The sequence below is a fragment of the Perognathus longimembris genome, chromosome 2 (genome assembly GCF_023159225.1).
Source record: "Perognathus longimembris pacificus isolate PPM17 chromosome 2, ASM2315922v1, whole genome shotgun sequence".
Classification (NCBI taxonomy): Eukaryota; Metazoa; Chordata; class Mammalia; order Rodentia; family Heteromyidae; genus Perognathus; species Perognathus longimembris.
This window is the reverse complement of record NC_063162.1, coordinates 76,189,420-76,259,298: the sequence shown is the minus strand read 5'-3', so window position 1 is coordinate 76,259,298 and position 69,879 is coordinate 76,189,420. Positions and strand designations below refer to the sequence as shown.

The window sequence follows — 69,879 nt, the reverse complement described above, 5'->3', positions numbered from 1 at the left end:
GCATCAAGCATGGTGGGAGGCTGAGATAGGAGAATCAGGAAATCATAGCAAGGCCCATCTGAGAATAAAAGAGAAAAGAAAGGGGGGAAGTAGGTGTAGGTACCAGAGAGAAAGAAAGTGAAACACAGTAGGAGGGAGAGAAAATTTCATGACATTAAATTTGACAATTGCGTCTTGGATGTAACACCAAATGTGCATGGTACAAAAACCAGACAAGTTCAAATACATAAAATAAAAACATGATGTAAGCTGGTAATGTGGCTTAGCGGTAGAGTGTTTGCCTAGCATGCATGAAGCCCTGGGTTGGATTCCTCAGCACCACATAAACAGAAAAGGTTGGAAGTGGTACTGAAGCTCAAGTGGTAGAGTACTAGCCTTGAGCAAAACGAAGCCAGGGACAGTGGTCAAACCCTGAGTGCAAGCCCAGAACTGGCAAAAACAAACAAACAACAACAACAAAAAATGATGCATCAAAGGCACAATAACAAAGGCATCTATGAAACTTGATCTCTTAACAGGTTAATAGCCAGAATTCATTTAAAAGATTATAAAATAAAATCCTATAACTCAAAAACAATTAAAACTGATTTTAAAATGGGCAGATGATGAAAGAAACCTTCTACAGAGAATATAGACAAATGGTTAAATAATGTATAAAAAGGTATTCAGTATTAGTAGTGTGGGGCACACCTGGAAGTCAACTAGCTGGCTCCGCCTGTTTCTCAGTCTAGGGGCCACATGTGTGGCTAAGATAGCAGCGCCTAACAGCAACGCGCAGCTGCTACATTGTCTTTTGGTTATAACCCGGAGGCGGTTCTGTGGGCTGTGACGCCCCCCGGCTCTTCCGCCCTTGATGGACAGCTCATCCCTCCCCTTCCTGCCAATCTTAGACCTGATTGGCTCCTGTGTCTTATATTAGTGGCATGTACTTCCCCAATAAACAAGATCTTGCGCTGACTTAACTCCCAGGCCGTCTGATTGTCCTCCGGTGAGGGAGGGCTGGTGCAGGCAGCCTGCTGACCCTTCTTTCTTGGCTCGTCCAGGTTGGGGCGTGCCTTTTCCCGTCTCTTCCGTGGGGTCAGGGGAGCACGGGGGGGGGGGGGGGGGGAGGCTAAAAACCCCAACAATGGCACCCAGCGTGGGGCACGAGGAAGTGTAGGTTTAAGCTTTAGACGACCTGAGGTAAGGGTATCCCCAAAAAGATGGGGCAATCTCACACTAAGCTTTAGATGACAGGAAAATGAACAAAGAAGACTGTTTAAGGAAGAAGAGAGGAGGGGTGTGAAGCGGAGTGGAGTGGAAACCAGACTGACTGGAGGAGAAGAGTGGAAAGCTGAACCCGGCTGCCTGGAGGAGTGGTGCAGAGCCCACCGGAGCCGGCCCAGTATAACAAAAAGGGGGAGATGTGGGGCACACCTGGAAGTCAACTAGCTGGCCCCGCCTGTTTCTCAGTCTTGGGGCCACATGTGGCTAAGATGGCAGCGCCTAACAGCAACGTGCAGCTGCTACAAGTGTCTTTTGGTTATAACCCGGAGGTGGTTCTGTGGGCTGTGACGCCCCCCCGGCTCTTCCACCCTTGATGGACAGCTCATCCCTCCCCTTCCTGCCAATCTTAGACCTGATTGGCTCCTGTGCCTTATATTAGTGGCATGTACTTCCCCAATAAACAAGATCTTGCGCTGACTTGACTCCCAGGCCGTCTGATTGTCCTCCGGCGAGGGAGGGCTGGTGCAGGCAGCCTGCTGACCCTTCTCCTTTCTTGGCTCATCCGGGTCGGGGCGTGCCTTCCCCGTCTCTCCTGCAGGTCAGGGGAGCGCGTGGGGGGTGGGGGGCAAAGACCCCGACATTAGTAGTAGCAAAAAATGTTAAATAAAAATGAAATACTTCATACCCAGTAGTATAGATACATTAAAAATAAAACTCTAAAAATATGACAAATTTTGGGAAAGATGTAGAAAAGTATGACATTTGGTGGATTTCTAGCAAGAATGCAACATGATAAGAGATGCTAAAAAATAAAAGTACTAAACATAAGAATACACAGGAATATGGTTCAGCAGTTCTACCTTCATACCCAAACAAAGAGAAGGCAGGGGTTTCAACAGATACTGGGAGAATCATTTAATAGCAACTACTCGCAAAATCAAAAGATAGAAGCAAACCACACATCCACCAATACATTAATAGATTTTAAAAACTAAACACATAAAATGTAACATAATTATTCTTGAAAAAGCAAAGAAGGGATGAGAAGGTATCTAGTGGTAGAGTGCTTGCCCAGCATGTATGAAACCCTGGGTTCAATTCCTCAATACCATATAAACAGAAAAGGCCAAAAGTGGTGCTGCAGCTCAAGTGGTAGAGTGCTATCCTTGAGCAAAAAAGAAACTCAGGGACAGTGCCCAGACAAGCCCCAGGACTGGAAAAAAATAATAAAAAAATATTTTAAAAGGAAAAGAATTTCTAACACATGCTCCAACATTTATGAATCTTGAGTACAATAAGCTAAATAAAACAAAGGGGTCACAAACAAACAGCCATGATAACTGGGTGCTAGTGCCTTGCACCTGTATTCCCAGCTACTCAGTGGACTGAGATCTGAGGATTGTGATTTTTTTTTTCTTTTTGTCAGTCATGGGGCTTGAACTCCGCCGAAGTGCTGTTCATGAGCTCTTACATCTCAACGCTAGCATTCTACCACTTGAGCCACAGCGCCACTTCCACTTTTCTGGTGGTTAACTAGAGATAAGAGTCTCACAGACTTTGCTGCCTGGGCTGGCTTTGAACCTCGATTCTCAGATCTCAGCCTCCTGAGTAACTAGGATTACAGGCACGAGCCACTGGTACCCGGCGAGGATTGTGATTTGAGGGGAGCCTGGGCAGAGTCCCTGAGACTCTTATCTACAATTAGCTACCAAAAATGATGTAAGTGGAATTGTGGTTCAAGTGCTACACTGCTAGCCTTGAGCAAAAGAAGCTCAAGGGGCTGAGAATGTGGCTTAGCAGTATAGTGCTTGCCTAGTGTGCATGAAGCCCTTGGTTCAATTCCTCAGCACCGTATAAAGTGAAAAAGCCAGAAGTGGCGCTGTGGCTAAAGAGATAGAGTACTAGCTCTGAGCAAAAAGAAGCCAGGGACAGTCTCAGGCCCTGAGTCCCAAGTCCCCAGGACTGGCCAAAAACAACAAAACAAAACAAAAAAACAAACAAAAAGAAAAGAAGCTCAAGGAAAATGTTCGGTTCCCGAGTTTAAGCACAAAGACTGGCACACACTCATGTTTTACTCTGTCTCTCTCTGTCTGCTTCTCTGTCTCTGTCTCTTTCTGTCTCTGTTTCTCTCTGTCTCTGTCTCTGTCTCTCTCTCTCTCTCACACACACACACAAAGAATAACCATGGTAGAATTTCACTTACTGAGGTTCCCAGGGTCAACAAACTCATAGAAACAAAAAGTACAATGATGGTCCCAAGAAACTGGGGAAGACAAAAATAGGAACACCATATTTCATGAATATATATAGCTTCATAGACAGAAGATGAAAGACATTATAGATGGATAGAAGAGGAGGTTGCACAACAACAGTATGAACATATACAATATCAATCAACTGTACACTTAAGAATGGTGAGGCTGGAGGCATGGCTCAGGTGGTAAAACCCAGCCCATGGGTGAAAGTGTCAGATACTGAGCTCAAGTGCAAGTCTCAGACAAGAATAAAATAATAAGAATAGCTAATGTAACCAGGCATGGTAACAAACACCTAAAATCCAAGAATATGGGAGTTTTAGGAAAATTACTAGCCAACCCAGTCTATATATCAAGGTCCAGAAAAGTTTCAACTACATAGCAAACCTGTCTTCAAATTAACATTAAAAAAATAATAATGTCACGGGGTTGGGAATATGGTCTAGTGATAGAGTGCTTGCCTCGCATACATGAAGCCCTGGGTTTGATTCCTCAGAAAAAGCCAGAAGTGGTGCTGTGGCTCAAGTGGTAGTGTGCTAGCCTTGAGCCAGGGACAGTGCTCAGGCACTGAGTTCAAGCCTCAGGACTGGCAAAAATAATAATAATAATAAGTCACGAATACTAGTTTATATGAATTATATTAGAACTACATGTGATGTATGTTATCCATTTTCCTTACTGGATTTAGGTAATTCATGGAAATCGCAAGGAAAAAGCTTAGCAAGGAATTTAGAAGAGTTTGAAAGAAGGGAATCAATGGCTCACATCTATAATCATGACAAATCAGGAGGCTGAGATCTGAGGAATGTCCATGAGACTCTTATCTCCAATTAACCAGCAAAAAGCTGAAAGTGAAGCCATGGCTTAAGCGGAACAGTATTAGGGGCAGTATCCAGCCATGAATTCTAGCCCTAGGACTGCCAGCAGAAAAAGGAGGAGAGCATTTCAAAAACATATTAAGTCAGATATAGCAGGAAATAGAATGACAATACAAATTTCAAATAGAATTACTAATAACACACAGGGCAGAGATGAAAACTATCAAAGTCTGTGCATCTTGTTTTTATCCCATTCCTTGTATAACTTTTCACTGACTGCAGTACAATGTGTTCCACTAACACTAGAATGTTTTCTCCCAGTAGAGTCCCAATGAGATGTTGCCACTACTGTTAGGTAAAAGCAGAGTTCCTGAGGTCCTAAACCTTATTACTGATTAAATGTCCTTCAGGTGTGTGAAGAGTGACACTTCTGATGTAATAAAACAAGTCCTCTATTGTTGATTAGAACCATCAGCTCCTGTTCTTATGTATACAACAGTTGAAAATATTAAAATAATGTGAGAAGACAAAACAAAAAAGCCATGTCACATTAAATCCGGCTAGACCTACTAGGATGGAACTAGGAGAAATCCATTTCATTGCAGTTGGTAATTTGTGGAAGGCAGTGATTTTCCTATATAAGGTAGAAGAGAAAGAAAGTTAATCTAGAGAAATTCCTGAGACAAGGAAAACTTCTGAAGAGTGAGAAGAAGTGGGATCATGAGAGAGCATTTGGAGAGGAAAGATAGAAAGGAGGGGGTGAATGCAATGAGGAAGGAAAGGAAGGATGGAATGAGGATAGGAAGAAAGAAAGGTATTTTGGGAAAAGTGATCTTTTCTATCACAGTGGGTTGCTTAAAGTGCCTGACTTGGACTTGAAGCTTGGCTCTTGTTGATGTGTCTACTGAGACAATATCAGCAAGTAAAGAAAGCAGCAGAGGGTGAGAGAAACTGACACATCCTATTCTCTTCAAACTAGCAACTGATGAGCCAATTATGAACCTGAGGTTGAGGTTGGCAGGACCTGCTGCATAAGAGATAAAACTGGAGCAGCTACCTGTTCCATGTGCTTGCTTCACAGAGTTCTGGCTGATGGCACACCCCTCTGCAGAAGTAAATTTTGCCTTGATGAGCTCTTTTTGAGTTGGTGTCCTTATTCCTACACACCATCCTAATGTTCCCATTTCCAACAAAAAAGGAAAGCAGTGGCACTCACTAGCACAATGCTGAAAATAAAATTATACAACCTGTGGGTGGGATGGGAAAGAAAACCTGAGAAACACCAAAGGAAAGAGTGACATTGTCCAAGAGGATCTATCTATTCTTTGCATGACTTACGTAAGTATAACCCTTCTGTTTAATAAAAAATATATATATAAGAAAAAGAGGGGGACACATTAGAAAGGAATAGGAAAGACTTATAAAAGGCCATTAACAATGTCCTGAAATATAACATCAGTTTCAAGTAAGAACAACACTAAAATGCAGTCAAGGGGTTTGACTATAATTTAAGTGACTATGGAGCTTTTGGAGAAACAAAAATGCAACTCTGTTGCATCTTCTGTACTCCCTAAAGAAAATATACACTAGTCAAGAGTTGTATGTTGACAGTCATATAGGTATATGGCTTACTCAAGCCTCTCTAACAAAGATGTTTGGAGAACACTAATCAGTAACTAGAAAAGTGTCACTAACATAGTTTAACATCATTAAGATAGTTAATATATGACTAATGAGGATGAGATTTCAGACCAACGGCCAGCAAATCTTTGCATTCCATAAGAAGTTAGCATGCTTACCCCCTGGGTGTCACTGGATCATGTAACAAGTGTAACTACTTTTTCTCACATCAGAAAAACCAAAGACAAATTAGAGATAAATTTGCACTCAACTTACATTGACTTTTAAGAGTTCATGATGTACTAAATCTATATGCCATCTTTATCTTATTTGTAAACATTTTCTGGAGGCTAAATCCTTTCTACTTTCCCATTTGAATTCTAAGTTCATAAAAAGCAAATAAAGAAATAAAAAGAAGCTCACCAGAGATCCATTCATTTTCTTTTGCTGTTGGCAATGCAGAGAATATTCTGAAAGCATAGCTGGGAGAGAAAGCAAATGAAATGGAGTCAGGAAAGAACCAATGTGGCTTTGTACCAGATTTTCCTGCTCAAGACACTACACATGGATTTGAAAAGAACGAAAGACAGAAAAACTTAACTGTGGGAGAAGACCCCTTCATGTCTTGAGTAGACACATTATATTCTCCAGTAAAGAAGTATCCACAGTCCATTAATTGTTGAATATTATAAATGTAGTTCATTTCTAGGCGAGGGAATAACTAATGTCCCCATAAAAATAATTGAGTAATGTTAACCAAACAAATACCTAGGACTTCTCTACAAAAATTAATAATTATGCAAATGCTCTTAGGAATGTATGAACTATTTTCCTGTTAATGTAAAGATATCATATAGGACTCCATTCAGTGGGGGTGTCTCTCAACTTCAAACCATAAACTCCTATCTCCTCTGATAATTCAGCTCTGGCTCATTCCTCAGTACAGCTCACCTATCTCTCTCAAAGTTGGAGAGTGGTTGGGAGCTTTGGAGAAAACACTACCAACTGAATCTTGTGCTCTGGAAAGTAGCAGCTAACTGTTAGGGCGAGAGAAGCTAACTAGAGCTTCTCCTTGTAGTGTTTCTCTGCCTCTGCTCTTTAGGGCTAATGAGAGTTCACAAGGGCGGTGTTCTTTCAGGATGGACACTCCTGTACAGACTCTGCCCTCCTTCCAATTTGCCGTGTTTCCTCAATTCCAAAGAATACGACTCCGTCAGCCAGTTCCCCAATGTCCTACATAGAACTCTCTACATACGAGGCCATGTACAAACACCAGTGAACTCAAGTCAGGAGTGCTAAGCGGGCTACAAAGTGCAGGAGGGGAGCAGAACCCACAAATACCACTGCTGTGTCACATGACCCGACCAGCACACACTTGTCTTAACCTCACTGGAGTGGTGACCGCGTTCATATTTCAGCTGGGCAGCAGCAGTGACTATATCACACAGGCTCACAGCAGAAGCGGCCTTGGAATATAAACGCCGGCCTCCTCAGCCCTCCTAGCCTGACAACCACCTAGGCTGCCTTCTGGACCCAGTTTCTGGCCCCTGGAAGGGCACTGATTCTGGCGGTACCAACTCTGACAAGGCGATCGTGACCCCCGGGCACAGTCACCCCAGACCGGAGGAACCTGAGCAGTGAGTGGAGCCTCGGGGCTCACCGCCCAGCTCCAGTTTCCTCCCGCACCCCGGTTTCCCAGCCCGCCTGCGATCCACTCACATTTCAGGCCCCAAGGTCGGCCAAGGCACGGCGGGGGCTCGAGCCACCCTCGGTCCAACACTCAGAACGCTGGACTCCAGAAACTTGCTTGGAGCGCAGCACCGCGCGAGGAGCCGGAAATCCTGAGCGGAAAACGCCGAGAATGGGCGGGGAGGCGCAGGCACAGGAGGAGCCTGAGAGCCCCGCTTGTTGGTCTGTGCCCGAGGGAAGACTACATTTCCCAAAATGCATTGCGACACGCAGGTGAAGGTGGAAGTGCTGGGTTGTTGTCCAGAGTAAGCCAAGAGGTCTTTGGCCTCCTGTGGCTGGATGGGGACCTAACTCTCCCACCTGAGCCAGATGAGTGGAAGTACTTCCTGGAAATTCTGGTTTTCCTCTGAGACATATCGAGACCAATACAAAATTTCTATCAGTGACTGACTAATTGAGCTTTCCAATTGAAACCTAGGAAGAATAAATAAGGATTTTCTGTACATCTCAACCTCACCACCAGCACACGACTTCCCAGATATGTTTGGCAATATGAAGATAAAAGCCCAACTTTAGTTCCAGATATTTGCTTATGGTAATCTCCTTTGTGATTTAGCCAGGCCTGCTCACAGATAATAGAGAGGTGACAAGTGCATGGCATTATGTGTTTATCAAATTTTTGCAAATTTCAAAGTATATGAACTAGTAGGTAAAGGAAACTATTGGCATGCTCCTGATACTAAAGTTTACAACTTTAGTATATGATGGAAAATGTATGTAACGGAAACATCTTGAGCCAGGCCAAGAAGCTTCCTCTGCAGGTCCAGTTATCTTGGGGCTGTCAGGAGGATCACTTGAGTTTGGAACCAGCCTGGACAAAAATAAATGAATAAATAAATAATAAAATAAGTTAACTAATGTTTCATCCAGCTAAAGGGAGATGCAAAACATTCCCAAGAGGAGCAGTGAAAGTAAAGATAATTTATATTACAATGATTTACCATGTAAGATGCATGTTAACATTTTGTCGATTTAATTGTATCTCAGGTCATATTTGCTGAATGTAGCATGAGCACACATGGTGGCTGGAATTGCCTTCCCAAAGGGTGCAGAAGTCTGGATCTCAGCAAAGGTGGAGCTGTTAGCATTGTTTGGTGAGTTACCCAGTAATGAGTAGTGAGTGAGTCCAAGCCCAGGCCTACAGAATTCTACCAGAAAATTCATGAAAGCTACTGATCCTTCCTTCCTTCTCAATACAGTAGGTGAAGCAGAACCAGGGAAATTGCGTTTTGTTCAGGTTCCTGAAAAACCCTGCTATTCCTGGCGAGGTGTCTTTGGCTGAAAGACCTCTGCTGGCAGCAGTATGATGAGGGGGTCCTTGTTTTCTGGTTGCAGTTTGTGTGTGTTGGTGGAAGCCCATCCTGGATGACCCTTTTCCTCAGGTTGGTGGCCACACTACTGGGCCTTGGCCAACCAGGAGGAGAGCATCCCAACATCTGTGCCTAGACCCACCATGTGAAAAGTTGGACCCGTGCTGTCTGAATGTAGGTACCAACTACTTCCTTGGGCTGGATCTCTAGGCTCCAGGGTACTGCCCCCCCCCCCATATGCATAGATATCTGGAGCCTGAACGCATGCTGACTGTTAGTTGTGGGAGCCAGGTGAACCTGTAGCAGCTGGGGATGAGTAGGACCAGGTTTGTCATTTTAAGACTTTGCTCCTGGCAACTAAGCACATATATACGAATACAATGCAAATACAACAGGTATGCATATAGTGCATGTGTGGTAGGGGCATGCAGTATGGGAGCCCAGTTTATGGGAAGAAACAGGAGGAGATGTCTTGCCTGGATCAGGGTATAAGGACAGCCAGGGTACCAGGCCTCCAGTCCCCTCTGCCATCACACAATGAGTAACCAACTTCATAACAATATTTTGTGTGTGTGTAATCCAGTAGTAGGACTTGAACTTGGTGCTGTGTGTTGTTGCTTAGCTTTTCTGCTCAAGGCTGGCACCCATTTCTGGCTTCCTGGCAGTATCATTGCACATGAGAGTCTCATAGACTTTCCTACCTGGGCTGGGCTTGATCTGTGATTCTTACACCTCAGCTTTCTCACTATCTGAGTAGATAGAATAATAGATGTGAACCACCATTGCCCCCATTGATACAAATTCTTTTTTCTTTTCTTTTCCTTTATTCCTTTTTTTTCTTGGTCACGGGGCTTGTACTTGGGACCTGCACCCTGTCCCTCAGCTCATTTGCTCAATACTAGCACTCTGCTACTTAGAGCCACTGCACAACATCCTGTTTTCTGGTGGGAAATATGATGTAAATCTCTTACAGACAGACTTTCCTGTTTGGACTGACTCTGAACTGGCTTTGAACTCAGCCTCTTGAGGAGGTAGGATTGCAAACATGAGCCACCAGCCTCTGACATGAAACAAATTCTTTTTTTTTTTTTTTAATTTTTTTTTTTTTTTTTTGGCCAGTCCTGGGCTTGGACTCAGGGCCTGAGCACTGTCCCTGGCTTCTTCCCGCTCAAGGCTAGCACTCTGCCACTTGAGCCACAGTGCCACTTCTGGCCGTTTTCTGTATATGTGGTGCCGGGGAATCGAACCTAGGGCCTCGTGTATCCGAGGCAGGCACTCTTGCCACTAGGCTATATCCCCAGCCCATGAAACAAATTCTTAAAGGGATCCTTTTCCCATAGGACTCTGCCAAGCAGCCCCTGGGAGTACTGAGGGCATCCCAGAGAGAGTTCTGAAAGGTGGGAGAGGGGATGTGCAGAGACCCCCAAGGGGAGAAAGTGGCAGAAGTGCGGATACAACAAGCTGTCGGATTTAGTGTGGGAAAGTGAAGGTCCAGACAGGTTCCTACTCTGACTGAGACAGAGGGAGCTGTGACAAAACTGAGGCTGTAAAAAATGATCAGTATGGTATGATATTAGGAGGGTCTGTTTCTTTTTTTAACTTTTATTTATTTTTTATTTATTTATTTTCAAATTTTTATTATCAAACTGATGTACAGAGAGGTTACAGTTTCATACGTTAGGCAATGGATACATTTCTTGTACTGTTTGTTACCCTGTCCCTCATACCCCCCTCCCTCCTCCCCCTTTCCCTTCCCCCCCCAGGTGTTCGAGGAGGGTCTGTTTCTTATCCAGCAGTTTCTACTGATACCTTTCTACTGAGCTTCATTCAGTTCCTCAGTGCTGTGTCTTTACAACTTTTTATAGTGATCATGGACAGGCTATATCTGAGTATTAAAAGTCTGTCTAAAGTAGATTGTTTTAATTTCTATTTTGAAGTTCATCTTGTATTGCCACCTTGACAAGTTTATTCAATTGGAGTGTACCACATAAAATATAAACAGAACACAGTAAAAATTCTAGCCTATGTTATACTTCAAGATGGTTTGGGGGATCTTGGAGAGTCATGGTCCCCAGAGATCTCTGAGACAGACAGTTGGTCAGAGAAGTCAGTTTCCTCTGCTGGGTCCTTCCTGAGTCTATTTCCTCCTTCCCCTAGTATTCATGGGATTTGCAGGCTCCCCCTCCTGAAATTCCTCTTTTTGTCTCAGCCCTATGCTTAGCCAGGCTTTATTTAATAACTTTGCAGGCAAGAACAATTGAAAACTTCTGAAAGCTTCATTGAGAAAGGACTAAGGTTAACCATGTATGCTGAAGACGCAGGGATGGTGGTGTGAGCTTATCTATGGAGGCCTTGAAAAAAATGCCAAAGATCAGAGGAGGAGAGAGAAGAAAATTGTCACCTCTTAGGTCAATGCAAGCCTCATGTGATGACAACCAGGAACTGCTTAACACATCCTGTAAACTACAAGTCCCCAGAGGCCACCTGGTGATCTCTGAGCTCATAGTCCTGGTGGAATATGGCACTAGCATAAGAACTCTCTTAAGCAACCTAAGAGTGATGTAGTAGCAAAAGCCCTCCACACCTGCCTGTTGCAACTGAGAATATGCTGCCCAGAGATTCAAATATTCTCCACTCCACTTTGAAAAGGCTAGATCTTGCTGAGCACATGTATCTCATGCCTGTAATCCTAGCTACTCAGGAGGCTGAGATCTGAGGGTCTTAGTTCGAAGGCAGTGGAGGCAGACAAATCTGAAAGATTCTTACCTCTAATTAATCAGAAAAAGCCAAAAGTGGAGCTGTGGCTCAAGTAGTGTAGAGCTAGCCTTGAGCATAAAAAGCTAAGGGATGGCATCCAGGCCTTTAGTTCATCAGGGGACATATGCAAGTACACATGCATGTGCACATGCTCACGCATGTGTGTGTGCACACATGCACACATACACACACATCATTGCAAACCTAGCATGTTCCTGTGAAGGAGTAATGGTCTCTTCATGATTCCTCCCTGGCAACCAGACTGGAAAAGAGATGGTGGGGATAAAATTGTTAAGGACCAGTACTAGGAGACAAAAATGCACATAAACTCTGGGTCCTAAGACAGATAGATACCCAGTAAAATTATACTTCCATCCTGGTGCCTACAATCCTCACTACTCAGGAGTTGAGAGCTGAGGATCACACTTTGAAGCCAGCCCAGGCAGGAAAGTTCATAAGATGCTTGTCTCCAATTAACCGCAAGAAAATCAGAAGTGGAGCTATGGCTCAAAGTAGTACAGGATTGGCCTTGAGAATAAACAGAGAAAAAACTGAAGTTATTCTTTCAATATCTGTATCATAAACAACAAGCTTGAAGCTCCGTAGACAAAACTGATCTAAAACTAATGAGCTTTGAGGTGACTAAAGAAATGACCAACCACAAGCTGGGAAGATCTCATTCCACAAAGAGCCTTGGTACCCTAGAATCTACCCAGTTATCAGATAATCTGTCAGCAGAATCATAGCATCTTCTTTTAGTTAATCTCAAAATGATCCACTTTGGAAGTCACACAGCTGAGCAACATATAATTAGCTTCCCACTGGCTTACTGAAGATAACACCTCTGCTATGTAGGTTATGACAACAGTTGCCTGGTTTGCTTCAAAAACCTTCTGAAGGCCACTTTCTCTAAAAATGAGTTTTGACAGAGAGAACAAAGGCACATGGTCTCCTTGATATATGATTGTTAGTGGTGGAGGGGGGAAGGAGAACAGTAGAGATCATGTCTGCAAAATTGCAAAATTACAAACTTCTTTTCAAATGGTATTTCCACATGTTTGGGTCAGCGACTTTACATTATGTATCTAAAACCACACAATTACTAAATAAACATAAAAAGGTCTAGGATAGACCTATCAGAGGAAAACAAAAAAAATAAAAGTAAGATGAAAGTGAGTTTTTGTCGGGCTCGGTCGCCTCTCCCGGCGTGGAGATTAAGGCTCAGCTAGGTTTCTCGCCACCCCCTTTTCTCGTCCTCTCTCCTGGACACCCGGCCGGCAGATAGCCAGGATGGGATGGAGGGGTCAGGGCCGACCTCACGCGCGCGCGGCTGGACGAGAAAGCGTGCCCGCCTCCTTACCGGTAAATAAAGTCAGGCGTACACAAGTCTCAGAGAAAGCTTCCAGAGCCAACTGATTTATTAAGGCGGAGGTAAAGGGAGATGATGAAGAGAGAGGGCGATCGGCCAGGACGCCGATAGGCTGAAAGCTGTCACATGATCCCCTTGAGCTAATGTCACTCGAAAGCGCCGAGCCAGGGCAAGACTGGGAGTCGCCTGGGCGGGTGAGACTGGGAGGTGCCTGGGCTGGCTAGAGAGTTGGCGGCTGGGTGCAAAGCCAGATCTTCTGGTTCTGGACCCAGAGAACCGTAGCCTGCTTCCGCATTCCCCTAGGGCTTGGGGGAAGGGTGTCAAGCCCCCTGTCAAGTCTGAAGGCTGGATCCCAACAAGTTTTGACTAGAAGCTACGGATATCTGGTGGATGGTTAAAGTGAGGTAAAAGCCTTTAAATCTCTATCTTCATCTCATTCTGTCCCTTTGCTACCTTAATCAGTGAGGCAGATTCTACTCAGTAGTGCATGTAGACACATTGATCTTTTTTGTTTGTATTTTGCTGGTTCTTGGGCTTGAACTCTGGGTTCTTGAGCTGCTTCTGCTTCTGCTTCATCTTTCTTCTGCTGGTCCTGGAGCATAAACTCAGAGCCTCAGCACTATCCCTGAGCCTCTCTGTGCTCAAGGCTAGCACTCTACCATTTGAGCCACAGCCCCACTTCAGGTTTTTGAGTGGTTAATTGGAGAAAACAGTCTCACAAGGACTTTTCTGCCTGGGCTGGCTTTCAAATTTGATCCTCAAATCTCAGCCTGAGTAGCTAAGACTACAGTTGTGAGCCACTGGTGCCCAGCTCTTGAGCCTCTTTTGCTCAAGGTGAGCGCTCTACCACTTGGGCCAGAACACCACTTCCAGCGTCTTTGGAAACCACCATCAGGAGCAATGCACAATTACTGAACTAAGTAGCCTTACAGATCATCAATTACAATTACTTGTGAACAATGAGCAGCAGACTACTCTCTCTCTTGGTCACTGCTTTATTCCATCAGTGTAAGCTCAGGTAATAATAAAGAGCTGGGCACTAGTGGATAGCCCCTGTAAACCTAGCTACTTGGGAGGGTGACAGATATGAGAATTTTAGTTAGAAGCCAGCCTAGGCAGAAAATTCAGATCTGCAATTAGCCACCAAAAAAAAAAAAAAAAAAAAAAACCAAAGAAGCAGAAGTGGAGCTGTGACTGAAGTAAGTCTGTGGAAGAGAGGAAGAGGGAGTGAAAGATATGAAGGAGGAAGGAAGAGTAAATATTGTGTTTATTTTTAGGAGGCTGAGATCTGAGGATCATGGTTCAAAGCCAGCCTGGGCAGGGAAGTCTTTTAGACTTTTGTCTCCAATTAACCACCAAAAATGCAGAAGTAGATCTATGGTTCAAGCGGTAGAGCACTAGCCTTGAGCAAAAAAGCTAAGGGACAGTGCTGAGGTTCTGAGTTCAAGCCCCAGTTTGTGCATGTGAGGCAAATGCACTAGCCCAAGGTGAAAGAAAAATTAGTTCTTTTTTTCTTTGTACTGGTCCTAGGGCTTTTGGGGGGATGGCTACTTGATGCCTGGGTTAGCTTCAAACAACTATCCTCAGATCTCAGCCTCCTGAGTATCTAAGATTACCACTGGTGCCCAGTTTAACATGTCTTTTGGAGCTAGCAGTGCTAAAAATACCAGAACCAAAATCTGTGCCTAATGAACCTGAACCTGCATTGAATGTCTGCAGAAGTAGAGGGAGACCTCCACTTCCGAAGGCAGCCTCCACTAGCTAGGAGCCACACAAAGGGATTGAAGGAGAAAACGAGTTAGGAACTCAGGACTGGACCATGGTGGGCTGTGCCCCCTCCCCTCCGTTCCATTTCTGGATTCTCCTGGAACCTCCCTGATGCTGGTTGGAGGAAAGTTAGGAGAGAGTTTGCTAGATGAGAGGAAATGACTCATTCAGAGTCACTGATAATCTGGCCAAACTGTCCCTCCAGCCCTGTGCTGCCCACACCCTTTGCCTGTGGGCCTGCCCAGGGCCCTCCTCTCTTGGGTTTCCTTTGCCAGCTTTCTTCATTGGCACTGGCCTGAGGACAACCAAAAGTCCAAGGAGGAAGAATGCAGAGCTGCCCTACGCATGCTCAGTTGCTTTCCTCTGGGACTTGGGTCCTGAGGATAGCCTGTCACCCTCCTTCTGCCTATGGAGATTAGGGCAAGTGTGTGTATCATCTGTATGTGCCTCTGCATGTGTGGGGGATTGATTGAAGGGGGAGTGGTGTTGGGGCCTGAACTCAGGGCCAGGACACTGTCCCAACCTTCCTTGCTCATGGCTGGCACTCTACACTTGAAACATAGGTACACTTCCTGCTTTTGGCTGGTTAATTGGGGATAAGAGTCTTAGGGATGTTTTCTTCCTTGCACTATTGATCTTGGATCCTCAGATCTCAGCCTTCTGAGTAGCTGGGATTGCAGGCTTAAGCCACCAGCAGCTAGCCTAAAGGACTCTTTTCAAAAACTTCCAAGAAATTTTCAAATAAGTATCAAGAATTACAAATCTGGTTAAAATGTTGCAGATATAGCTGGGTGCTGGTGTCTCATGCCTGTTGTTCTAGCTACTTGGGAGGCTGAGATCTAAGGATCATGGTTCAAAGCCAGACTGGGCAAGAAAATGAACTAGGAGGGAAAAAAGTCTAGAAGTAGAGCTGTGACCTGAGTGATGGAGCTCTAGCCTTGGGGTGGGGGGGGGGGGAGGCGGATGCTGGTGGCTCGAGCTTGTAATCTTAGCTACTCAGGAGGCTGAGATCTAAGGATCTCAGTTCAAAAGCAGCCCAGGCAGAAAAGTCCATGAGACTCTTATCTTCAATTAACCACCAGGAAATGGGAAGTGGCAGTGTGGCTCAAGAGGTAGTGTGCTAGCCATGAGCTGAAGAGCTCAAGGAAGGCTCCTACCCAGAGTTCAAGCCCCGTGGCTGACAAAAATAAATAAATAAAAAGCTCAGGGATATCCTCAAGCCTTGAATTCAACCTCAAGGACTAGCACACAAAAATACATTTTTCAGACACAACAAACTAGAAACCATTTCTTTTGTCAGTCTTAGGGCTTGAACCCTGGGCCTGGGCACTGTCCCTGAGCTCTTCAGCTCAAGGCTAATGCTCTACCACTTTGCGCCACAGTCACACTTCTGGTTTTCTGGTGGCTAATTGGAGATAAGAGTTTCATAAACTTTCCTGCTGGGGCTGGCTTTAAACTACAATCCTCAGATCTCAGCCTCCTGAGTAGCTAGGATCACAGATGTGAGCTACTGGCACCTGACTTAGAATTGTTTTATCAGACCACTTTTATGCCTTACCTGAACGGGGCTGGGAATATGGCCTGGTGGTAAAGTGCTTGGCTCATATGCCTAACTGAAAACCCTATGTTGTCTCCAACAACTTCAAGAGAGCAAAGTCAGATCATAGAGCTGGGTAAGGCCAAAGAAATAGAAAGGAGAGCACAGGTAAAAATAGGACTTGTGGAACTCTCAACTGTTGGGGTCAGCTGCACCTTTAAGGGGCCACAGCTGACCTCGGCCTGTCCCTCCCCTTCCTGTCTTTAACAGGAAGAGAAGCCCCTGTCCCTGGGGCTAGCACGTGTGCTATGGTGGAGGGGTACCCCAGGGGCCTATCCATAGGGGGCTGGACCTCTGCCAACAAAGGAAATCTATTGATATCATTTGAGGGACAGCCACTTCGGACCAGCAGGGGCCCCTCTCTTGTGCCCGCCTTTGGGGTATATCTGGGGGGCTCCTCATTTGAATGAACAGAAGCCCTAGAGGTTTTCTCCAGGGGCCCACGCATCCGTGTCGTTCTTGGCGGTTGGGGGGCACCCTGCGACCACACGCCACCGAGGCTACCTGTGGCCATCACTCCGTCGTGAGCGATAAAGGACCACCCAGGAAGGGGCGGACAAGCCCCTTCCCCCCCCCAAGCGTGAGGAAGTAGAGAGAGAGAGAGAGAGAGAGAGAGAGAGAGCCCACAAATGGCAGCCCAGCGTGGGGCAGGATGCCCATGGGAAAAGCAATCCGGAGCTGTTGGTAGCCTTCGGGAAGGATGGGAGTGAGTACTCCAGAGTGTGTGGTACCTCCATCTACAGCGATGGGGCAGAATCAATCCATGTCCCAAGAGGCTGGATTGGATCATTGGCACTCGGACCAAGGGCCGAGGGAATTCTGCAGCCCTCGGAGATGGGCGCGCAGCTTTGCGCCTCCAGGCGCCAGGCGGGGCGGTAGCGGCAGTCTAGCCCAGGGCCCCCCGCCCGGGACTTCTAAAGTCCCTACTAGGGAGCAGCCACGCACACTGTGTGCTGGCCTCCGGGGACGGGGGACCCAAGGCGGCGACGGGAGCCGCAGGGGGTCACGGCCCCGGCAATGTTCAGGTCTCAGAGAGCGCGGGCCGCCCTAGCGCCGGTGGCAACGCGCATAGAGGCATTGTGAGTCTACAGCATGCATCTGTGTGAGTCTGAGTGTTTCTGTTGAGTGAGGAGAGGTTCCCTTTTGTTTTTATCAACCATGTGGTTCTATTATGGGCAAAATAATACCATTTGCCACTGGAATTCCAGAAAACTTACATGGCCAATTAAAAAAAAAAATTCCAAGCATGCCTCAAAGCTTGTGCACAAGTATCTGTATGTCTGTCCGTGTGTGTTGGTAAAACATGGTTTCAAAGTTACTTGCCTTTTGACTACAAATTTAACTTTAATTCTTAATGTTAAACTGTTCTTTGCAGCCTGTGGGTGGAGTCACAATAAACAGCCTGGAGGCAGTTGTGACTCTCATCACCAAACTCCAAGCCAAAAGAAAAAAAAAAAAAAAAAGGTTATTCTTTCTCTCCTGGGCTCTCATAAACTCTTAAGATCAAGGAACCAGAGTCATTTTGGAACAACTGCGCAAACCTCAATTTTCCTGACTCAGGATTAATACTTTGCTTTACAGGATGCAGGTCGACATGTGCTAGCTGCATGGACTGTGGCAGTCCATGGCTACAGGAAGCTGACTCCACAGTCTGTTCCCAAACTGCCTTGGTTTTTTTTTTTCTCTGACCTATAGTTGTTGTTTCCCTCCCCTCCCCGCCAGCCGGGGACCGAACCCCGGACCTTGCGCTCATCAGAAAAGCGCTCTTCCGCTGAACTAAATCCCCAGAGCCTTGTATATGCCTTTACAGATTGGAAAACTAAGCCCAGAGCACTTGCTCTGGAGACATGTCTCCCCTTGTTTTCTCTTCAGGAAAACAAAGACTGTGGTGGATTTTTCCATGGAGAAACGGGAAAGCCTGCCTGTACCAGCGATGGACCCAGTGTCGGCCCTGTTTCTTCCCTGGACCCAGCCTGGTGCCCTGCCATGTCATAAGAAAAAGAAAATAATAATAATAGATAAAAATAAAAATTGAAAAAAAAAAGGGAGAGGGAGAGAGAGGAGAGTAGACCCCATGATTAGTAAGGATAGCTATGCTTATATTATATATCTTAAGAAAATATCTTAAGAAAATTTAAATCTTCCCAAAACAGTGGGAAAGAGCTTTGTAAATGCTTTTACAGATTGGAAAACTAAAAACCCAGAGCACTTGCTCTGGAGAAATGTCTCTTCTTGTTCTCTTCAGGAAAACAAGGAATATACTGCAATTTTTCTGTTCTTTGAAAGAGAATAAGCGCTTCTTGAGGCGTAATATTTAGCTGGGGCAGTGTCGCTTGCAGTTTTGTACAAAAATTAAAGAAATTTTGCACCATGTTTCTTCCACTCCTCTCCCCCTACTGTTTGGTTTAAGGGAGTCCCGTTACAGGGAAATAGGAGCTGAGGGTTTGACACCCAACCTTAATGTTTTTAAAAAGTAAGCACAAAGGTTTAACACCTTCGCTTCAATGTTTATATATAAAAAGAATGTTTTATTAATCACTTATGTTTAAATTATCAGCTACTGTGAACTACCATGGATGCCAGAGCTCCAGCCTACTTCTACTTCACCACCAAAAGAGGGCTGATGTCTGCACCTTCCTGCACTTGGCAGAAACCAGCTGAGGATTCCAGCTTCTCTGGACAAAGCCAGACCCTTACCTACCCCTTCCCTCTGTGGAACAGGCCCCATATATATATATGTCTTATGTCAGCATTTGCCTTATGCCTACATGTATGTTTACAACATCCCCTACTAATTAAAAAAAAAAAGAGTAGCAGATGTTGGGGTCAGCTGCACCTTTAAGGGGCCACAGCTGACCTCAGCCTGTCCCTCCCCTTCCTGTCCTTAACAGGAAGAGAAGCCCCTGTCCCTGGGGCTAGCACATGTGCTATGGTGGAGGGGTACCCCAGGGGCCCATCCATAGGGGGCTGGACCTCTGCCAACAAAGGAAGTATCTTGACATCATTTGAGGGACAGCCACTTGGGACCAATCAGAAGCCTCTCTCTTGTGCCCGCCTTTGGGGTATATCTGGGGGGGCTCCTCATTTGAATGAACAGAAGCCCTACAGGTTTTCTCCAGGGACCCACGCATCCGTGTCATTCTTGGTGGTTTTGGGGCACCCTGCGACCACACGCCACCGAGGCTACCTGTGGCCATCACTCCCTCGTGAGCGATAAAGGACCACCCAGGAAGGGGCGGACAAGCCCCTTCCCCCCCAAGCGAGGGGAAATAGAGAGAGAGAGAGAGAGAGAGAGAGAGAGAGAGAGCCCATACTCAACTATACTAGTACTTTGGACAGGAGGCAATCTTTGAGTGCCGTTGGCTAAATAGAATGATTCCCTCTGCACCCAGGTGAAACCTCCACCCTTGGGACTAGATGTTCCAGTAGGCCTTGTGTTGATGGTAATTTTGCTCCTTGGTGGTATACCCTGCATCTTAGGCATTTTTTTAAAGAATTCTTTACTGAATTCTCCCAGACATTCCCCTTAATTCAACACATATTTCCTCTTGCAGGTACCAACTTCCTGGTGCTGATTTTGTTGGGCTTTGACTTATCGCTAAAAAAGTATTCTATTTGAACTTTTCACAGAGCCGATTATACTTAGTTAATTCTTTTGTAACAAATTGCATACATAAAAAGTTTACTGGTAGACTTATAGGCACATTATATCTACTATGAATTAGGGAAAACATGCATCTCATATTTAAAAAGAAATAAGGAGGCTGGGGACGGAGAATATGGCGTAGTGGTAAAGTGCTTGCCTCGTATACATGAAGCCCTGGTTACAATTTCTCAGCACCACATATATAGAAAAAAGCAGGAAGTGGTGCTGTGGCTCAAGAGGTAGAGTGATTGCCTTGAGCAAAAAGAAGCCAGGGACAGTGCTAAGGCCCTGAGTCCAAGGCCCAGGACTGGACAAACAAGGCCAAAGCTGCTGCGTGCTTCTGAATGCAGAGCTTCCGGAGTCCCGGCAGCATTTGTCTCTGAAGAGCCTCATTTGCCCTCATCTATCCCGCCCTTGATTTCCAGTTCTGGAGAGTGCACCCTGGGAAAAGACAACCCGTGTCCCTCCTAGGTGGAAGTCTAACCACAAAGCAGCAGCCAGGCTTTGTCTTGCTTTCCCAGCACTGGGACGAGCCCTGGGGGCCTGGCCAGTGTGAGGCCAGCTGAACCTGTCAGGCCAAAACTCTGATCTTCTGGATAGATCCCTCCATGGTCCATGGACCCATGGACTGATCCTTCCATCCAGCCGGCCACCCAGCCAGTCATCCACCCATCCATCCATCTAATCCATCCATCTAGCCATCCACCCATCCATCCAACAAGCCCCAAATCACCCTATGCAATGAGCCAGCATCCCCCAAGCAGGCAGGCAGGCAGGCAGGCAGGAGGTCCGGCAGGCTGGCAGGCAGGCAGGCAGGCAAGCAAGCAAGCAAGCAAGAGCCATGAGGTTTCACACAGGGTCTGGCCTCAGGATTGCTAGGCCGGCCATTCAGTCCCTGAGCCACAGAAACCCTAGCGTTTTGGTCAAGACTTGCTTTGCAGTGCTGGCAGCGTGTGCTCACCGTTCCAGGAGCAAGACAAGGACGGGTGTCTTCCAGTTGCCCCAGAAGAACCGGGCTGGAGGCTACCTCCTGCCCTATCAAGGTCTCACAGGCCAAGCTAGCACTGTGGCACCGAGCGGCAGGCACCCCAGCCATGGCTCTTTCTGCTTGGCCTAGGAGGAAAACACTGCCTGCTCTCACATGGACCCCCGTCTGTATGTCCTTTCCCATCTGACTGCGTCCATCTTGGCTTGAAGGCTAGGTGAGAGCAGTCAACCCCCAAGTATTCTCTAGTCGCTACCCACAACCAGTTCCCCAGAGCGGTCAGACTGTTGGCCAGCGAACCTGTGTGTGGCCATGGCACCCGCCGCTAGGTGCTCCAGGATATCTTCAGGTAGACCTAAATGCACAGCAGGTCTCTAGATCCTACCAATGCCTAAACCCAGGAAAGCGGTGCCACCGGCAGGGACAACCAGGGGAGGACAGGAGTCCCCAGGATGGTGCACTGAATGGCCAGGTCCCCACTGGGGGAGAGCAGGAGTGAGAGGCTGGTGCCTTGTCTCTTCTCCACCTATCCAAACCAGGCTTGCCATGGCTGCCAGCACCATTGTGCCTCTGGGTTTGGTAAAAAGGGGAGGGGTGCTTCTCTCTCTAGTTCAGTCTCTCTCTAGCTTGTGCTCTCTCTCTCACTCTCTCCCTAACACTCACACACACACTTTCCCTCCCTCCCTCCTCCCTCCCTCCCTCCCTCCCTCCCTTCCCCCCTCCCTCCCTTCCTCCATCACTCCCTCCCTTCTTAGTTCCTTCCCTCCCTCTCTCCCTCCCACTCTCCCTCCCTCCATCTCTCCCTTGCCTGTGCTCTACTCAATTCCAGGCTTCACCAGTACCCACACGAGTGGGGATGGCCTGCACCCAAGGGAAGGGGCTGCACCATGCCCCCAGGAACTCTGTCCTTCAGAGGACAGCCCGCCTCCTGTGCCATCCCTCCCACTCCCAATTGTGCTATGTGGCAGGGATTGAGCCTTCTATTCCCGGTGGCCAACTGCTTCTTCTGACGGCCAGTCTTCTTGGGGACTTGCTCCACCTGGTTTCTTTTCAGGTGGAAACCCTAGATGGCCCCAGGCCTCCTCCCTTGTGTTTCTTCATGGGGGGGCGGGGTGTGTGTGTGTGTTGGGGAGGATGTGTGGTGGATACAGCCTTGGTGAGATAAAGGAAGGAATGGGGACAGAGGTGGGGCTCCATCCACCAGTGTCCCCAAACCAAGCTGGTGTCCTCCCGCCGATCCCACTTTGCAGCATGTGCCTCCCAGGGGAGACTCCGTCTCCCAGCCATGCCTGGTCCCCTCTGCACCTGGGTAGGCACCCACGGCTGCTCTGCCCTGGAATCTCTCAGCCAAGTTGGCCCGCTGGATCTGCTGACAGCCGAGGCTCCCCTGGGGGCTTGTGGACTGGCTCAGCAAGACCACAGGCACACCAGGAGGCTTTGTTATCTACTCAAGCAACTTTGTTGAATTTCCTCTGTGTTTCTGTGTGCCCCTCTTTCTCCTGAGGTAGTCAGTGGTGGGATGGAAGCTCGGGGTCTTCAGGCTGCTAGGTGGGCCGGCAGGGGGGGCGTGCAGACAGGGAAGGCTTTCTTGGAACGCTTGAGCCAAGCCTCACGTCAGTGCTTTCAATTCATCTCTTCCAGGACTAGGGATCACCCAAACAGAAACCTGAGCAGAGCCACAGAGAAGGCCCTCGTGGACCCACAGGAGCTCTACTGGTCCAGGGAGCCGGTGGCGGACAGGGGTGGGGGCTAAGGGTGCTGGGGTGGGTGGGTGGGTGGAGGGGGAGCAGCTGGGGGCCAAAGGCTAGCTAGCACTGATGGCAGAAGGAAGTGAGAAGCCAGGCAGCCAGGCAAGAAGAGTGAGCGCTGCCCTCCCTGGTGTGTGGCGGGCTGGTGTGTGTGTGTGTGTGTGTGTGTGTGTGTGTGTGTGTGTGTGTGTGTGTGTGTGCTTGCGCTCAAGCCAGTGCAAGCGAGCGCGCGGGGGCGCCACCTAGTGGAAGGGCAGGGTGCGGCATGGGCAAGCTGTGTGCTGAGAGTGGGCTCCCTATGTGGGGCGGTGAGCATGGAGTGGGAGTTTTCGTGGGAGGGGAGCAGGTGATTGTAAACGGCAGGGCCCGAGCGTGGGAGTAGGGTGTGTAAGCTGGTGTGGAGAAAGTGGAGTGAAGGCAGGCTGAGAGGTGCGGGCTGGGGTTGTGAAGCGACAGGCCAGTTAGTGTGGCAGCTGTGGCGAGAGAAGAGGGGAGGCGAGGGAGGGAGGAGGCGGAAAGGGGTGGGGTGGGGAGAGAGGCTGGAGGGCCGGTCCCGCTCCCGTGGCCTGCTGGAGCGGGAGTCGAGCGGGGCAAAAAGCCTACAGCACCCGGTATTCCCAGGCGGTCTCCCATCCAAGTACTAACCAGGCCCGACCCTGCTTAGCTTCCGAGATCAGACGAGATCGGGCGCGTTCAGGGTGGTATGGCCGTAGACGCTCACTGCTGCTTCTCGCAGCCCCAAAAGCTGCTCTCGCCGCCTCTGCCGCCTGTCTCTGCGCACCACTGCCAGCCTCGGCCTCTGCCTGCGCCTCTGGACACACACACACGCACACACTCTCGCTGGGCCGGCTCGGGCGACGCGATCCACTGGATCGCACCCGAGGACCACAGCCTCTGCCAGCGAGCGCGCTGGCCCTTCTGGCTCTCGCCGCCTGCTCTCAGCTCACGGCTGCCACCCCCCCGACCCCCGCCCTTCCCCACACCCCACACACTCAACTCTCTCCCTCCCTCCCTCCCTCCCTCCCTCCCCCTCTAGCCCCCCAGTCTCACTAAGGTGCAGAGTGAGAAGGCCATGTTTCCTCCGCAGAGGCTCACCTTCCATCCTACCCCACAGCCTGGATCAGGGGTGCAAATGGAAGCGCTGAAGGCCAGTGGACTTGCAAGGTTCGCCCGCCACTTGTCTTCAGCGCCCACCGGGCTACCAAGGGACCGATTTGATATTTGCATGGGTGTGCATGAATTGCACTGCTTCGCCACGGTCTTGATCTCACTCTCTTGCCTCCCCAAAAGACCTTGCTTTTGCCACCGGCCGCGGACTGAGGAGAGGGCTGGGCTTTGCACAGAGCAATGTGGAATTCCCATCTCGAGTGCTTTTTGCAGAAGGACCTAACCCAGAAACCTAGCCCTCAACTGAAGCCCAGGGGGAGGGAATCGATTCGTAATGAGCGTCCCATTCCTCACCCCACCAGGAACCCTCACCCAAACCCTCAAGCCCATTGAAAGTCTGCCCTAAGCCCAAGCCTATGCCAATTGTCACCCTACCCCCAAACGTTCATACTGAAATCACACCTCAACCCTGTCCCCTTACTCTTGCTAATGCCAACCCTAACCCCGATTCGGACCCTATTCCACAGCCCAAACCTAAGCCCTAACACCTGATCGCAGCCGGCCGTGGAACCTCTCAGCAAGCCCCATTCTGTTGCTACTGCTTGGCCCTAGCCGGAATTGGCATCCTAACTCTAAGCAGAGCAGTAGTAGCCTGAAGGCCCAAGGCCACTGGAAGCCCTCACCTCATCTTTCCCGCTAAGGCTCCCACTAACGCTACCCTGAGCCCAAGCCTCACTCTAACAGGAACCCCTACCTTGTCCGGCAGTGGAAGCCCCCAAACAAGGCCAAAGCTGCTGCGTGCTTCTGAATGCAGAGCTTCCGGAGTCCCGGCAGCATTTGTCTCTGAAGAGCCTCATTTGCCCTCATCTATCCCGCCCTTGATTTCCAGTTCTGGAGAGTGCACCCTGGGAAAAGACAACCCGTGTCCCTCCTAGGTGGAAGTCTAACCACAAAGCAGCAGCCAGGCTTTGTCTTGCTTTCCCAGCCCTCGGGGCCTGGCCAGTGTGAGGCCAGCTGAACCTGTCAGGCCACACCTCTGATCGTCTCCATAGATCCCTCCATAGATCCATGGACCCTTGGACTGGTCCTTCCATCCAGCCGGCCACCCAGCCAGTCATCCACCCATCCATCCATCTAATCCATCCATCTAGCCATCCACCCATCCATCCAACAAGCCCCAAATCACCCTATGCAATGAGCCAGCATCCCCCAAGCAGGCAGGCAGGCAGGCAGGAGGTCCGGCAGGCGGCAGGCAGGCAGGCAGGCAGGCAGGCAGGCAAGCAAGCAAGCAAGCAAGCAAGCAAGCAAGCAAGAGCCATGAGGTTTCACACAGGGTCTGGCCTCAGGCTTGCTAGGCCGGCCATTCAGTCCCTGAGCCACAGAAACCCTAGCGTTTTGGTCAAGACTCGCTTTGCAGTGCTGGGAGCGTGTGCTCACCGTTCCAGGAGCAAGACAAGGACGGGTGTCTTCCAGTTGCCCCAGAAGAACCGGGCTGGAGGCTACCTCCTGCCCTATCAAGGTCTCACAGGCCAAGCTAGCACTGTGGCACCGAGCGGCAGGCACCCCAGCCATGGCTCTTTCTGCTTTGCCTAGGAGGAAAACACTGCCTGCTCTCACTTGGAACCCCGTCTGTATGTCCTTTCCCATCTGGCTGCGTCCATCTTGGCTTGAAGGCTAGGTGAGAGCAGTCAACCCCCAAGTATTCTCTAGTCGCTACCCACAACCAGTTCCCACCAGAGCGGTCAGACTGTTGGCCAGCGAACCTGTGTGTGGCCATGGCACCCGCTGCTTGGTGCTCCAGGATATCTTCAGGTAGACCTAAATGCACAGCAGGTCTCTAGATCCTACCAATGCCTAAAACCAGGAAAGCGGTGCCACCGGCAGGGACAACCAGGGGAGGACAGGAGTCCCCAGGATGGTGCACTGAATGGCCAGGTCCCCACTGGGGGAGAGCAGGAGTGAGAGGCTGGTGCCTTGTCTCTTCTCCACCTATCCAAACCAGGCTTGCCATGGCTGCCAGCACCATTGTGCCTCTGGGTTTGGTAAAAAGGGGAGGGGTGCTTCTCTCTCTAGTTCAGTCTCTCTCTAGCTTGTGCTCTCTCTCTCACTCTCTCCCTAACACTCACACACACACTTTCCCTCCCTCCCTCCTTCCCTCCCTCCCTCCCTCCCTTCCCCCCTCCCTCCCTTCCTCCATCACTCCCTCCCTTCTTAGTTCCTTCCCTCCCTCTCTCCCTCCCACTCTCCCTCCCTCCATCTCTCCCTTGCCTGTGCTCTACTCAATTCCAGGCTTCACCAGTACCCACACGAGTGGGGATGGCCTGCACCCAAGGGAAGGGGCTGCACCATGCCCCCAGGAACTCTGTCCTTCAGAGGACAGCCCGCCTCCTGTGCCATCCCTCCCACTCCCAATTGTGCTATGTGGCAGGGATTGAGCCTTCTATTCCCGGTGGCCAACTGCTTCTTCTGACGGCCAGTCTTCTTGGGGACTTGCTCCACCTGGTTTCTTTTCAGGTGGAAACCCTAGATGGCCCCAGGCCTCCTCCCTTGTGTTTCTTCATGGGGGGGCGGGGTGTGTGTGTGTGTTGGGGAGGATGTGTGGTGGATACAGCCTTGGTGAGATAAAGGAAGGAATGGGGACAGAGGTGGGGCTCCATCCACCAGTGTCCCCAAACCAAGCTGGTGTCCTCCCGCCGATCCCACTTTGCAGCATGTGCCTCCCAGGGGAGACTCCGTCTCCCAGCCATGCCTGGTCCCCTCTGCACCTGGGTAGGCACCCACGGCTGCTCTGCCCTGGAATCTCTCAGCCAAGTTGGCCCGCTGGATCTGCTGACAGCCGAGGCTCCCCTGGGGGCTTGTGGACTGGCTCAGCAAGACCACAGGCACACCAGGAGGCTTTGTTATCTACTCAAGCAACTTTGTTGAATTTCCTCTGTGTTTCTGTGTGCCCCTCTTTCTCCTGAGGTAGTCAGTGGTGGGATGGAAGCTCGGGGTCTTCAGGCTGCTAGGTGGGCCGGCAGGGGGGGCGTGCAGACAGGGAAGGCTTTCTTGGAACGCTTGAGCCAAGCCTCACGTCAGTGCTTTCAATTCATCTCTTCCAGGACTAGGGATCACCCAAACAGAAACCTGAGCAGAGCCACAGAGAAGGCCCTCGTGGACCCACAGGAGCTCTACTGGTCCAGGGAGCCGGTGGCGGACAGGGGTGGGGGCTAAGGGTGCTGGGGTGGGTGGGTGGGTGGAGGGGGAGCAGCTGGGGGCCAAAGGCTAGCTAGCACTGATGGCAGAAGGAAGTGAGAAGCCAGGCAGCCAGGCAAGAAGAGTGAGCGCTGCCCTCCCTGGTGTGTGGCGGGCTGTGTGTGTGTGTGTGTGTGTGTGTGTGTGTGTGTGTGTGTGTGTGTGTGCTTGCGCTCAAGCCAGTGCAAGCGAGCGCGCGGGGGCGCCACCTAGTGGAAGGGCAGGGTGCGGCATGGGCAAGCTGTGTGCTGAGAGTGGGCTCCCTATGTGGGGCGGTGAGCATGGAGTGGGAGTTTTCGTGGGAGGGGAGCAGGTGATTGTAAACGGCAGGGCCCGAGCGTGGGAGTAGGGTGTGTAAGCTGGTGTGGAGAAAGTGGAGTGAAGGCAGGCTGAGAGGTGCGGGCTGGGGTTGTGAAGCGACAGGCCAGTTAGTGTGGCAGCTGTGGCGAGAGAAGAGGGGAGGCGAGGGAGGGAGGAGGCGGAAAGGGGTGGGGTGGGGAGAGAGGCTGGAGGGCCGGTCCCGCTCCCGTGGCCTGCTGGAGCGGGAGTCGAGCGGGGCAAAAAGCCTACAGCACCCGGTATTCCCAGGCGGTCTCCCATCCAAGTACTAACCAGGCCCGACCCTGCTTAGCTTCCGAGATCAGACGAGATCGGGCGCGTTCAGGGTGGTATGGCCGTAGACGCTCACTGCTGCTTCTCGCAGCCCCAAAAGCTGCTCTCGCCGCCTCTGCCGCCTGTCTCTGCGCACCACTGCCAGCCTCGGCCTCTGCCTGCGCCTCTGGACACACACACACGCACACACTCTCGCTGGGCCGGCTCGGGCGACGCGATCCACTGGATCGCACCCGAGGACCACAGCCTCTGCCAGCGAGCGCGCTGGCCCTTCTGGCTCTCGCCGCCTGCTCTCAGCTCACGGCTGCCACCCCCCCGACCCCCGCCCTTCCCCACACCCCACACACTCAACTCTCCCTCCCTCCCTCCCTCCCTCCCTCCCTCCCCCTCTAGCCCCCCAGTCTCACTAAGGTGCAGAGTGAGAAGGCCATGTTTCCTCCGCAGAGGCTCACCTTCCATCCTACCCCACAGCCTGGATCAGGGGTGCAAATGGAAGCGCTGAAGGCCAGTGGACTTGCAAGGTTCGCCCGCCACTTGTCTTCAGCGCCCACCGGGCTACCAAGGGACCGATTTGATATTTGCATGGGTGTGCATGAATTGCACTGCTTCGCCACGGTCTTGATCTCACTCTCTTGCCTCCCCAAAAGACCTTGCTTTTGCCACCGGCCGCGGACTGAGGAGAGGGCTGGGCTTTGCACAGAGCAATGTGGAATTCCCATCTCGAGTGCTTTTTGCAGAAGGACCTAACCCAGAAACCTAGCCCTCAACTGAAGCCCAGGGGGAGGGAATCGATTCGTAATGAGCGTCCCATTCCTCACCCCACCAGGAACCCTCACCCAAACCCTCAAGCCCATTGAAAGTCTGCCCTAAGCCCAAGCCTATGCCAATTGTCACCCTACCCCCAAACGTTCATACTGAAATCACACCTCAACCCTGTCCCCTTACTCTTGCTAATGCCAACCCTAACCCCGATTCGGACCCTATTCCACAGCCCAAACCTAAGCCCTAACACCTGATCGCAGCCGGCCGTGGAACCTCTCAGCAAGCCCCATTCTGTTGCTACTGCTTGGCCCTAGCCGGAATTGGCATCCTAACTCTAAGCAGAGCAGTAGTAGCCTGAAGGCCCAAGGCCACTGGAAGCCCTCACCTCATCTTTCCCGCTAAGGCTCCCACTAACGCTACCCTGAGCCCAAGCCTCACTCTAACAGGAACCCCTACCTTGTCCGGCAGTGGAAGCCCCCAAACAAGGCCAAAGCTGCTGCGTGCTTCTGAATGCAGAGCTTCCGGAGTCCCGGCAGCATTTGTCTCTGAAGAGCCTCATTTGCCCTCATCTATCCCGCCCTTGATTTCCAGTTCTGGAGAGTGCACCCTGGGAAAAGACAACCCGTGTCCCTCCTAGGTGGAAGTCTAACCACAAAGCAGCAGCCAGGCTTTGTCTTGCTTTCCCAGCCCTCGGGGCCTGGCCAGTGTGAGGCCAGCTGAACCTGTCAGGCCACACCTCTGATCGTCTCCATAGATCCCTCCATAGATCCATGGACCCTTGGACTGGTCCTTCCATCCAGCCGGCCACCCAGCCAGTCATCCACCCATCCATCCATCTAATCCATCCATCTAGCCATCCACCCATCCATCCAACAAGCCCCAAATCACCCTATGCAATGAGCCAGCATCCCCCAAGCAGGCAGGCAGGCAGGCAGGAGGTCCGGCAGGCGGCAGGCAGGCAGGCAGGCAGGCAGGCAGGCAAGCAAGCAAGCAAGCAAGCAAGCAAGCAAGCAAGAGCCATGAGGTTTCACACAGGGTCTGGCCTCAGGCTTGCTAGGCCGGCCATTCAGTCCCTGAGCCACAGAAACCCTAGCGTTTTGGTCAAGACTCGCTTTGCAGTGCTGGGAGCGTGTGCTCACCGTTCCAGGAGCAAGACAAGGACGGGTGTCTTCCAGTTGCCCCAGAAGAACCGGGCTGGAGGCTACCTCCTGCCCTATCAAGGTCTCACAGGCCAAGCTAGCACTGTGGCACCGAGCGGCAGGCACCCCAGCCATGGCTCTTTCTGCTTTGCCTAGGAGGAAAACACTGCCTGCTCTCACTTGGAACCCCGTCTGTATGTCCTTTCCCATCTGGCTGCGTCCATCTTGGCTTGAAGGCTAGGTGAGAGCAGTCAACCCCCAAGTATTCTCTAGTCGCTACCCACAACCAGTTCCCACCAGAGCGGTCAGACTGTTGGCCAGCGAACCTGTGTGTGGCCATGGCACCCGCTGCTTGGTGCTCCAGGATATCTTCAGGTAGACCTAAATGCACAGCAGGTCTCTAGATCCTACCAATGCCTAAAACCAGGAAAGCGGTGCCACCGGCAGGGACAACCAGGGGAGGACAGGAGTCCCCAGGATGGTGCACTGAATGGCCAGGTCCCCACTGGGGGAGAGCAGGAGTGAGAGGCTGGTGCCTTGTCTCTTCTCCACCTATCCAAACCAGGCTTGCCATGGCTGCCAGCACCATTGTGCCTCTGGGTTTGGTAAAAAGGGGAGGGGTGCTTCTCTCTCTAGTTCAGTCTCTCTCTAGCTTGTGCTCTCTCTCTCACTCTCTCCCTAACACTCACACACACACTTTCCCTCCCTCCCTCCTTCCCTCCCTCCCTCCCTCCCTTCCCCCCTCCCTCCCTTCCTCCATCACTCCCTCCCTTCTTAGTTCCTTCCCTCCCTCTCTCCCTCCCACTCTCCCTCCCTCCATCTCTCCCTTGCCTGTGCTCTACTCAATTCCAGGCTTCACCAGTACCCACACGAGTGGGGATGGCCTGCACCCAAGGGAAGGGGCTGCACCATGCCCCCAGGAACTCTGTCCTTCAGAGGACAGCCCGCCTCCTGTGCCATCCCTCCCACTCCCAATTGTGCTATGTGGCAGGGATTGAGCCTTCTATTCCCGGTGGCCAACTGCTTCTTCTGACGGCCAGTCTTCTTGGGGACTTGCTCCACCTGGTTTCTTTTCAGGTGGAAACCCTAGATGGCCCCAGGCCTCCTCCCTTGTGTTTCTTCATGGGGGGGCGGGGTGTGTGTGTGTGTTGGGGAGGATGTGTGGTGGATACAGCCTTGGTGAGATAAAGGAAGGAATGGGGACAGAGGTGGGGCTCCATCCACCAGTGTCCCCAAACCAAGCTGGTGTCCTCCCGCCGATCCCACTTTGCAGCATGTGCCTCCCAGGGGAGACTCCGTCTCCCAGCCATGCCTGGTCCCCTCTGCACCTGGGTAGGCACCCACGGCTGCTCTGCCCTGGAATCTCTCAGCCAAGTTGGCCCGCTGGATCTGCTGACAGCCGAGGCTCCCCTGGGGGCTTGTGGACTGGCTCAGCAAGACCACAGGCACACCAGGAGGCTTTGTTATCTACTCAAGCAACTTTGTTGAATTTCCTCTGTGTTTCTGTGTGCCCCTCTTTCTCCTGAGGTAGTCAGTGGTGGGATGGAAGCTCGGGGTCTTCAGGCTGCTAGGTGGGCCGGCAGGGGGGGCGTGCAGACAGGGAAGGCTTTCTTGGAACGCTTGAGCCAAGCCTCACGTCAGTGCTTTCAATTCATCTCTTCCAGGACTAGGGATCACCCAAACAGAAACCTGAGCAGAGCCACAGAGAAGGCCCTCGTGGACCCACAGGAGCTCTACTGGTCCAGGGAGCCGGTGGCGGACAGGGGTGGGGGCTAAGGGTGCTGGGGTGGGTGGGTGGGTGGAGGGGGAGCAGCTGGGGGCCAAAGGCTAGCTAGCACTGATGGCAGAAGGAAGTGAGAAGCCAGGCAGCCAGGCAAGAAGAGTGAGCGCTGCCCTCCCTGGTGTGTGGCGGGCTGTGTGTGTGTGTGTGTGTGTGTGTGTGTGTGTGTGTGTGTGTGTGTGTGTGCTTGCGCTCAAGCCAGTGCAAGCGAGCGCGCGGGGGCGCCACCTAGTGGAAGGGCAGGGTGCGGCATGGGCAAGCTGTGTGCTGAGAGTGGGCTCCCTATGTGGGGCGGTGAGCATGGAGTGGGAGTTTTCGTGGGAGGGGAGCAGGTGATTGTAAACGGCAGGGCCCGAGCGTGGGAGTAGGGTGTGTAAGCTGGTGTGGAGAAAGTGGAGTGAAGGCAGGCTGAGAGGTGCGGGCTGGGGTTGTGAAGCGACAGGCCAGTTAGTGTGGCAGCTGTGGCGAGAGAAGAGGGGAGGCGAGGGAGGGAGGAGGCGGAAAGGGGTGGGGTGGGGAGAGAGGCTGGAGGGCCGGTCCCGCTCCCGTGGCCTGCTGGAGCGGGAGTCGAGCGGGGCAAAAAGCCTACAGCACCCGGTATTCCCAGGCGGTCTCCCATCCAAGTACTAACCAGGCCCGACCCTGCTTAGCTTCCGAGATCAGACGAGATCGGGCGCGTTCAGGGTGGTATGGCCGTAGACGCTCACTGCTGCTTCTCGCAGCCCCAAAAGCTGCTCTCGCCGCCTCTGCCGCCTGTCTCTGCGCACCACTGCCAGCCTCGGCCTCTGCCTGCGCCTCTGGACACACACACACGCACACACTCTCGCTGGGCCGGCTCGGGCGACGCGATCCACTGGATCGCACCCGAGGACCACAGCCTCTGCCAGCGAGCGCGCTGGCCCTTCTGGCTCTCGCCGCCTGCTCTCAGCTCACGGCTGCCACCCCCCCGACCCCCGCCCTTCCCCACACCCCACACACTCAACTCTCCCTCCCTCCCTCCCTCCCTCCCTCCCTCCCCCTCTAGCCCCCCAGTCTCACTAAGGTGCAGAGTGAGAAGGCCATGTTTCCTCCGCAGAGGCTCACCTTCCATCCTACCCCACAGCCTGGATCAGGGGTGCAAATGGAAGCGCTGAAGGCCAGTGGACTTGCAAGGTTCGCCCGCCACTTGTCTTCAGCGCCCACCGGGCTACCAAGGGACCGATTTGATATTTGCATGGGTGTGCATGAATTGCACTGCTTCGCCACGGTCTTGATCTCACTCTCTTGCCTCCCCAAAAGACCTTGCTTTTGCCACCGGCCGCGGACTGAGGAGAGGGCTGGGCTTTGCACAGAGCAATGTGGAATTCCCATCTCGAGTGCTTTTTGCAGAAGGACCTAACCCAGAAACCTAGCCCTCAACTGAAGCCCAGGGGGAGGGAATCGATTCGTAATGAGCGTCCCATTCCTCACCCCACCAGGAACCCTCACCCAAACCCTCAAGCCCATTGAAAGTCTGCCCTAAGCCCAAGCCTATGCCAATTGTCACCCTACCCCCAAACGTTCATACTGAAATCACACCTCAACCCTGTCCCCTTACTCTTGCTAATGCCAACCCTAACCCCGATTCGGACCCTATTCCACAGCCCAAACCTAAGCCCTAACACCTGATCGCAGCCGGCCGTGGAACCTCTCAGCAAGCCCCATTCTGTTGCTACTGCTTGGCCCTAGCCGGAATTGGCATCCTAACTCTAAGCAGAGCAGTAGTAGCCTGAAGGCCCAAGGCCACTGGAAGCCCTCACCTCATCTTTCCCGCTAAGGCTCCCACTAACGCTACCCTGAGCCCAAGCCTCACTCTAACAGGAACCCCTACCTTGTCCGGCAGTGGAAGCCCCCAAACAAGGCCAAAGCTGCTGCGTGCTTCTGAATGCAGAGCTTCCGGAGTCCCGGCAGCATTTGTCTCTGAAGAGCCTCATTTGCCCTCATCTATCCCGCCCTTGATTTCCAGTTCTGGAGAGTGCACCCTGGGAAAAGACAACCCGTGTCCCTCCTAGGTGGAAGTCTAACCACAAAGCAGCAGCCAGGCTTTGTCTTGCTTTCCCAGCCCTCGGGGCCTGGCCAGTGTGAGGCCAGCTGAACCTGTCAGGCCACACCTCTGATCGTCTCCATAGATCCCTCCATAGATCCATGGACCCTTGGACTGGTCCTTCCATCCAGCCGGCCACCCAGCCAGTCATCCACCCATCCATCCATCTAATCCATCCATCTAGCCATCCACCCATCCATCCAACAAGCCCCAAATCACCCTATGCAATGAGCCAGCATCCCCCAAGCAGGCAGGCAGGCAGGCAGGAGGTCCGGCAGGCGGCAGGCAGGCAGGCAGGCAGGCAGGCAGGCAAGCAAGCAAGCAAGCAAGCAAGCAAGCAAGCAAGAGCCATGAGGTTTCACACAGGGTCTGGCCTCAGGCTTGCTAGGCCGGCCATTCAGTCCCTGAGCCACAGAAACCCTAGCGTTTTGGTCAAGACTCGCTTTGCAGTGCTGGGAGCGTGTGCTCACCGTTCCAGGAGCAAGACAAGGACGGGTGTCTTCCAGTTGCCCCAGAAGAACCGGGCTGGAGGCTACCTCCTGCCCTATCAAGGTCTCACAGGCCAAGCTAGCACTGTGGCACCGAGCGGCAGGCACCCCAGCCATGGCTCTTTCTGCTTTGCCTAGGAGGAAAACACTGCCTGCTCTCACTTGGAACCCCGTCTGTATGTCCTTTCCCATCTGGCTGCGTCCATCTTGGCTTGAAGGCTAGGTGAGAGCAGTCAACCCCCAAGTATTCTCTAGTCGCTACCCACAACCAGTTCCCACCAGAGCGGTCAGACTGTTGGCCAGCGAACCTGTGTGTGGCCATGGCACCCGCTGCTTGGTGCTCCAGGATATCTTCAGGTAGACCTAAATGCACAGCAGGTCTCTAGATCCTACCAATGCCTAAAACCAGGAAAGCGGTGCCACCGGCAGGGACAACCAGGGGAGGACAGGAGTCCCCAGGATGGTGCACTGAATGGCCAGGTCCCCACTGGGGGAGAGCAGGAGTGAGAGGCTGGTGCCTTGTCTCTTCTCCACCTATCCAAACCAGGCTTGCCATGGCTGCCAGCACCATTGTGCCTCTGGGTTTGGTAAAAAGGGGAGGGGTGCTTCTCTCTCTAGTTCAGTCTCTCTCTAGCTTGTGCTCTCTCTCTCACTCTCTCCCTAACACTCACACACACACTTTCCCTCCCTCCCTCCTTCCCTCCCTCCCTCCCTCCCTTCCCCCCTCCCTCCCTTCCTCCATCACTCCCTCCCTTCTTAGTTCCTTCCCTCCCTCTCTCCCTCCCACTCTCCCTCCCTCCATCTCTCCCTTGCCTGTGCTCTACTCAATTCCAGGCTTCACCAGTACCCACACGAGTGGGGATGGCCTGCACCCAAGGGAAGGGGCTGCACCATGCCCCCAGGAACTCTGTCCTTCAGAGGACAGCCCGCCTCCTGTGCCATCCCTCCCACTCCCAATTGTGCTATGTGGCAGGGATTGAGCCTTCTATTCCCGGTGGCCAACTGCTTCTTCTGACGGCCAGTCTTCTTGGGGACTTGCTCCACCTGGTTTCTTTTCAGGTGGAAACCCTAGATGGCCCCAGGCCTCCTCCCTTGTGTTTCTTCATGGGGGGGCGGGGTGTGTGTGTGTGTTGGGGAGGATGTGTGGTGGATACAGCCTTGGTGAGATAAAGGAAGGAATGGGGACAGAGGTGGGGCTCCATCCACCAGTGTCCCCAAACCAAGCTGGTGTCCTCCCGCCGATCCCACTTTGCAGCATGTGCCTCCCAGGGGAGACTCCGTCTCCCAGCCATGCCTGGTCCCCTCTGCACCTGGGTAGGCACCCACGGCTGCTCTGCCCTGGAATCTCTCAGCCAAGTTGGCCCGCTGGATCTGCTGACAGCCGAGGCTCCCCTGGGGGCTTGTGGACTGGCTCAGCAAGACCACAGGCACACCAGGAGGCTTTGTTATCTACTCAAGCAACTTTGTTGAATTTCCTCTGTGTTTCTGTGTGCCCCTCTTTCTCCTGAGGTAGTCAGTGGTGGGATGGAAGCTCGGGGTCTTCAGGCTGCTAGGTGGGCCGGCAGGGGGGGCGTGCAGACAGGGAAGGCTTTCTTGGAACGCTTGAGCCAAGCCTCACGTCAGTGCTTTCAATTCATCTCTTCCAGGACTAGGGATCACCCAAACAGAAACCTGAGCAGAGCCACAGAGAAGGCCCTCGTGGACCCACAGGAGCTCTACTGGTCCAGGGAGCCGGTGGCGGACAGGGGTGGGGGCTAAGGGTGCTGGGGTGGGTGGGTGGGTGGAGGGGGAGCAGCTGGGGGCCAAAGGCTAGCTAGCACTGATGGCAGAAGGAAGTGAGAAGCCAGGCAGCCAGGCAAGAAGAGTGAGCGCTGCCCTCCCTGGTGTGTGGCGGGCTGGTGTGTGTGTGTGTGTGTGTGTGTGTGTGTGTGTGTGTGTGTGTGTGTGCTTGCGCTCAAGCCAGTGCAAGCGAGCGCGCGGGGGCGCCACCTAGTGGAAGGGCAGGGTGCGGCATGGGCAAGCTGTGTGCTGAGAGTGGGCTCCCTATGTGGGGCGGTGAGCATGGAGTGGGAGTTTTCGTGGGAGGGGAGCAGGTGATTGTAAACGGCAGGGCCCGAGCGTGGGAGTAGGGTGTGTAAGCTGGTGTGGAGAAAGTGGAGTGAAGGCAGGCTGAGAGGTGCGGGCTGGGGTTGTGAAGCGACAGGCCAGTTAGTGTGGCAGCTGTGGCGAGAGAAGAGGGGAGGCGAGGGAGGGAGGAGGCGGAAAGGGGTGGGGTGGGGAGAGAGGCTGGAGGGCCGGTCCCGCTCCCGTGGCCTGCTGGAGCGGGAGTCGAGCGGGGCAAAAAGCCTACAGCACCCGGTATTCCCAGGCGGTCTCCCATCCAAGTACTAACCAGGCCCGACCCTGCTTAGCTTCCGAGATCAGACGAGATCGGGCGCGTTCAGGGTGGTATGGCCGTAGACGCTCACTGCTGCTTCTCGCAGCCCCAAAAGCTGCTCTCGCCGCCTCTGCCGCCTGTCTCTGCGCACCACTGCCAGCCTCGGCCTCTGCCTGCGCCTCTGGACACACACACACGCACACACTCTCGCTGGGCCGGCTCGGGCGACGCGATCCACTGGATCGCACCCGAGGACCACAGCCTCTGCCAGCGAGCGCGCTGGCCCTTCTGGCTCTCGCCGCCTGCTCTCAGCTCACGGCTGCCACCCCCCCGACCCCCGCCCTTCCCCACACCCCACACACTCAACTCTCTCCCTCCCTCCCTCCCTCCCTCCCTCCCTCCCCCTCTAGCCCCCCAGTCTCACTAAGGTGCAGAGTGAGAAGGCCATGTTTCCTCCGCAGAGGCTCACCTTCCATCCTACCCCACAGCCTGGATCAGGGGTGCAAATGGAAGCGCTGAAGGCCAGTGGACTTGCAAGGTTCGCCCGCCACTTGTCTTCAGCGCCCACCGGGCTACCAAGGGACCGATTTGATATTTGCATGGGTGTGCATGAATTGCACTGCTTCGCCACGGTCTTGATCTCACTCTCTTGCCTCCCCAAAAGACCTTGCTTTTGCCACCGGCCGCGGACTGAGGAGAGGGCTGGGCTTTGCACAGAGCAATGTGGAATTCCCATCTCGAGTGCTTTTTGCAGAAGGACCTAACCCAGAAACCTAGCCCTCAACTGAAGCCCAGGGGGAGGGAATCGATTCGTAATGAGCGTCCCATTCCTCACCCCACCAGGAACCCTCACCCAAACCCTCAAGCCCATTGAAAGTCTGCCCTAAGCCCAAGCCTATGCCAATTGTCACCCTACCCCCAAACGTTCATACTGAAATCACACCTCAACCCTGTCCCCTTACTCTTGCTAATGCCAACCCTAACCCCGATTCGGACCCTATTCCACAGCCCAAACCTAAGCCCTAACACCTGATCGCAGCCGGCCGTGGAACCTCTCAGCAAGCCCCATTCTGTTGCTACTGCTTGGCCCTAGCCGGAATTGGCATCCTAACTCTAAGCAGAGCAGTAGTAGCCTGAAGGCCCAAGGCCACTGGAAGCCCTCACCTCATCTTTCCCGCTAAGGCTCCCACTAACGCTACCCTGAGCCCAAGCCTCACTCTAACAGGAACCCCTACCTTGTCCGGCAGTGGAAGCCCCCAAACAAGGCCAAAGCTGCTGCGTGCTTCTGAATGCAGAGCTTCCGGAGTCCCGGCAGCATTTGTCTCTGAAGAGCCTCATTTGCCCTCATCTATCCCGCCCTTGATTTCCAGTTCTGGAGAGTGCACCCTGGGAAAAGACAACCCGTGTCCCTCCTAGGTGGAAGTCTAACCACAAAGCAGCAGCCAGGCTTTGTCTTGCTTTCCCAGCCCTCGGGGCCTGGCCAGTGTGAGGCCAGCTGAACCTGTCAGGCCACACCTCTGATCGTCTCCATAGATCCCTCCATAGATCCATGGACCCTTGGACTGGTCCTTCCATCCAGCCGGCCACCCAGCCAGTCATCCACCCATCCATCCATCTAATCCATCCATCTAGCCATCCACCCATCCATCCAACAAGCCCCAAATCACCCTATGCAATGAGCCAGCATCCCCCAAGCAGGCAGGCAGGCAGGCAGGAGGTCCGGCAGGCGGCAGGCAGGCAGGCAGGCAGGCAGGCAGGCAAGCAAGCAAGCAAGCAAGCAAGCAAGCAAGCAAGAGCCATGAGGTTTCACACAGGGTCTGGCCTCAGGCTTGCTAGGCCGGCCATTCAGTCCCTGAGCCACAGAAACCCTAGCGTTTTGGTCAAGACTCGCTTTGCAGTGCTGGGAGCGTGTGCTCACCGTTCCAGGAGCAAGACAAGGACGGGTGTCTTCCAGTTGCCCCAGAAGAACCGGGCTGGAGGCTACCTCCTGCCCTATCAAGGTCTCACAGGCCAAGCTAGCACTGTGGCACCGAGCGGCAGGCACCCCAGCCATGGCTCTTTCTGCTTTGCCTAGGAGGAAAACACTGCCTGCTCTCACTTGGAACCCCGTCTGTATGTCCTTTCCCATCTGGCTGCGTCCATCTTGGCTTGAAGGCTAGGTGAGAGCAGTCAACCCCCAAGTATTCTCTAGTCGCTACCCACAACCAGTTCCCACCAGAGCGGTCAGACTGTTGGCCAGCGAACCTGTGTGTGGCCATGGCACCCGCTGCTTGGTGCTCCAGGATATCTTCAGGTAGACCTAAATGCACAGCAGGTCTCTAGATCCTACCAATGCCTAAAACCAGGAAAGCGGTGCCACCGGCAGGGACAACCAGGGGAGGACAGGAGTCCCCAGGATGGTGCACTGAATGGCCAGGTCCCCACTGGGGGAGAGCAGGAGTGAGAGGCTGGTGCCTTGTCTCTTCTCCACCTATCCAAACCAGGCTTGCCATGGCTGCCAGCACCATTGTGCCTCTGGGTTTGGTAAAAAGGGGAGGGGTGCTTCTCTCTCTAGTTCAGTCTCTCTCTAGCTTGTGCTCTCTCTCTCACTCTCTCCCTAACACTCACACACACACTTTCCCTCCCTCCCTCCTTCCCTCCCTCCCTCCCTCCCTTCCCCCCTCCCTCCCTTCCTCCATCACTCCCTCCCTTCTTAGTTCCTTCCCTCCCTCTCTCCCTCCCACTCTCCCTCCCTCCATCTCTCCCTTGCCTGTGCTCTACTCAATTCCAGGCTTCACCAGTACCCACACGAGTGGGGATGGCCTGCACCCAAGGGAAGGGGCTGCACCATGCCCCCAGGAACTCTGTCCTTCAGAGGACAGCCCGCCTCCTGTGCCATCCCTCCCACTCCCAATTGTGCTATGTGGCAGGGATTGAGCCTTCTATTCCCGGTGGCCAACTGCTTCTTCTGACGGCCAGTCTTCTTGGGGACTTGCTCCACCTGGTTTCTTTTCAGGTGGAAACCCTAGATGGCCCCAGGCCTCCTCCCTTGTGTTTCTTCATGGGGGGGCGGGGTGTGTGTGTGTGTTGGGGAGGATGTGTGGTGGATACAGCCTTGGTGAGATAAAGGAAGGAATGGGGACAGAGGTGGGGCTCCATCCACCAGTGTCCCCAAACCAAGCTGGTGTCCTCCCGCCGATCCCACTTTGCAGCATGTGCCTCCCAGGGGAGACTCCGTCTCCCAGCCATGCCTGGTCCCCTCTGCACCTGGGTAGGCACCCACGGCTGCTCTGCCCTGGAATCTCTCAGCCAAGTTGGCCCGCTGGATCTGCTGACAGCCGAGGCTCCCCTGGGGGCTTGTGGACTGGCTCAGCAAGACCACAGGCACACCAGGAGGCTTTGTTATCTACTCAAGCAACTTTGTTGAATTTCCTCTGTGTTTCTGTGTGCCCCTCTTTCTCCTGAGGTAGTCAGTGGTGGGATGGAAGCTCGGGGTCTTCAGGCTGCTAGGTGGGCCGGCAGGGGGGGCGTGCAGACAGGGAAGGCTTTCTTGGAACGCTTGAGCCAAGCCTCACGTCAGTGCTTTCAATTCATCTCTTCCAGGACTAGGGATCACCCAAACAGAAACCTGAGCAGAGCCACAGAGAAGGCCCTCGTGGACCCACAGGAGCTCTACTGGTCCAGGGAGCCGGTGGCGGACAGGGGTGGGGGCTAAGGGTGCTGGGGTGGGTGGGTGGGTGGAGGGGGAGCAGCTGGGGGCCAAAGGCTAGCTAGCACTGATGGCAGAAGGAAGTGAGAAGCCAGGCAGCCAGGCAAGAAGAGTGAGCGCTGCCCTCCCTGGTGTGTGGCGGGCTGTGTGTGTGTGTGTGTGTGTGTGTGTGTGTGTGTGTGTGTGTGTGTGTGTGCTTGCGCTCAAGCCAGTGCAAGCGAGCGCGCGGGGGCGCCACCTAGTGGAAGGGCAGGGTGCGGCATGGGCAAGCTGTGTGCTGAGAGTGGGCTCCCTATGTGGGGCGGTGAGCATGGAGTGGGAGTTTTCGTGGGAGGGGAGCAGGTGATTGTAAACGGCAGGGCCCGAGCGTGGGAGTAGGGTGTGTAAGCTGGTGTGGAGAAAGTGGAGTGAAGGCAGGCTGAGAGGTGCGGGCTGGGGTTGTGAAGCGACAGGCCAGTTAGTGTGGCAGCTGTGGCGAGAGAAGAGGGGAGGCGAGGGAGGGAGGAGGCGGAAAGGGGTGGGGTGGGGAGAGAGGCTGGAGGGCCGGTCCCGCTCCCGTGGCCTGCTGGAGCGGGAGTCGAGCGGGGCAAAAAGCCTACAGCACCCGGTATTCCCAGGCGGTCTCCCATCCAAGTACTAACCAGGCCCGACCCTGCTTAGCTTCCGAGATCAGACGAGATCGGGCGCGTTCAGGGTGGTATGGCCGTAGACGCTCACTGCTGCTTCTCGCAGCCCCAAAAGCTGCTCTCGCCGCCTCTGCCGCCTGTCTCTGCGCACCACTGCCAGCCTCGGCCTCTGCCTGCGCCTCTGGACACACACACACGCACACACTCTCGCTGGGCCGGCTCGGGCGACGCGATCCACTGGATCGCACCCGAGGACCACAGCCTCTGCCAGCGAGCGCGCTGGCCCTTCTGGCTCTCGCCGCCTGCTCTCAGCTCACGGCTGCCACCCCCCCGACCCCCGCCCTTCCCCACACCCCACACACTCAACTCTCCCTCCCTCCCTCCCTCCCTCCCTCCCTCCCCCTCTAGCCCCCCAGTCTCACTAAGGTGCAGAGTGAGAAGGCCATGTTTCCTCCGCAGAGGCTCACCTTCCATCCTACCCCACAGCCTGGATCAGGGGTGCAAATGGAAGCGCTGAAGGCCAGTGGACTTGCAAGGTTCGCCCGCCACTTGTCTTCAGCGCCCACCGGGCTACCAAGGGACCGATTTGATATTTGCATGGGTGTGCATGAATTGCACTGCTTCGCCACGGTCTTGATCTCACTCTCTTGCCTCCCCAAAAGACCTTGCTTTTGCCACCGGCCGCGGACTGAGGAGAGGGCTGGGCTTTGCACAGAGCAATGTGGAATTCCCATCTCGAGTGCTTTTTGCAGAAGGACCTAACCCAGAAACCTAGCCCTCAACTGAAGCCCAGGGGGAGGGAATCGATTCGTAATGAGCGTCCCATTCCTCACCCCACCAGGAACCCTCACCCAAACCCTCAAGCCCATTGAAAGTCTGCCCTAAGCCCAAGCCTATGCCAATTGTCACCCTACCCCCAAACGTTCATACTGAAATCACACCTCAACCCTGTCCCCTTACTCTTGCTAATGCCAACCCTAACCCCGATTCGGACCCTATTCCACAGCCCAAACCTAAGCCCTAACACCTGATCGCAGCCGGCCGTGGAACCTCTCAGCAAGCCCCATTCTGTTGCTACTGCTTGGCCCTAGCCGGAATTGGCATCCTAACTCTAAGCAGAGCAGTAGTAGCCTGAAGGCCCAAGGCCACTGGAAGCCCTCACCTCATCTTTCCCGCTAAGGCTCCCACTAACGCTACCCTGAGCCCAAGCCTCACTCTAACAGGAACCCCTACCTTGTCCGGCAGTGGAAGCCCCCAAACAAGGCCAAAGCTGCTGCGTGCTTCTGAATGCAGAGCTTCCGGAGTCCCGGCAGCATTTGTCTCTGAAGAGCCTCATTTGCCCTCATCTATCCCGCCCTTGATTTCCAGTTCTGGAGAGTGCACCCTGGGAAAAGACAACCCGTGTCCCTCCTAGGTGGAAGTCTAACCACAAAGCAGCAGCCAGGCTTTGTCTTGCTTTCCCAGCCCTCGGGGCCTGGCCAGTGTGAGGCCAGCTGAACCTGTCAGGCCACACCTCTGATCGTCTCCATAGATCCCTCCATAGATCCATGGACCCTTGGACTGGTCCTTCCATCCAGCCGGCCACCCAGCCAGTCATCCACCCATCCATCCATCTAATCCATCCATCTAGCCATCCACCCATCCATCCAACAAGCCCCAAATCACCCTATGCAATGAGCCAGCATCCCCCAAGCAGGCAGGCAGGCAGGCAGGAGGTCCGGCAGGCTGGCAGGCAGGCAGGCAGGCAGGCAAGCAAGCAAGCAAGCAAGCAAGCAAGCAAGCAAGAGCCATGAGGTTTCACACAGGGTCTGGCCTCAGGCTTGCTAGGCCGGCCATTCAGTCCCTGAGCCACAGAAACCCTAGCGTTTTGGTCAAGACTCGCTTTGCAGTGCTGGGAGTGTGTGCTCACCGTTCCAGGAGCAAGACAAGGACGGGTGTCTTCCAGTTGCCCCAGAAGAACCGGGCTGGAGGCTACCTCCTGCCCTATCAAGGTCTCACAGGCCAAGCTAGCACTGTGGCACCGAGCGGCAGGCACCCCAGCCATGGCTCTTTCTGCTTTGCCTAGGAGGAAAACACTGCCTGCTCTCACTTGGAACCCCGTCTGTATGTCCTTTCCCATCTGGCTGCGTCCATCTTGGCTTGGAGGCTAGGTGAGAGCAGTCAACCCCCAAGTATTCTCTAGTCGCTACCCACAACCAGTTCCCACCAGAGCGGTCAGACTGTTGGCCAGCGAACCTGTGTGTGGCCATGGCACCCGCTGCTTGGTGCTCCAGGATATCTTCAGGTAGACCTAAATGCACAGCAGGTCTCTAGATCCTACCAATGCCTAAAACCAGGACAGTGGCTCCACAGGGGCAATAAGCCATTTTGGCTCCAGCATCACAGGTAGTGGATGTCCAAAACAAAATATTCATCTCTGTGTAGCCTGTGAGATGTAACTCAATAGTAAACTAGCTTTACATGGGAGGACTTGGCTATGCCTTTTTTTTTTTAATTTTTTTTTGGCCAGTCCTGGGCCTTGGACTCAGGGCCTGAGCACTGTCCCTGGCTTCTTCCCGCTCAAGGCTACCACTCTGCCACTTGAGCCACAGCACCGCTTCTGGCCGTTTTCTGTATATGTGGTGCTGTGGAATCGAACCTAGGGGCCTCATGTATCCGAGGCAGGCACTCTTGCCACTAGGCTATATCCCCAGCCCGTTGGCTATGCCTTTTCTTATAGATTACTCACCTCAAATTCCCTGGCTATTGGGTCATTTCTGTTAGCTAATTGCCTTTGTCCAGAAGAAAGATAAGAGAGCTTTATAAGTACATAGTTAAACCTTTGAAGCACTACCTAGGCTTAGATCCCACAGATCTGAGCCTGGGTCTTTAGCTTTATTTTACTTTAGCTGTACTTTTTTTACTGGGTCTTTAGCTTTTACTTTTGAGAGATGGCTTCCCAGCTTTTGAGAATGACATTCGTTCTTGGAGTATAAAACTTTACTTTAAAAAATTACATTTATGTCAAACGATAAAAATATGTATAATTACAAGTTTGCAATTTTTAATGTGAATTTAGCTGAAGTTATGTTTGTAACCCTAGCTACTCAAGAGGCTGATATTTGAGAATTGCTATTAGAAGGCAACCCAAGTTCAGGCAACCCAAGTTCTTATTTCCAATTAACTAGAATAAAGCCAGAACTGGAGCTGTGGTTCAAGTGGTAGCTTGAGTGAAAACCCTAAGGAACTCAGCCCCGGCCCTGGGTTCAAGCCCCAGTACTGTCACACACACACACACACACACACACACATACTGTTCTTACAAAACTTAATTTTTTTGCCTTTGTCTGAGGCAAAAGACATAAAATATGTGAGTTAGAGATATTTCTGTGGAAGTAATTGGGGAGATGCCCAGACCTAGGTGTCTTCTAATGCTGATTTGGTTTAGATTGATGTTAATAAAAACAAATTAGAAATAGGGGAAGGCCTCAGTGGCTCATGCCTATAATTCCAGCTACTCAAGAGGCTGAGATCTGAGGATCATGTTCAAAGTCAGCCAAGACAGAAAAGTCTGTGAGACTCTTATCTCCATCTAACTACCAGAAAACCGGAATGGCACTTTGGCTCAAGTGCTAGCGTGCTAGCCTTGAGCTGAAAGACAATGCCCAGGTCCAGAGTTCATGCCCCCTAAATAACAAAAAAGTAGAAAAAAATTAACTCAATGATTTCCAATGATTGTTGTTGTTTTTAATTCTCTTATGCAGAGACTTAACCAATGCTTCCTAAAATGATGTCCTAAGTGCTGAGCCACTTAAAAACCTCCTTTACCTGCTTAAGTCAACTGAGGATCCTGTACTCATTGAAAGAGCCTTAGGTGCTCTGGGTCACAATGCAGCCTTTCGGCTAACCAAGTAAGTACCTTCATTTGGCAAACAAGCTCCTTCTGCTTTTACACACTAGGAGTAATAACTCTGGATTAACCTCTTTGAATTCCACTTTCTTCATCCGTACTATGTGGCTAACTAATGCTTACAACATGTTTGTTTTCTGAGGCAAAGCACAGCCTCAGGGGACCATTTTTAATATGTCTCCAGGTCCCTGTGAAGCTGGTCACCAGCAGCATCTTACTCATAACTGTATCTATTCAGCATTTGGCAGTACATTGCCTTCTATTTAAGTCTATAACTGCTACATCTTTAAATTGTGTAACAGGTCTTATCAGTGTGATTCTGATAAGAATTAGTATGGGCAGGATCAGGGGAATGTGGCTTAGTGGTAGAGTGCCTGCCTAGAATGCATAAAGCTCTAGGCTTGATTCCTTAGTACTACATAAACAGAAAAACTAGAAGTGGCCCTGTGGCTCAAGTGGTAGAGTGCTAGCCTTGAGCAAAAGAAACTCAGGGACAGTGCCCAGGCCCTGTGTTCAAGCCCCAGGACTGGAAAAAAAAAAAGAAATAGTATTGAATGTGAATGGTTTCTCCAAGTAGAGATAACACAAAGACTAAAGAGCCTACTTTGAATATTTCCTCTCCCCACTTCCTTTCTCATAGAGACCAAGTAAAATCATTTTTGTAATTTTTTCACCTAATGTCTTCTGTTAATGTTGTCCTAAATACAATATTACTTTGAATTTACAGTGGAGTTGTTTATTTTGGGGGGATGACAAGGTTTACTGTAAACTTTGGCCATTATTAGGGAGGTGTTAAAATGTTGAATTACTGTCAAACATATGTGTTACATGACTCTGGTGATGCAAGAGGCCCTGAGCCTCGGGCTCCCAGCTGTTTTTATCCATTTTTGGGGGGGAAGGCAATGACTTAGCATACATCATAGCATCTATTAACAAATCAACATTCACCACGGGAAAATTAAAAAATAATCCTAAATCATGTTTGGCACATTTGGTGGCGGGAAGGAATCTGGAAAGGGTCATTGGTCAGATCAAGGGACTGACCCATTTAAAATTGATTGGTTAAGCCATAGGGATGTAGCAAGGGGTGATGTTTGCACAGCTGCAGGTTTTTGATTAGCCTGCCGAGCCAGCCGGCAGTGAACGGGAATCCTGACTGAGGGCGGCGAGGATTAAGGAAAAGGAAAAATACAAGACAAGAGAAAAAAGGCAGGAGGCAAAGATGGGGTACGGGAGGTCTGCATCTCATGATTGAGTCTCACGACTGCAGCCCAGTTTATTCTAAACTCCCAGCTTATATGCAGTTTTGCAACCAGGGAATAGCATAGGGTTGTTAACATTCCAGAACACAAAGAGGCTTAGAAGTTTGCAACATTTGATTACAGTAAACACAAGGTAACAAAGCAATTCCGGATGGTGGCTCTGGACAAATATCTTTGCATTTAGCATGTCCTGGTGATAATAGCACAGCCAGGGGTGTTAATGAACCTAGCTGCAAGTTTGGCTCCCGACATCTTGGCAACATCGGCACAGCCAGAGGTCAGGATGAGCTTAGCGGCTAGCTCGGCTCCCGACAATTCCCCCGTTTTTTTATTAAAAGAAGCGAACCCGCCTGTCTTAGGTGGGGTGGGTACCCCAGCCTGCCTTACCTGTCTCAGGGAACAGCTTCAGAGCAGTGCTGAAGTCCCGTGTCTTAGGTTAGTCAAGCTGGTACCGCCTCATACCCATCTCTGGCTGCGGTTCCTCTCGGGGGAAACTTCATTTGCTTGTAGCTTTATCTTATGCAGCTGGCTAAGCTCATGAAAGAGTTTTGCAATATGCGTACAATGCAAGGAAAGCCATCAGCAAAAGTATCCCTGGGCTGAGCAATGTCATCAGCAGCCCCTTAACGTTAGTTAAGGAAGGGACATACTGTTGAAGTTGTTCAAACAGTTCTTTTGTTGTTTCTGCCACTTTAGAGTCCAAAGGCAGAGCTTGTTCTAGTCCGGCTATTTGTCTATGGAGTTGAAAGAGATCTAAGGACAAGTTATTATGGTGCCAAATACCATTTAGATGTGCTACAACTTGTTCCCAAGGATAGCTCGACCCATTATACTTATGGAGGGTCACACAAATAAAGTCAAACACAGCATGACAGCGCACCCATTGCAAAGTTTGTAAAGCACGGATTTGTTAAAAGATGCTATGATGTATGCTAAGTCCCTGCCTTCCCCAAAGGATGTATAAAACAGCTGGAAGACCTAGGCTCAGGGCCTCTTAGCGTCACCAGTTTACTGAGTATGCGGAGGACCAAGGTAGCCCGAAATAAACACCCTTTTTTCTGCTTGCATTGGTCTTGGTCTCTGGTGGTCTCTCAGAGGATCTGAATTCGAGCATTTCACATTTACACTATTCATGGTTTCCACTGAATTAAAAAAAATATTAATTGTACACTTACCTTCTGACAGGATAAACTATCCTGGGTGTACAGCTTTAACACCATCATTAACGTTGTTTGCAAAGGGAATAGGGAATTTTAGAACAAAATCATTTTCTTTTATTTGCTGTGCCATCCTTTTATAGAGGGGGGAGGGGCCCGCAGCACAGGTCTATCTGATTGTTAGGGTCAGCTGCACCTTTAAGGGGCCACAGCTGACCTCGGCCTGTCCCTCCCCTTCCTGTCTTTACCAGGAAGAGAAGCCCCTGTCCCTGGGGCTAGCACGTGTGCTATGGCAGAGGGGTACCCCAGGGGCCCATCTATAGGGGGCTGGACCTCTGCCAACAAAGGAAGTCTCCGGACATCATTTGAGGGACAGCTCCTTGGGACCAATCAGGGGCCCCTCTCTTGTGCCCGCCTTTGGGGTATATCTGGGAGGCTCCTCATTTGAATAAACAAAAGCCCTAGAGGTTTTCTCCAGGGGCCCACGCATCTGTGTCATTCTTGGCGGTTTTGGGGCACCCTGCGACCACACGCCACCGAGGCTACCTGTGGCCATCGCTCCCGCGTGAGCGATAATGGACCACCCAGGAAGGGGCGGACAAACCCCTTCCCCCCCCAAGCGAGGGGAAGTAGAGAGAGAGAGACGAGGCTACCTGTGGCCATCACTCCCACATGAGAGCGATAGAGGACCACCCAGGAAGGGGCGGACAAGCCCCTTCCCCCCCAAGCGAGGGGAAGTCGAGAGAGAGAGAGAGAGAGAGAGAGAGCCCACATCTGAGCAGGCACACATGCACAGTCTTGAGAATGGCCGCTATCTATAACTTTATGGTGAAAGTCCCGACCATGTGGCAGGTGATGCTATTTCTTTTCTGGTTTGTTAATGTTTACCCTGGGTGGTGTGACGGGTCTTGTGGCGTTCAGCTTCTTTTTCTCTGCAGGTTTTAAAATCTTGAAGGAACATATTAGTGTTTCATCCACACTCATCATGGTGCCTGCATTGTCAAACTCTCCACAGTAATTTGGTGCAGAAAACAGAGTGACCAACTTCCTGTCTGCAAAAAACTCATATCCATCTTCAACCACCTGATGGGCTCTACAAATAAGGTTCAAATCATGCTTAACGAGAAATTTTGTAACCACTTCTGCACCAAATGTGAAGGACACTCCTCTGTCATTTTCACCCCAGCCTAAGACATCTTTATCAGGGTCAGACCACAAAATATCACAAAGAAGACCTTGATCGGGCACATCAGTTGGTCGCATAATTCGCCGAATCTGCTCCATAGATTGAAGATTTGGTGATAAACCCCCGTGACAGCAGAATATTTTCTCGTCCACGATGGCTGCTATTGGCAAGCAGTTAAAACAGTCTGTGAAAGTCTTCCATAGTTTAATGTTGTATCTTCTTTTATATTCATCATAAAACCCATAAATCCTATTGATGCTGGCACACTCGTGGTTGCCTCTGAGAAGAAAGTTCTTAGGGTACTTGATCTTGTAGGCCAGTAAGAGACAGATGGTCTCCAGTGACTGCTTCCCTCTGTCCACGTAGTCCCCCAGAAACAGATAGTTGCTTTCTGGCAGGAGGCCCCCGCATTCAAAAAGTCGAAGCAAATCATAGAATTGCCCGTGGATGTCACCACATATTTTGAGTGGTGCTTCAAGTTCTAGTAGGGTAGGTTGACTGAGAAAGATCTCGCGGGATTTCAAGCACAGTCCTCTTAACTCATTTTCCAGCAGCTGGAGCATTTTACCTGGCTTGGATGCTCTCAGTTCCAACAGCCGTTGTATGATGCTGTCGACATTGAGTTTGTTGATATCTGCCATCAGCTTCCTGCCGCCGGTCCTCCCGCAGCAAAGCAGGGAAGTGCTAGGGTAGATAGCAAAGGTATGTCAAGAGGCAAAGGTCCAGGGCGCAAGTCTGAGATGGTAGGAAGGTTAAAGTGGCAGTTAACTGGAGGTTTTTCAAGGAAAATGCTGCAGGCACTAACCTGCCGGCATCAGAGGTGTGCACAGCTAAGCAGGTGAAATGTGCAGCTAAGGGACAGAACCACCATGACAGGTAAAGACAGCCAGAGCCGGTGGCTTGTGGGCACCATGAAGTTAAAAAGCTCAAGGACGCCACCTGAACTGTCCCTAAAGTATATTGTAAGTAAGGACCCTATCTGAAATGTAGAAATTTATTCCCTTATGCTCTACAAGGACAAAGCCACACTCCCCAAACTAGACTCTAGCATTTATTTTTAGTAAGTTCTCTGTTGGGATCCGGCCTTTAGACTTGACTGGGGGCTTGATGCCCTTCCCCCCAAGCCCTAGGGGAATGCGGAAGCAGGCTACGTTCTCTGGGTCTGGAACCAGAGGAACTGGCTTTGCACCCAGCCCCCAACTCTCCCGCCAGCCCAGGCGCCTTCCAGTCTCGCCCGCCCAGGTGCCTACCTGTCTCACCCTGGCTCGGCGCTTTTGAGTGACGTTAGCTCAAGGGGATCATGTGACAGCTTTCAGCCTATCGGCGTCCTGGCTGATCGCCCTCTCCCGCTATCATCTCCCTTTACCTCCGCCTTAATAAATCAGTTGGCTCTAGAAGCTTTCTCTGAGACTTGCATACGCCTGACTTTATTTACCGGTAAGGAGGCGGGCACGCTTTCTCGTCCAGCCGCGCGCGCGTGAGATCGGCCCTGACCCCTCCATCCCATCTTGGATATCTGCCAGCCGGGTGTCCAGGATAGAGGACGAGAAAAGGGGGTGGCGAGAAACCTAGCTGAGCCTTGTTCCCAACACCGGGAGAGGCGACCGAGCTCGACAGTCTCTACTGAGGATTTGTGAGCTATAGCCGGTCAGACCCCACCCAGGACCAAGCCTCTCCCTCCTTGCCAAGACCCATTCCTACAGTGTGTTCTCTACACCTAAGGACCCTGCTCCACATAGGAGAGCTAAAAACTACCAGCACCCACAAAGTCTAAACCTCATCCTCTCACCACACCCTTTCTTTCTGTGAGCTCTTCTCTCTCAGTCAAGATACTGCACCATAATCACAGTGGAGATTACCTCAATAGGAAAGCAGTTGGTCTGATAGTCAGCTGCACCTGCTGTGAGCTGCAGGAGGGGTTCTTTTCAGTTAACTGACATTTTGAACTCCCTTGGTTGTGTGGGACTTGGAGAGATGTGGAAGGAGCACAGAGAGCTGCACTCATGTGTCTTTGCATTCAATGTGCTCATCTTTATTATTGTTGTTGGATGTGGGGCTAGAACTCAGGGTCTGGGTGCTCTCTCTGAGCTCTTCAGCTCAAGGCTAGCATGCTACCATTTTGAGTTACAGCCCTACTTCTGGTTTGAGAGTGGTTAGTTGGAGATAAGAGTCGCAGGAGTGCCGGGCTAGATTTATCTCCCCTGGCCCGGGGATGCTAAGCTTACTCTCTTATCTGTGCTCCCTTTCTCACCCTCTCCCCTGGCTGCCCAACCAGCAGGCAGGCCAGAGTGGAGTGGGGGAGTTAGGGTAGGCCTCAGGTGCATGTAGCCAAACAAGATCCCCTTTTCCTCCCTCCTTACCCACGAAGGAAGCCAGGTATACATGGAGTCTCGGAGAAAGCTTCAAGAGCAATCTGGTTTAATAAAGGGAGGGGCTAACAACTTATACCAGGAGAGATGATAAGAAAAGGGGTGATAGACTAGGAGCTGGCGATAGGCCGGCGAGCTTGTCAGTCCAAGGGCGGCTCCCTAGGACCCCCTGCCCCATGGGCTAACGTCATTCCCATAGTACCGCCCTCTTGGGCAAAGCCCGCAAAAAGGGGGGCACATGTGCTAGCTGGCGAGAAGTTGGGGGGGCTCGTCACAAAGCTACCCCTTCTGGTTCCGGACCCAGAGAGGTGTGGCTTGCTTCCACACTGCCCCAGGGCTAGGGGAAGGGTATCGTCTCAGGATAGCTCTCCTTGCCCTTCCCTCCTCAAGGCCAAAGCTGAATCCCCAACACAGGAGAACTTTTCTTCCTAGGCTGGCGTCATGTTACACATATGTTTGACCTTTATCTGAACTGAATGAAAAAATAATGGTTTCAAAGTAGTCCTAATGGGATCATTCTAACTAACAGCAATGGTAAAATGAGAGCTGAAACAATATTCATATTGCAGAATAGGGCAGATGTGGGTTTTGGTGACGTGTTTGACCTAGGCTGACCTTCTGAGAAGGAGTCCAGCCTCCAGCCATTTAAATCTGTTGTTGGGGAAGCCTTGGCCTTGAGGGGAAGGGCATTGTAGAGCGCGCTCGAGACGCCGCCCTTCCCCCAGCCCTGGGAAATGCGGAAGCAGGCCACATTTCTCTGGGTCCGGAACCAGAAGAACAGCTTTGTAAACAGCCCCCCAAACTTTCTCTCCAGCCCATGTGCCCCCAGTCTCGCAGGTTTTCACCCCTGGCATGGCTCTTTCCAAGTGACGTTAGCTCATGAGGGGGTCCTATGGCAAGCTCACCAGCCTATCAGCGCTCTGGCCGATCACCCTTCTCTCGTCCCTTCCTACCATTAGCCTTTGCCTCACCCTAATAAATCAGATTGCTCACGAAGCATCTCCGAGATCCGCACATGCCTGGCTTTCTTCACGGGTAAGGAGGGGGTAATGCGATCTTGTACGGCCCCGTGCACCTGAGGTCTTTCCTAAGCCCCCCACTCCACCCTGGCCTTACCTGCGGGTTGGGTGACCAGGGGAGATGGTGAGAAAGGGAGCTGTTAGAGCAATGCAGAGCCTGTATCCCCGCGCCAGGGGAGGCGACCTGAGCCTGGCAATCTGTGCTGCTGATTTTTTAGAAAGGTACTTGCTTTTGTTGCAGGAAGGATCCTGAACTCCATCTTTTTCACTTGTCAGCTTAGCTTGGATGAGAGGCATGCACCACAATGCCAGCTTAACATGAACTCTCATGGACTATTTTACCCAGTCTGACTTCAATTCCAAATCTACAAGAAGCCAGGGTTATAAATATGAGCATCTGCAATTGATAGGGCTAATTATCAGTCTAAATAACCACCTAAGAAAACTTGTGCTGTACTTATGATTAACTCAAAGTATCTTGCAAGCACTGTAATAACCTGCTGGATCAGGAAATCCCACCCTGTGCCATTTCACTGCCCAAGACTTAGGAGGGGGCATGGCATTAGGCTGCATGTCAGGAGTAAAGGAGGGGAAGGGACTAGGAAGTCCTGCACCATGCTGGCATTACAGCCATGGTGGCACTTTTAAGTGGTCCAGCAATTGGAGGAGGGCAGGGTTTCAGAGGCCCAGGGTGTATATATAGGTTGCCTGTTGGGAAGGACAGGGGAGGAGGAGAAGAGGGGAAGGGGAGGAGAGAGGAGGTGAGTGAAGCCATCGATGCTGGTGGAGAAGAGTGGAGAAAAGAAGCTGAGCTGAGCTGAGCTGAGCAGAGAGGAGCCTGAGGCCTGCGGAGTCAGAAGGCTGAGGCCTGTGGGGGAGTCAGAAGCCTGAGGCCAGCAGAGAATCCTACAGCCTGTGGGAAGGCTTGAGATTAAAGCCTGAGGAGAAGCAAGGCCTGCAGGAAGGAAGCTTGTTCCTTGGGAGGTTTGGAGGTTTGGAGGCTGAGGTGGTTGGAGATTAAGGTGTGGAAGTTCAAAGTTCAGGTCTCAGGTTTGGGTTCTGGGTAACTAGCCCAGGGACAAGGTAGTTGCTGACTAGCATTTGGAGGTGGAGGGCTGCTCTGGTTCTGGGTTTTAGGTTGTAAATAAAATACCTTTGTAAGTAAAAACCTGTCCCACCTTAAGTTGTGCCTCCATGGATTATTCTCACTCTCTGAATACAATAGCACAAGGCTAAGGCCAGTTGTCCTAGCTAAATAGGAGGCTGACATGTGAAGATGCCAATACAAAGGCATGGCAAATCCGTGAGGCTAGAATCTCCCATGAATCACCAAGAAGATAGAATTTGGGCCACAGCCCAGCTTGTAGAGCACTAGCTTTGAGTATAAAAGCTAAGGGACAGTGCTCAGGCCCTATGTGCCAGGCTGTGTCCAACACACACATGAAAGAAGTGTCCTAAAGGCCAGGAACTAAGATGAGCACAGAGGGTGACACCCAGATAGGCTGGGGCCCTGCATGGCCCTGGCATCACAGACGCCATTGTAGCAATAACCATGGCAGTATATATACTGGGTGGTATCAGGTGAACTCTCGAGTAGTTGGGAGGTTGAAGTTCAGTTTGTTTGTTGCATGGTGATTTCTTGGTTTGTGGATTCGGTTTGGTGATTTGGCTTTGATTCTTAGGTTGTGGATTTGGATTTGACTTTCAGACTTTGGTTTCTTTTATTGACTTTTTTGCTTTACTGTTTGTTGATTTAGTTTTAATTTTTTCTTTATATTACATTTTACTTTAGTTTTCTTTTTTTTACTTTATTTATCTCACTTATTATTTTACTTTTACTTATTTACTTTTTGTTGTTGTTGTTGTTGTTGCCAGTCCTGGGCATTGAACTCAAGGCCTGAGCACTGTCCCTTGTTTTTTTGCTCAAGGCTAGCACTCTGCCACTTGAGCCACAGTGCCACTTCTGGCAGTTTTCTATATAGGGGGTGCTGAGGAATCGAACCCAGGGCTTCATGTATAGGAGGCAAGCACTCTTGCCACTAGGCCATATTCCCAGCCCATTTATTGTTGGGGATTCAGCTTTGGCCTTGAAGGGAAAAGGGCAAAGAGAGCGCTCCTGAGATGCTGCCCTTCTCCCAGCCCTGGGGCAGTGTGGAAGTAAGCCACACCTATCTCCTTCTGGGTCCGGAACCAGAGGGGGTAGCTTTGAGACCAGCCCCCCAACTTCTTGCCAGCGAGCACATTTGCCTCCCTTTCACAGGCTTTGCTCAGAGGGCGGGACTATGGGAAGTGACGTTAGCCCATGAGGGGGTCCTAGGACAAGCTCGCTGGCCTATCGCCAGCTCCTGGTCTATCACCCCTTTCCTCATCATCTCTGCTGGTATAAACTGTTATCCCCTCCCTTTATTAAACCAGATTGCTCTTGAAGCTTTCTCCAAGACTCCGTGTGCGCCTGGCTTCCTTGTTGGGTATCAGGAGGGAGGAAAGGGGTCTCATTTGGCCACATGCACCTGAGGCTTACCCTTGTTCCCCCACTCCACCTTGGCTTGCCTGGAGGTCAGGCAGCCATGGGAGAGGGTGAGAAAGGGAGCACAGATAAAGGAGTAAGCTTAGCATCCCCACACCAGGGGAGGTAAATCTAGCTTGGCATTTGGCAGCCCGAACGTAGGGCACAGAGCCCACGGGAGTAAGTTCGACGGCTACCGGTAAGCCCTCAGGGAATTGGAGTGGAGTCTCTGGGACATGTGGTCTCTCATCAGGTCAGGAAAGAAGATGGGACAGAATCAGAGTAGGCGGAATAATTTGCCCCTTAAAATCCTGAGGTTCACCCTCCAAAACGTGGGGATGAGTATTTCAGAACCCTGTGCTATACGAATTTGGGAGGAGTTGACCCTCAGGGGCCGTGGTTCACTGGAGCCAATCCACTTTCGTGGGAAACTTGGAACCAGCTAGGACGGGAATTGGAAGGCAAGGAAGCGGAGTTGGGAGAGGAACTCCCACTTATGACCTTCCAAGCTATTAAGACCCTTAAAGCCTGCTTTTCCTCAGACCCAGGGGAGAGTCCCTGGACTCAGGAGAGGGCAGCAGGAGGGAATTTTGATCCGGAGGGGGGCCCAACACCCCACTCCGAGGGGTCCAGGGACAAGCATGAGCCTGATCCCCGGGACCCCGGACCTAGACGCCGCATTTGCGGCAGGTGAGCAGCACGCTCAGCCGCCATCTCATCACCCTTCCCCCACCAGACGCTCGGCTCCTCTGTATGCAGATTCGAGGAGCCCTGCTGAGCAGCTGTCTCACAGCCAGGGCGGCGCTCATCCACTGAGCACAGGCAGTCGAACCGGTTTTAAACTGGGACCCATCACAACCGCATGGAGGCCCTAGGAGGACAAAGATTTTCGTGAGTTTAGGAAGGTGGTCCTCGAGAGAGGGGGAATGAACACCCCCTGGGCGGAGAATCTCCTTTATGGCCTGACTTACCGATTCTCCACCTCCCAAGACTGGAGAGACCTGGCCCGATCTATGCTTACTAAAGCAATGTATGTAGACTGGTGCTCTTTCTTTAGGCATGAGTGCCAAGTTCAAGCTGAGAGAAATCGAGCTGCTGACCCCCCAATTCCCGTAACTTTTGACATGTTGTTTGGATCTGCGGATCTCCAACAGGCTACACCTTCTTCCCTCTACCGGGAGCAGATACAGGAGGTGGGATTCGAGGCATGGCACCGTTTAGGGGAGGAGTCCTCTCGGGGCCCGAGGGTAAATGTTACTCAAGAGCCTTCAGAGAGCCTCTCTGTCTTTATCAGCCAGATTGAGAGTGATCACCGGGAGATGGCTCCTGGGTCCCAGCAGCGGCAGCTCCTCAGGGCCCTGGTGTGGAGAGGAATGACCCCAGAATTTAGACTAGCTTTTGCAGGGATAAAGGAGGAACCCATGAACTTCTGGGTTTATGCTTGCTGAGGTCTCAATGCCTGGGGCCATCAGGCACAGTTGCTGGCTGCCTCGCTCACTGAGGAGCCCGCCCCTGCCCCCACCAGTGAGGTAAGCAGGGAGCGCTGTTACAAATGTAGTGGCTGAGGCCATATTAAGAGGGTCTGTCCTTCTGGTCTTGTAAGATCTGATGCCTCGAGAGGACAGCCCTCAGGCCGGACCAAGGAGCTACCCACAAGACTTTGCCCCTGCTGTAAAAAGGGATTTCATTGGCGAAAAGACTGCAGGTCCAGATTTGATGCTAAGGGGAGGCCTTTAAACTAGTAGTGGGGCGCCCTCCAGCCCGTCACCTAAAGGAAGCGATCAGTCGAGTGATCATCCCAGTGACAGGCCTAATAAACAGCCTGAGGCCCTCTGGGCAGTCCCAATAGTCCTGGAAATGAGGCCAAAGACAGAAATTATTATAGCTGGAAAGAGGTTCCGATTCTTAATTGATACCAGAGCAAATCAGACTATATTAAAAAGGGAGCAGGTGCTTCCATGGTGGGACTTAATCCCCCAACCCCAGACCTCGGGGGTGGGAGGCACAGCTGAGAGCGATACAACCAGAGACTGGCTTCCCTGGGATGATATGAGTGGTAGTAAGGGAATAGTGTGAACCCTGATAATGACAGGTTTACCAGATAATCTACTAGGATGAGTTATCTTGGGAAAAGCCGAGGCCTCAATCATCACAGGCCAGAGCCAGTCAGGTGGACCTAGTGGCTGCCAGAGAGTGCCTCCCTCCGAGGCCTCGGGGCAGGAGGCTCCTGTTTCTTCTACAGGGCCTCACCCCTAATTCTAAGGGCCACTGTTCCTACCGTCCCTGCCATTCAATGGCTCCCGGGTCCCCCAGTGTGGGTGGAACAGTGGCCACTCTCCTCAAACAAATTAGAAAGATTAAAGGAAATAATATCAGAACAACTGTCCCTAGGGCATATTAGACCTTCGCCGAGCCCTTGGAACAGCCCTATATTCGTTGTACAAAAGGCCTCAGGTAAATGGAGGATGGTACAGGACCTAAGAGAAATTAATGAGCGGATAATCCCCACAGGCACCCCTTTACGGGGGCTGCCATGGATCCCCTCCATTCCTCAGGATCGAAATTTCATTATAATTGACATCAAGGACTGTTTCTTTTCCATTCCCCTTGACTCCCAGTACTGTGAAAAGTTTGCTTTCTCCGTGCTCTCGGTTAACTACCAGGGGCCAGACCAGAGGTCTGAGTAGGTAGTCCTACGTCAGGGCATGGCTAATAGTCCAGCCTTCTGCCAACATTATGTGTCACAAGTTCTTCAACCTCTTCAGAACCAGTCAGATATTATTCTATATGTCTATATGGATGACATCATTATTGGAGCAGCAGATGCCCAAGTGCTAGACGCTGCCTATAGCAAGCTACAAACACTCCTACAAAGAGGAGGACTGCATATAGGCAGTGACAAGATTCAGAAAGTATACCCCTTTAAGATCTTGGGGGCAGAACTTAAACTAGACTCTGTGTGCCCCCTTAAGCCCCAGTTATCCTTCCAGTCATCTTATACTTTGGTGGAGATGCAGAGACTGTTGGGTGAGATTAACTGGTTAAGACCCTGGCTTCACTTGCCTACAGAGGAGCTGCTTCCACTCCATGACTCATTAAAGGGCAAAGCGCCCAGTGATGTTATTATAATAACTCCATCGCTTCAAGCAACATTCCAGAAAATCCAAATGGCCCTAAATATGGCACAGCTGGCACGCTACAAGCCTGAGTGTCCCCTTTGCCTTTGGATCCTCCGCAGGTCTGAGCTTTCCTCAGCCGTTATCACCCAGTCAGGTGAGCCCCTTTAATGGGTGCATGCATCAGTGGGAGGAGCTCCCAGGGTTTATTCCCAGCCAGACCAGCTAGCTGACTTGATAATTAAGGGCAGGGATACTTCCCTGAGACATTATGGGTGAGATCCCGATGTGCTAACCATTCCCTACGGGCTGTCAGATTTTGAATGGGTCAGAGGAATAATGAACAGGTGTCCAGTGCCCTGGAGGGTTTTATGGGAAAGTTAGATTGCCATTATGGCACCTTGAGATGGGTGACCTCATTTCCCAGACTACAATGGACCCCTCCTGTACTTTTCTCTACCAGGCCTCTTGTCAAAGCTGCCAATGTTTTTACAGATGAGGGAAGAGCGGGGTCTGCCATGGTGGTATGCTCCACCTCCCCTCCTGCCGATGGGAAAGAAAACACCCATTATTTTGTGGCAGTTACTGGATCTGCACAGTTTAAGGAACTATACGCAGTCGCCCTGGCACTGACCCATGTCAAACAGCCGATGAACCTGTTTTCTGACAGTTTGTATGTGGTTAAGTTGCTACCAAACCTGGTGTCCTCATATAATAAATTAGATGAAAACCCAATCACCCCTCTGATGATCCAAGTCAGGTCTCTGTTAAAAGAGCAGGTTGAGCCTATATTCTTACAGCACCTTCACAGACACCAAGGACTACCTGGGAACCTGGCACAAGGTATGGCAGACCAGCTGATCACTAATGGGACTATTATAGCTATAGTTATTGTACAACCTCAAAACCTTCAAATGGCCCAAGGACTCCATGAGCATACACATTTAAACTGGAGAGGGTTACATCAGAGATTCCCTTCAATTCCTATAAAAGATTTAAAAAAGATTATAAGGACATGCAAGTCTTGTATGCCCTTTCTGCAAGTCCCTCCTCTGCAATGTTCTTTGGCAAACTGATGTAACCCACTACGCTCCTTTTGGAAAGTTGAAATATATATATATATATATATATATATATATATATATATATATATATATATATATATATATGTCCATAGACACTCACTCACACGCATGCTGGGCAACTGCCCATTCTGGTGAGAAGGCATGGCATGCTGAGAGCCACTTCCTACAATGTTTTGCTATCCTGGGGGCTCCCCCTACAGGTGAAGACAGATAATGGACCTTGTTTCATCAGCAAGCCTTTACAGGCCTTCTTCCAAATGTGTAATATTAAACATGCCACTGGAATACCATACAACCCAAAGGGTCAGGCCATAATTGAAAGGCATAATAAGACCCTGAAGGATCAATTATTAAAACAAAAGGGGGGGGGAAGCCCCCATGACCAGCTGAGGACAGCGATGTTTACATTGAACATTTTAAATTTTTATAAGGACCAACCTCTGTCGGCTTTCCAGAGACATTGGTCAAGCCAAACACCTTACTTAAAGGTGGAAGTCCGTTGGAAGGACCCCCTTACAGGAGCATAGCAAAGCCCGGACCCACTTATCAGTGCGGGAAGGGGCTTCGCATGTGTTTTCCCAACTGGGGAACCAAATCCAATCTGGATACCAGCTAGAGACTTAAAATATTGTTCATCTGAATGACCACACAAGGGCACCTGCCCTTGAGGGATGTCTCTCCTTGTTTTCTCTTCAGGAAAACAAAGACCGTGGTGGATTTTTCCATGGAGAAATGGGAAATCCTGCCTGTACCAGCGATGGACCCAGTGTCTGCCCTGTTTCCTCCCTGGACCTTGCCTGGTGCCTTTTGGCGTAATGTTTGCTGTGGCAAACATTAACTATATATTATATTCCATTATATTTCACTGTATTTTATCCCATTTGGTTCTATTTCATTATATATCATTGTATTTTATTATATTTTGTTCTATTCCATTATATTTTGTTTTTCTTGGTTATATTTGATCATCTTTGGTTCCATTTTCTTTATTTGTTCATTTCTTTTCTCCCTAGACACCGTTGCTAAGGTGCTGTGTAAGATAAGTAGCAAGAGCAAGGTCCCAGCAGTGCCTTGGGGCCAGTCAACAAAGGAGCTGCTCATGGCTCACTACCAGGTGTTGAAGACCATCTGTGAGGAGGCTTTGCCCTCATCAAGTTGGCCAAGCACCTGCTCACGGACACCCTGGTGGCCGTGAAAATCCAGCACCAGAGGGACAGAGACTTCTTTGCTGTGGAAGTGGACATCCTAAAGTCTGTGGACCACCAGAACATTGTCAAGCTATATGAGGTGATAGAGACAAAGAAGCGGATGTACTTGGTGATGGAGTACCTAGACATAGATGACCTAGTGGACCACCTGTAAAAGGTGGACAAGATGGAGGAGGAGGAGGCCAGGCCTTTGTTTTGGCAGATTTTGAGAGGGGTCAAATACTGCTTCTATGCACCACCCTGGTGCTGGCCAGCCTGCTGAGCAGCACCAGGAGGAGGGTGGCAGGTCTGTGACTCTCCCCTGCCTCCTCTGCAGCCCCAGCATAACTGTTACAGATGGGGAGACTGAGGGCAGCCAGCCTCCCCCTGCTCCAGCAGCAGCAACAAGGTCCCTCCCCATGGGCCAACCCAGGGAACTGACCTGCCCAGCCCCTGAGCAGAAGAAGCACGTGGGCAGCAGGGCTGATTCTCTCCCCCACATCCTATGTAATACGTGGACATGGGGCATAGACGGGGAGAGGGACATCAGCTTGGCTGCTCCACATTCAGAAACCTTTGCTCAGGAGTGGAAGGACCCAGGGGAGACAGAGGAGAGAAGTGAGCCACACTCCAAACCAACTGCAGCAGAAACTCCCACCAGGGGCACAGAGGCAGAGATGGGGGGCAGCACCTCTCCTCCCTTGGATCCTGCAGGTGCAGAAACTTCCACAAATAGGAGAGGCAGGCATTGAAAGAGGCTGAAGAAGTATATCAGTAATTGCTTTAGAAAAATTTGCTGCTGCTATCTTCCTGGTTGAGAGCTCTAAAGAAAGTGTTTCACCCTTTGAGTGGCGAACAGCAGTGACAGCCTGGCTACAAGGAGGTGGGTCCTGAGCTCTGTTTGATTTATGTTTCAATGAGATCATTTTAGCTCATCATACCCTAATTTATGGTTGCCTGTTGGTATTGCAGTGTCAAGGTTTAAAGAAAGGAGGGGGCAGGGTGAGAGAAGGATATGTAAAGGGATAGAATTTCAGAAAGAAGGGATGTTCACCTGTCAGGGGTAGTACTGTCTGATTCAGTTCCTGACTTTCCTTTCTTCGTTCAGCTCAAGTGGAGATGCAGAAAAACCATCAACATGCTATTCATTCAAAGACATGCTATGCAGCCTGAACATGGCTGGAGACCAGAGTCCCTCTGCTCCTACCTTGAAGAACGTTCATACTTCACAGACTTCTTTTTCTTTCTTTTTATTTTCTACATGGAACAGATTCTAATATTCCTATGTTTTCTCACCAACTTAATACACTGATATTTCTGGGAGATGATTACATGTATTCTAAGTTTGTGTCCTTCATTTTCATCATGAGTACTGGGAGTTAGCTCGAGTGTAATGGAGCCAGTAACTAGTCTTGCTGTAACTTAGCTATTCAGAGACTGACTCCTTAGAGGATTGACATTCCAAGCAAACCAGCCCACAAGTCTTTTCTCCAATATTAAGACATACAGGAGGGAGGGAGGAGGAGCTTGAGTAGTGGGTTAGCCAATTAAGCACAGCAAGTGCAAAGTGCTGAGTTCTAAACACTAATTTAAGGAAAGGATAAGGTGAGTCCATCTCCATCAGCAGGAAGCAATTAACAGTGTTTCTAAAAAACAGGAGCCGTCTTCAGAAATGAAGCCCTGAACTCTACTTCTGTTTTATGGTTAAGTTTTTTTTTTTAATTTTATTTTGTGCAGGTCCTGGAGCTTGGATTCAGCCTTTGTGTGCTTTCCTTGAGCTTGCTTTCTAAAGGCTAGTTCTCTACCATATGAGTCACAGCTCCACTTCTGGCTTTATTGGTGGTTATTTCCAGATAAAAGTCAGACACTAGGGCTGGCTTAGAACCAGCATCCCCAGATCTTAGCTTTGTGAGTAGCTAAGATTACAAATGTGAACTACCAGCACCCAGCTGTTTGTCCTTCTTAGAAGGACAAAGAGGCTACTAGGTAGACATGGTTGTCCTAACTCTGCCTGGAAGTCTGCAATACCATGGCGAACTCCAGTAACAGGAACAGACCTAAGTATGCTCACAACTCAATGGCTCTACTGGCCTTTCAATTAATCTTTTTTTTTTTGGCCAGTCCTGGGCCATGAACTCAGGGCCTGAGCACTGTCCCTGGTTTCTTTTTTGCTCAAGGCTAGGACTCTGCCACTTGAGCCACAGTGCCACTTCTGGCCATTTTCTGTATATGTGGTGCTGAGGAATCGAACCCAGGGCCTCATGTATACGAGGCAAGCACTCTTGCCACTAGGCCATATTCCCAGCCCCCTTTCAATTAATCTTTACAGAGGAAGTCAAGAGATTCTTGACAGGGCTAGGAACAGATAGGTGCTGGTTGCTCACCCTTGTAAATCTGGCTACTTGGGAGATGGATCTGAGGACTGAAGAAAGGGCAGAGCAAGCAGAAAAATATGAGACACTTCTATTTCAAATTATCCTGCAAAATGACTGAAATTGGGGATGTGGTTCAAATGATTAGTCCCACTCTTAAGCAACCCAAAATGAGAAGGCACAAGACCCTAAATTCAAGCCACACCCTTGGCACAAAGAAAAGGAAAATACTATGCCACAGAGCAAACTCCTCAGCCCTGTCTGAATATTTCAAAAGAGAGTCTCAGAAAGTTGGCCAAAATGGAGGACCTATTTCATTAAGATACACAGAGGATGTAAGAGAAACTCTTCAGGAAGGAGAAACTAAAGGAAGCTTGCAGAGGTTTATGGGAAAGAATTTTAAAAATATAGATGAAAGGAATTGGGGCTGGAAATATAGCCCCTAGGGGTAAGAGTGCTTGCCTCATATACATGAAGCACTGGGTTCAATTCCTCAGCACCATATATATAGAAAATGGCCAGAAGTGGCACTGTGGCTCAAGTGGCAGAGTGCTAGCCTTGAGCAAAAAGAAGCCAGGGACAGTGCCCAGGCCCTGAGTCCAAGCCCCAGGACTGGCCAAAAGAATATAAATAAATAAATAAATAAATAAATAAATAAAAATATAGATGAAAGCAATTATATTACAGATACAGTGTTCTGTTGTGACCCCAGATATAAGCAAAGGCAAGGTGGCCTCAGCCTTGCAGAGCCTGGTTCTGGCTTGGGCCTGGTGTGCACAGCTTATAGCTCAGTGATGGGCAATGCTTCCCTGCACCTCGTTTAAGGACTGTTTTCTCTAAGAATAACATTGGTATCTTTTGTGCTTTCCATCAAGTGTGTAGATTATCTTTGGCTTTTTCCTAATATTTAATCAGAAATATGGGAGGTGTTTTTAAAATTTTATTTCTTCAATTTTTGTTCTTGTTCTAGTCCCTGGGCACAGGACCTGGGTCCTGTCCCTGAGCTTTTTCTGCTCAGGGCTCTCTCTACCACTTGAAACACAGCTCCGCTAACAGCTTTTTGTTGATTAAGAGGGGATATGAATCTCATAGAATTTCCTGCCCAGGCAGACTGGAAAAACCTGGGTTCCTCTGGTCTCAGCCTAGCCACTGGTGCCTGGCTCTCCAAATTTTTCTAACATTCACAAAAATCTTTATCTCTTTGGTGACCTAGTAAGCTAGGTCCCTCATTTGATTGAAATTGACAGATTCAATGTGGCTCTTCTCACATCTTTCCAACAAAGGAGCTTGTGGTTGCCAGCTAATATGATGAAGACTTGGAGCAGCTGAGTGTCGGGGATGGCTATACCTTTAAGACCTGGGACTGCTGGCTGTTAGCCACTCCCACCTTCTCCCCGGGTCTGGAACCTCCCCCGCCCTCAGCCCTCCGTCTCTAAGCACATGTCTCCTAATGGTGCCAGCCTGAGCCCAGAGGACCGGTCCTGGGGGGACTGTGGTCTCCACCTCTGCGGGAAGTGCCGTGACATCATCGTGATGGACAGTCCATTAGCCAATCCTTAATACCCAGTTAGTCCCTCCTCTTCCTCCCTCGTCATTACTGTTATATAAACCCCTCCCCTGAATAAAACTTTCGGAAGTCGGTAGTCCATCAGGCGGCTCCCTGAAATCTCCGTGTCCAGTGTCTGCTCTTAAACGTAAGGGGGGCTTGGGATGGGGGGCTTTGACGGCCCTACTCCATCTCAGCTTAGTCTCAACTGGGATACACTCTGCCCTCCCGCCGGCGGGAGTAGCATGCAGAGGCGAGTGTCCCCCACAATTTATGTAGTCTGACAGTTGAGAGTCTCAATTTAGGTTTCTACCATGGATGCAGTCAGGCACCAATCTACCTTTAGGAGACAGGATGGCATGAGTCAGCATTTTTCTTAGCCTTGGGCTGAATTTGATATCCCCACTCACCCTTTAAATGCATGGTTACGAGGCTACGAACATCTGTCTCAAACCTTAAGGAAGAGTAAGATGTTCAAATGCCTTAAATATCAACAGGGGTCTGGAGAATAATTATGTGGCTTCAATTTGGTAAAGGCCTGACATACTGAAGGGACCCTAATCTTCCAAAAGCCTTCCTACAGTTGCTATCTTCCTAAGAAAGTAGAGTTAGCAATAATCAGGGTGCTATTTCAGGGAAGCCCCAAACAGATGAGCCAGTTAGGGAGAAACCAAGGTGAAGTGTTGGGTGAAGGGAGAGTGGGACACAAAGTGATGGGAAAAGAGACACAAGCAGGATCTTGAGATTCTAGTGGGGCTGTAGGTTACAAAGTGGGTATAAAGATGTGGGGGTACTTTTAAGGAGATAAAGGAACTTAAAAAGGGGAAAGACAGCATGAAAGAAGAATCTGATTGAGAGGCAGGTTTTGAGGATCATTGTCCTGGAGTGGCATCTATACAGAGGTCATCAGGATTTCCCCCAGTGGAGATGCAGGAATGAAGGATAAAAAGGAACTTTCAACAGGAGTAGTGAAGATCTAAAAACATGGATAGAGTCAGGAAGTTTAGAAAGTAAGGGGCTTCTAACAATTCCCCAAGAGTGCAACAGTTACACTGAGCAAGCCACGCTTGGGCTATACACCTCTTGGTCACCCAGTTTGTATTCTGGTAAGGCACATTACAGTAGGTAGTCTAGGGCTTTCAGTTTACATCAGTCAAGCCTAACTGCTTCTAGTTTTTGAGAAACAAGCAACAGGAGTCATTATTGGATGCTGTGTGTGTTTTTTACAATGACAACTTAAAAGCTAACAGGGGAGGGAAGATGGAATAGGAGCACACTTCATTTCAGAGTTCAGATGAGGCATCTCCCCTTAGAACAACTCAGAAGAATTACATTGGTTTCTGAATTCCAAAACCACAAAGAAAACTTTGGTTTGATGTCTAAGTGGGCTAGACAGAGTGTATGAGACCCCTCATGACTTACCAAGAGGACAATAGCACAAACCATTTTGGGGTCTTAAGTCCTAAGGTCAAGAATGTACCCAGAAACATATTCTCCCCACAATGATAAAGATTTACGACATTTTGGAGATGTTAATCCCAACAACTGGAGCAGTTAGCAGTGAGAAAGGTGGCTCTCTACTTACAGCATCTAAAATGTTAAGTTTAGGGGCATCAGCAGTTACTTGGCTATGAAAGAATTCATGAAGAGTCACAGAGCAAAGCAAAGGAAGTAAACGTTTATTCACTTTTTTCAAGAGAAGCAAGAAAACCAAAACACCTTGGGCAACATGAGCCTGTATAGCTATTGCAGAAAGTGTTATCGCTGTCTTTTAAAGGTGAGCCTTGTAGAAGGTAGGTGGGGGCTGGCACGGGCATTTCTAGGGTATGTATCTTGATCAGACCTGCATGCTCACCAGGCATTGGTTCCCATGGAAACATGTAAAAGTTCCTGGATACTGGATTTTTTTCAGCAAGGAGCAAAGGTATTTGTTTCAGGTTCTGAAAAAGATAACCAAGTTAGACAGGAACCTGCTCCAGGAAGAGAATGAGAGAGATGGGATGGGAAAAGGGAGGAGAGAGAAGGGAAGAGATAGAGAGAGAAAGAGGGATAGAGAGGGAGAGACAGAGGAAGAGGAAGAAAGAGGAGAGAGACAAAGAGAAACAAAGAAAAAGAAAAAAACATCTCCAAGGTATCATTATCTGTGGCAGAAGACAAAAGACAAAATAAATCAGAAATCAGTATAGGACACAGAAGCTTTCACAAAGATATCATCACAGCTCTCCTAGTCAGTCTCCTCCAAGCAAGGGCATTGCCACACTCATCTCTGATGCCTGTGCCTACTTCCCATCCTCCTGTGTTATCACCTATTTTTTTTTTTTTTGCCAGTCATGGGGCTTGAACTCAGGGCCTGAGCACTGTCCCTGGCTTCTTTTACTCAAGGGTAGCACTCTGCCACTTGAGCCACAGTGCCACTTCTGGCTTTTTCTACATATGTGGTGCTGAGGAATGGAACCCGGGTCTTCATGTATACGAGGCAAGAACTAGGCCATATTGCCAGCCCCCATTATCTCTTTTGTATATTCTCTACTCTGTGGTTAGTCAGACTTAGTTAGAAATTAAGTAAAACTAAGTAGGTTTCATGTGAACCTAAGAATCATGAGTGGGAAAGACCATTTCTATTAAAAATGTAAAATAGATGAACATTAATGAATCTTTGGAAAGATTGGTAAACACAAGCCAATTGAAAAACAACAGCTAATATAGGAGGTTTCCATGTGTTGACTAGAAATACTGGTGAATTTCTTAATTTTTAAAATGATATAGATTACTCCAGAAGGATTATCAAATTGTCTTTCCACTTAATGGGCTGCTTTCTCTCTCTTTCTCTCTCTCTCTTTGTGTATGTTGAATAAATGAATATATTGGAATAATTGGATCTAATATTGATGGATAAAAGGGAAGGTTTAGCAAATGGAAGAGGTTTGTATTGTTCTCTTCAATGCCTTAGTTCTGCAATATTAGGTAAGTGTAAGAAAATCTCAGCTCAAAATGACAGTAATTCAACATTTTGACACCTCCCTAATAATGGCCAAAGTTTACAGTAAACCTTGTCACCCCCCAAAAATAAACAACTCCACTGTAAATTCAAGTAATTTTGTATTTAGGACAATATTAACAGAAGACATTAGGTGAAAAAATTACAAAAATGATTTTACTTGGTCTCTATGAGAAAGGAAGTGGGGAGAGGAAATATTCAAAGTAGGCTCTTTAGTCTTTGTGTTATCTCTACTTGGAGAAACCATTCACATTCAATACTATTTCTTTTTTTTTTTTTCCAGTCCTGGGGCTTGAACACAGGGCCTGGGCACTGTCCCTGAGTTTCTTTTGCTCAAGGCTAGCACTCTACCACTTGAGCCACAGGGCCACTTCTAGTTTTTCTGTTTATGTAGTACTAAGGAATCAAGCCTAGAGCTTTATGCATTCTAGGCAGGCACTCTACCACTAAGCCACATTCCCCTGATCCTGCCCATACTAATTCTTATCAGAATCACACTGATAAGACCTGTTACACAATTTAAAGATGTAGCAGTTATAGACTTAAATAGAAAGCAATGTACTGCCAAATGCTGAATAGATACAGTTATGAGTAAGATGCTGCTGGTGACCAGCTTCACAGGGACCTGGAGACATATTAAAAATGGTCCCCTGAGGCTGTGCTTTGCCTCAGAAAACAAACATGTTGTAAGCATTAGTTAGCCACATAGTACGGATGAAGAAAGTGGAATTCAAAGAGGTTAATCCAGAGTTATTACTCCTAGTGTGTAAAAGCAGAAGGAGCTTGTTTGCCAAATGAAGGTACTTACTTGGTTAGCCGAAAGGCTGCATTGTGACCCAGAGCACCTAAGGCTCTTTCAATGAGTACAGGATCCTCAGTTGACTTAAGCAGGTAAAGGAGGTTTTTAAGTGGCTCAGCACTTAGGACATCGTTTTAGGAAGCATTGGTTAAGTCTCTGCATAAGAGAATTAAAAACAACAACAATCATTGGAAATCATTGAGTTAATTTTTTTCTACTTTTTTGTTATTTAGGGGGCATGAACTCTGGACCTGGGCATTGTCTTTCAGCTCAAGGCTAGCACTCTAGCACTTGAGCCAAAGTGCCATTCTGGTTTTCTGGTGGTTAGATGGAGATAAGAGTCTCACAGACTTTTCTGTCTTGGCTGACTTTGAACATGATCCTCAGATCTCAGCCTCTTGTGTAGCTAGAATTATAGGCGTGGCCTGGACCTATTTCTAATTTGTTTTTATTATCATCAATTTAATCCAAGTCAGCATTAGAAGACACCTAGGTCTGGGCCATCTCCCCAGTTACTTGTACAGAAATATCTCTAACTCACATATTTTATGTTTTTTGCCTCAGAGAAAGGCAAAAAAATTAAGTTTTGTAAGGACAGTGTGTGTGTGTGTGTGTGTGTGTCAGTACTGGGGCTTGAACCTAGGGCCTGGGCCAAGTTCTTTAAGTGTTTTCACTCAAGCTACCACTTGAGCCACAGCTCCAGTTCTGGCTTTTTGCTAGTTAATTGGAAATAAGAACTTGGGTTGCCTGAACTTGGGTTGCCTTCTAATAGCAATTCTCAGATCTCAGCCTCTTGAGTAGCTAGGGTTACAAGCATAAGTTCAGCTAAATTCACATTAAAATTGCAAACTTGTAATGATACATATTTTTATCCTTTGACAGAAATGTAATTTTTAAAAAAGTCAGTTTTATAATCCAAGAATGAATGTCATTCTCAAGGGCTTGGAAGCCATCTCTCAAATGTAAAGCTAAAGACCCAGGCTCAGATCTGTGGGATCTTAGCCTAGGTACCTGCTTCCATGGTTTAACTATGTGCTTAGAAAGCTCTCTTATCTTTCCTCTGGACAAAGGCAATTTAACATAAATGCCCCAATGGCCAGTGAATTTGAGGTAAGCAATCAATAACAAAAGGCACTGCCAAGTTCTCTCATGTAAAGCCAGTTTACCATTGAGTTACATCTGCCAGGGTACACAGAAGTGAGAATTTTGTTTTGGACATCCATTACCTGTGATGCTGGAGGCAACATGGCTTAATGCTTACCCACTCTGTAATAAAATTGTTTGGTTCTTTACATATCTTTCCCTTTGTGGAAGGTAGGTTTCTGGTTGGCTGATTTCATTTTTACCTATTTTTCTAAGCTTCCTGACAATCTGACTGGAAACATTCTCTCTCTCTCTGTCTCTCTCTCTGTCTCCTCTCTCTCTCCCTTCCTCCTCCCCTTCCCTCCTCCTCCCCCTCCCCCCACCTCCGAGGCGGGGTAAACTGCAGGCAGAACTGCCCCCGTGGAACCCCTTCACCGCGCAGGCACACGCAGAATCTCATCCTGGCTCCAGCCCTCACCCCGACCACCCCGACCACCCCTCAGTCCGCGGCATCCCTTAGGCAGCACAAAGGCCCACAGCAAGCTTTAAAGCAGAAGGCCATCAGCAGGTCTTTGAGAAGAAACGCAGTCCTCCGCTTTGACGCAGGAAGCAGACAGAAGAGTTTGGGGCGATCTTTTTGATGCCAGGAGGAGGCTCAGGGCCGCACACTCGCTCAGGGGGCGATCGCCCTCTCCACCGGGGCTCCCGCCCTCCTCCCGCTCGGCCGCTGATTTCACTGCGAGTACAGAGGAGCCACCGGGCCCCGCCCTGGCCCGGGAGGGCTCTGTTTCCGTCCCCGTCCACCTTCCGGGCAGCCCCCCGCACCACCACCTCACCTGCAGACCGCGAGGAGCGCAGCCGACGCCCCCGGCAGCCTCGCTGCAGGCCCCGCGTCAGCCAGTAGGTGCAGTAGCAGGCGCCGGCGCCGGCGCCGGCGCCGAGCACCAGGCCCGCCGCCACTCAGCTCGCGTCCCGCACGCAGCCCATGCTGCTGCCCGCCGAGGCGTGGAGGGGACCAGGATGGGGCGGAGACCGGGGTGCGGCGCAGAACATGGGTGCAGGAGGAACAGAGGCGCGCAGGGTCAGGCCTCGAGGGGGACGCCAAAGGATGTTAGGGGCCAAAGCTAATGTCTCCCGCATGCGCAGGTTCAGCCCGCCCACTAGGCCCGCCCAGTAGCTTCCTACGCGAAGATCTGACTGCGCAGCCTCTGGATGCCCCGCCCCATCTCACGCCCTCAGCCACGCCCTCGCCGCTGCTCACGTGGCTCCCAGTGGCCCACCTACGGTTGCAAGGCAACGCCTGCAAGCGGACAGTCTTCCTGTGGCCCGGGGAGTGCTGTCAGTAGCAAAGTACAGATATATGCTCAGTCCGGCCTCTGCCCATGATGACTTCGCTACGCTTCCCCAGGCTCAGGAAGTACTTTAAGGACAACGGCATTCCTTGAGCTACGAGGTACTGGAGTCTCGTGGGTCGAGAGTGGGGAGGTAGAAGGGCAGGATACTAAGAAGGAAGAGAGGAGGAGAGAAGAGCAAGAGGCAAGGCTAAGTCGGATCTAGGTGACCCCGCGAGTGTGGGCCTGATGGTGGCTGAAATGAGACTCCA

At 50.8% G+C, this 69,879-nt stretch overlaps 2 protein-coding genes, 1 long non-coding RNA gene and 5 other non-coding genes across 8 annotated transcripts in view; all 8 read right to left on the bottom strand.

The window, feature by feature from the left end:
- LOC125346738 (zinc finger protein 345-like) overlaps nt 1–7,600 on the bottom strand; it is a 15,753-nt gene extending 8,153 nt beyond the window's left edge. The window contains 2 exon segments of the mRNA XM_048339543.1: nt 6,323–6,381; nt 7,478–7,600. Coding sequence (XP_048195500.1) covers nt 6,323–6,379 — 57 coding nt within the window. The 5' untranslated portion in view covers nt 6,380–6,381; nt 7,478–7,600.
- A 15,823-nt stretch (nt 7,601–23,423) lies between these two features.
- On the bottom strand, nt 23,424–23,542 carry LOC125347505. The gene has a single exon (XR_007210256.1). It is a non-coding gene; the product is annotated as a 5S ribosomal RNA (ribosomal RNA).
- A 4,189-nt stretch (nt 23,543–27,731) lies between these two features.
- Nucleotides 27,732–27,850, bottom strand: LOC125347494. Its single transcript, XR_007210248.1, has one exon. It is a non-coding gene; the product is annotated as a 5S ribosomal RNA (ribosomal RNA).
- A 4,193-nt stretch (nt 27,851–32,043) lies between these two features.
- On the bottom strand, nt 32,044–32,162 carry LOC125347482. The gene has a single exon (XR_007210246.1). It is a non-coding gene; the product is annotated as a 5S ribosomal RNA (ribosomal RNA).
- Nucleotides 32,163–36,354: 4,192 nt separating this feature from the next.
- Nucleotides 36,355–36,473, bottom strand: LOC125347476. Its single transcript, XR_007210242.1, has one exon. It is a non-coding gene; the product is annotated as a 5S ribosomal RNA (ribosomal RNA).
- A 4,195-nt stretch (nt 36,474–40,668) lies between these two features.
- Nucleotides 40,669–40,787, bottom strand: LOC125347367. Its single transcript, XR_007210157.1, has one exon. It is a non-coding gene; the product is annotated as a 5S ribosomal RNA (ribosomal RNA).
- Nucleotides 40,788–47,868: 7,081 nt separating this feature from the next.
- LOC125345760 (serine/threonine-protein phosphatase PP1-gamma catalytic subunit-like) lies at nt 47,869–48,837 on the bottom strand. The gene has a single exon (XM_048337801.1). It carries the CDS (start codon nt 48,835–48,837, stop codon nt 47,869–47,871), a length of 969 nt encoding a protein of 322 aa, XP_048193758.1.
- A 16,216-nt stretch (nt 48,838–65,053) lies between these two features.
- LOC125345759 lies at nt 65,054–69,423 on the bottom strand. Its single transcript, XR_007209787.1, has 3 exons — nt 69,113–69,423; nt 67,203–67,349; nt 65,054–65,336 (listed from the first exon to the last, which is right to left on the bottom strand). It is a non-coding gene; the product is annotated as an uncharacterized LOC125345759 (long non-coding RNA).
- Nucleotides 69,424–69,879: the final 456 nt, after the last annotated feature.

Coding starts and splice junctions, on each gene's coding strand:
- LOC125345760 (XM_048337801.1), bottom strand. CDS start 48,837: ATGGCAGATATCAACAAACTCAATGTCGACAGCATCATACAACGGCTG.